Source organism: Aethina tumida, chromosome 1, assembly GCF_024364675.1.
Source record: "Aethina tumida isolate Nest 87 chromosome 1, icAetTumi1.1, whole genome shotgun sequence".
Classification (NCBI taxonomy): domain Eukaryota; kingdom Metazoa; phylum Arthropoda; class Insecta; order Coleoptera; family Nitidulidae; genus Aethina; species Aethina tumida.
This window is the reverse complement of record NC_065435.1, coordinates 76,588,412-76,642,156: the sequence shown is the minus strand read 5'-3', so window position 1 is coordinate 76,642,156 and position 53,745 is coordinate 76,588,412. Positions and strand designations below refer to the sequence as shown.

Below are 53,745 nucleotides of genomic sequence, written 5' to 3'. Positions count from 1 at the left end.
TGATTAGATATTCTGATTCCTTAATTCGATTGGAAAGCCTTCGATCCTAATGAATTTTGAAAGAGACATCATGAATGATAGAGACAGTAAAAGATATCCACTATATAGTAAATTTGCAAACTGTGACTGTCTCTGTCGTGTATGATGTCTCTCTCAAAATTCAGTCGGATCAAACGGTTTTCGATTGGTATAGTATTTACATAATATTCATATACATAACAATATTTTTAAAGAAAAATGTTTGTTATTATATAAGTGATGAAATTTAAAAAAAAATCTTTTTCATTTCTATTTTTAGTCACTAAAACGAAGAATCGAATAGATTTTTTTGTATCTGTTCATTTTCCTATTATAATCAAAATTATTCACACATATTAGCCATCACTAGTCTGTTAGTGATTATAATGTTTGTTATTAAATTATTAATTAAAAAGTCTTATACAATTTTTTATGGAAAAAAATTAAACAAATGATGAAAAATGTTGAGATCGTTAAATATTATTTGTAATTTGAAATTTTGCCAGTTGTAACTCGGTTGTTTTACAATCTATCTAAATGAAGTGAGTATCGTGGAAGTTGATTAACCTTATAACAAAATATAGTTTAGTTCCTATAATTTAAATAAAAGCATAAATTGGAAATATATCGTTATCTAGGAAAATGACCAAATAGAAGAAACAATGAAAGATTTACGAGTTCCATATATCCAAATTATTCAAATTTCTACATCTTGTTTATAAACTTATGTAATAACTTAGTAAAACATATAATTTTATTTCCTTTAACATATAATTTTATTTCCTTCAATTAACAATATAATACTGTTATTTTAATTCTTTAATTCCCGGAATTTCGAGTAATATTTTTTCTATTGAGAAAATAAACAGCAACAATTATGCTACAGGTTCCACTCTGATACTACCAATTAGTTGGACGTGTTCAAAGAAGTTACCTGTATACTGTGCGGTACTTCGGCATATGTTCGTTGCTGAGCAACGCTGTCCGCGTTGTTTGTCAACAATGTTCAGGTTGTTTCCGCGATGACTTTATATTTCGAATACCCCGTCTTGTTTTCGGAATCGGGAAATGTGTCCATCGATGTAATTTGGCATCCAAATGAACCGCTCCTTGCAGTTGCTAGTTTTTCACAGGACAGAGGCGGTTTCGTCACAATTTTCGATGAACTGGTAGGAACGTCTTAAGATGTTGAACTTTGATGATTAAAACACGACTTTTACAGGGTGAATCTTTGAAAAATGTTATATTTCCGGTGCACAGAAGTTATCAGGTCACTTCTCTCGCGTGGCATCCGGAAAAAACTGTTTTGATTACTGGTTGGGAGAATGGGGAGTTACGACTTTGGGATGGCACTGAAAAAGAGTTTTTCAACATCACAGGGCTGCACAAATGCCCAGTTATTTTGTTGGAGTATAGCGAAAAAGGTGGACGGCTCGTTTCTTGTGACTCTGTAAGAAAATATATTTAATTTTTCGTATATTTTATTATTTCTTCTTTGTTATTTATTTTTAATATTTTAGCAGTATTATAAAAAAAAACATAATATTTAGAGCATGTCAAAATATGTGGGCCATTTTCCAATTCGTATGGAATATATATATAAGTTCCTAAAACATGTTTTTCTTGGATAATATTTGAAATACTTGGTATAACGATAATATTTGTTGGATATTATCATATATGTAAATATATATTTATTTAATATTTGATATAATCATATCTATATATTATATTTAATCTCTGATATGATGAATACCTTTTACACATATTTGATATATTAGTTTCATATTTTAAAAGTTCATGAATGTATTTTTAAATGGTTTTATTAAAAAATTTAAAAAGTACTTTCGTTCGATTTAAAAAATAAGCTAGAAACTATTTAACATAATTTTTCACGAGTTGGTTATTCAATCACTTTTCATTCTATTTGCTCAACACGACAAGAGCCGATCTCATAGTGTGAGACTTGTAAATTTAGAGTTGCAAACTGACGACTACTCTGGCGTTCACCAGATTGTAATCCAATTGAACACATATGGAACCCTCTTCAAAGACAAATTTAGACTCGAAATCAACAATTTCAAAATTTAAAGGATATTGTTAATATTTTTAGACAACGGTGGCAAGTTATGGATAAGACTTTATTCGTTGACTATTTCTGAGTATGCCAAGGTGGACGGAAGATGATCCTAGAGCAAGAGGGAGACCGACCAAATACTCACCGGAAAAATGCAGCACTTAATATTCAGTTATTTTTTTTTAACTAATTTTGTTTTATAACATTTCCGGGGAATTTGGTGGTATTAATTTTACTACTGGTATAAAAATTGAGTTGTTAATGCAAATTTGTTTAATTTATACCGGAGATTGTTTTTTAAAATTCATTTGGATAATATATTTGTTGCAATATAATGCCATTGGTATTCTGATTTTTGAAATAACGAAAAATGTCCTCTTTGGGTCAAGCCATTTCAAACAGTTTTAATATTAAAACATAGTTATTTAGTGGCCTATATTCCCTTAGAGGGAAAAATGTTGGGAGGAATTTATCATATTATTTGTTGTATTCTGACGAATCCGGAATATTGAATATTTTGATTTGTTGTAAATTATAAAATAATTTTTTTAGACCGGTTCTATTGTGGGTTGGAAGGTGGACTCAAAGGGTCAGATAAATACGGCCTTTCACCTCGACTTGAAGGAGCAAATAACACATCTCACATTTCGACTGACCGTTAAGCCCCATCCGGACTATGACGTCGAAGGACTGGCTCGTGCCGCTGTCAACGGCGACGAGCATGCCCTCGACATGTTCAGCAATTGGCGTCCCAAAACGACCGCTCGAAAATTCCGTGTGCAGGACGGCATCGACAATTTATGTTTTTATGTTGCCACTCAGGTCGGTTCGGTTTATTACGTAAACGGAGCCGGGTCCTGCTCCGAGGTGCTGAATACTGAGGGTATTCCACTGACTTATGTCGTATACCATCCAATAAAGGACTCGTTGGTTATTATGATGGAGGGTTTGACTATTGGACATTTTTCCGTCGATTACCAGGGTCATTTGACTGAATTGGCTAAAGTTAAACTTAGTGGCAGGATGCAAACAAGAAGTATTGGCAGTCAAGGTTTAGTTTGGATCTCCAATAGCGCTTTGGCGATTCTCACAGGTTTTAATGTTATTAGTAATCACTTCGTGATGATAATTTTGCAATGTTTTTAGGGGAATTAACTGTACGAGTGTGGGACATCGAGACTAACGATAACTACGTTCTGCCCACATCCTTAAAACTCTACGCTACTGATGAAAAGACGGCTACTCTGCATGAAATTTTTACTTGTTTAGCTTATTGTAAAATGAATCAAACTTTATGTGCTGGTACCAACACTGGAAAAGTATACTTTTGGTCCAAAAGACAAATTGTGGAAGAACTGGAAAATCCTGAAGAACTGTGGGAATTAAACAACATTAATACAATTAGCGGAACCGTAAAGCAGATCATGTGGGGTTCCATGCTTTTAAGACAACCACTTTTAACCTTAAACTGTGTTACTACAGTTTTCATTATGAAAGAACAGACAATTTCCACTTGTTACTCTAATAAAATTTGGGGCATACAAAAAACCGCCTCTCAGATCCTGCTGGAAAGCGAGAATGGCAACACTCTATTAAAATTAGACAACCAAATAACTGATATGGCTGCCACAAACGACCACATAGTCTTTACTAACGGCAGATCCATTTCCGTTTATCAAGTTTTTTGGAAATATCTGGACAATCACTACGAATTAAATACAAAACTGAGTAAAGATGTTGATGAAAATTTGGACTTTACCGTCAAACACCAGTCGACCATCAAATGCGAGAATGAAGGGGTGGAAGTCTCCGGTAAACAAGTCGTCGCATTAACACAAAAAGGTGTGGTGATTCGTTCATTCAACATGTCAAATTCCACCACCATCACCTCCACTACTATGGAAGGTGAACCGATTGGTATCAATGTGACAGGGAATTACCTTACGATTTTCACCATCGAAGGATTTTTAAAAGTCTATGACTTAAGTGGAACCGAACCAAAATTGGTGACACCAATAAAAAATTTGGCCGAGTCTGTCCCTGATTTCGGTGAAGTAATCCAAGCTAAAACCAACTCTGACGGTACAAAAGTGGCATTGACAATCGCTGGTACTAATCTAATACCAAACGGTAAACTGTTCATTTGGGATATAGAAAGTGACCGCATGACTAGCTACAATTTTAAAAAAATTCAAAATGAGTCTGGAGAAGATGATGAGGAGGAAGAAAAGTTGGGGGAGAAGACACTTTTCGATGAAATATGCGCTGGAAGAGTTCCTTTGGCTGTGAATTGGGATAAAGAAGATCCCAGATTGTTGGTATGTGATGCTAAGAAATTAAAGAGCAACAGTAGGAGAAAGGGGTTTGTTAAAGTTGGACGATCCATATCAAATGGTAATATTCAAAATTTTGTCGTAATAACAAACAGTATAATGTTATTTTTAGCAGGAGAACAAAGAACCTTAAAGGACGAAGATCACGTATTAATTACGATGTTCATCTCATCAGAAAACAGCTTAAAAATGCATGATATCAAAGCCTTAGAGCCTGAAACTCAACTCTTGGCAGTTTCAACTCCTTACATCGCTCTGCTGCAAAAGCTGAGCATTGTAAGGGAAACTATGGGCGATTTTGTCGGTTTAGAAAATTGTGACAATGCCACCAGACATGCCGTATTAGATTTCAGTTACAATTTAAGTTTAGGTGCGAATTTTTTTTCTCTTTATCTATAAAGATTTATTAATTAAAATTACAGGTAACATGGATGCGGCATTTAAGTCAATAAAATTAGTAAAAAGTAGTGGTGTTTGGAATAGTCTGGCCCGTATGTGCGTCAAAACTCGCCGCTTGGACGTAGCAGGGGTGTGCTTGGGACATATGGGAAACGCTCAAGCTGCACGTGCACTTCGACTTGCGATTGCCGATCAGACACTTCCCCTTGAAGCTAAAGTAGCCGTTTTGGCCGTTCATTTAGGAATGCTAGTGGGTTTCTGTTTGGTTTTGAATATTAATATGTATACAAGAAATTTATTTTTAGGACGAAGCCGAACAGTTATACGTGCAATGCAATAGATACGACCTGTTGAACAAGTTGCTAAGGAGCAGGAATAAAATGGATGCGGCACACGCAATTGCAGAGTCAAAGGATAGAATACATTTGAGAAATACGGAGTACGCGTGGGCCAAAATTCTCGAACAGAATGGCGAGATCAAGGAGGCAATCTCTAGATTCGAAAAGGCCAATACTCACAAACAAGACGTTCCGAAAATGTTGATTGATCAGCCGCAACTTCTACAAACATATATGGCTAAAACTAAAGACCCGTAAGTTTTATCATATAATTACGGAGGAAAATTTGTTCAAGAAGTACTTGTAGGGATTTGTTGAAGTGGTGGGGACAATATGTGGAATCTCAAGGAGACATGGCAACTGCTTTAAAAATTTACGCTTCTGCCGGTGATGTTTATTCCCAAGTAAGAGTCTTGTGTTTTCTTGGAGAAGAAGAGAAAGCAGCCGATTTGGCACGGGCCAATTCGGATAAAGCCGCTTTCTATCACATGGCCAGGTATTACGAAACTGTCGGTAACTACGAGGATGCTGTTTTTTTCTTCACCAAAGCAACAGCTTATGGAAACGCTGTTAGATTGTGCAAAGAGAATAACATGTCCGAGGAGCTGTGGAATTTAGGTTTCATTGCGACACCAAGAGACAAAATTGAGTGTGCGAAATACTTCGAAGAAGGTAACGAACTAAGCAAAGCCGTCGTATTATATCACCGCGCTGGCAAATTACACAAAGCTTTGGATTTGGCCTTTAAAACCCAGCAATTCGATATTCTGCAACAAATTGCCACAGATTTGGACGCCACCTCGGATCCGGCTCTAATAGAAAAATGCGCTGAGTACTTTGTCACCAACGAGCAGTTCGACAAGGCCGTTGATTTGTTGGCGATGGCTAAAAAGTACACTGGAGCCATAGAATTGTGCCTAAAGCATAATGTAATGCTTAATGAAGATCTGGCTGAAAAATTGACGCCGGAAAAAGAATTGTTAGATGAGGAGACTAGGACAAAAGTATTAGAAGACTTGGCTGAAAGTCTTATGGTACAAGGGAATTATCATTTGGCAACTAAGAAATTTACACAAGCTGGAGATAAGGTAATCTTTAACTATTTTATGTTTCCATTATACATTTATTATTATATTGTTATGTTTATTTATTCATTTTAGATTATTTTTAATTTTTAGATTCGAGCGATGAAAGCTTTGTTAAAATCTGGTGACACTGAAAAAATTGTTTTTTTCGCAAGCATTTCAAGGCAAAGGGAAATTTATATTATGGCAGCCAATTATCTTCAGTCCTTGGACTGGCAGAACCAACCAGAAGTATTGAGGAACATCATCGTTTTCTATTCAAAAGGCAAAGCTTTGGATCTTTTGGCGAATTTTTATGTTGCTTGCGCCCAGGTTGAAATTGACGAGTTTCAGAATTATGAAAAGGCTTACGGAGCTTTAACGGAAGCTGCAAGATGTTTATCTAAGATTACACAACCAAAAGATGTTTTTCAACATCAGAGAGCCGGAGAAATAGTTCAACAACGTTTGACTTCAGTTAAGAGATTTGTCGATATTAGACGCTTATTCGAAAGAGGCGATTTACAAGCTGGTACATGTAATTTACATTTATTTTTTTTATGTATTTTCTCATATATTTTAATATTTAGGAATGACACAGTGTCAACAGCTGTTGACAATGGGAGGAAAAGAACTGGAAGACTCAGTCAGAAGAGGCGACATTTATGCGCAAATGATACAGGAATTAGTCAAAGTTGGAAAGTTTCTTGAAGCTAAAGAATTAACGTTGGAATTGAAGCAATATCTCTCAGAAGGTGGATCTCCTTTAACGTACTATCTAGGAAAAGAAGTCATTGAAACGTTAGCTAAAGGTTTGGGTGTGTCAGTTAATTTCTTTCTCCCGCCTAGTGTGAAAGTTACTGAAGACGATAACGATACTGAAACAGTTGATGAAGTTTTGGAAGAGTAATTTGTTGTATATTTAAATTATTTATTAAGTTTAATAAATTTAGAATATGTATTTGATGTTTTATTTATGAATAATTGTTTATGATTAAATTTAAATTACTTCATAATTTGACAGTTTATGTCATAGTGTTCAAGTCAAGCGTCATTTTAGTTTATTTCTTTACAATTTTTAGCAGTTTTAAGGGTATTTTTTAATGTAAAATGCAATGAATCTGGCAGAACTCGCACCGTATACAATTTTTAAATCAAGTAAGTTACTTAATATGCCAAAAGAACGTATTTTAATTGACATTTACTGGTTTTTATATTTTATACCAAAAACGAATCATGAATATTTATAGAAACGATGAATATTTGGATCTAGAATTCCGGGCGCTTTTGCGACAAATAAAAATTTCTATCATCAACGTTAATTCTAGGTTTTTATTAGAATATTATACATATTGGTTGGAATATTTAAATAACGAAAACACGCCATCCAAGCGACCAAGAAATCAACTTCTTAAAGAATTGGCATCTCAAATTGAAAATCAAGATTTACGACCACCTTTTACTGAAAAACCTTACTCCAAGGTAAATCTTAAATCCTTTTCGACAAACCGTTAACTGTTATAATCTTTATTAGACTTTATCCATAATGAATAGCAAAGATATCGCATGTCAGAGGGTTAAATCCCGTTCTGCCAAATTCAAATCATTACCACGCAACGCGTTTGCCTCTAAAATATCCATCGAGGCCGATGATGACACTGAGCCTCAGTTGCCTCCAAAGCGCACGCAGAAGAAAGTACCGATTAAACGCCGTCACAGAAGTTGTAAGCCGTCAGTTCAATCTTTGTTCCTTTCTGAACAACACCGTGAATTGTCTCCTTTAAGGTTTCTTTGATTTTTGTTCGGTACTTGTTAGTACTTACAGTTTTGTAGGGCCACGACTTCGTTGGAAGGACCGACTGGAATCGCATTGAGTGCACCATATTTAACGATGGTGGAGAGCGCTAAAACTGTCGACTTGGTGGAACTAAAGAGGTTGGACAGTATTTCCTGGCTCGATTTATCGGAGTCTAACTCAACGAAAAGCAGAAGCTCCACCGATCTCAAGGATGTGGTAAAAACACCAGACGATCTTACTCCGAAAGAACACGTTTCTCCGGAGGAGGTACGTTGCAATGATGCAGCATTATAATCACTGATTAATTGTGTGTTTAAGGATAGAATTTCGTTGAGGGGTTTTTTGAAGGATCCAAATGTTATAGTGACGGACTTGAAGAAAACCATTGAAGGTTTACAACTGCGCCTCACCGAAACTATAAAACAAAACAACGAACTCAAGACGCAACTGAGCAGAAGAAAAGACGTGTCGTCTGATGACAGCGACCGTGTGATTCAGAAGACCGACATGGAGTTGCTTAAAGACATGCAAGATGAGAGTACAAGGAAGTTGGAAGAGTCCTTCCACGGAAAGTTGTCTTTATTGGAGCACAACTTTCAAGGACAATTGGACGAATTGAAAACCACTTACGAGACGCAAATACATCGTTTGAGTATGGACAAAGAAGTCGGAATGAAAGACAAGGATCAGGAGATTTCTAGGTTGAACGATATTATTGAAAAGCAGTGTTTAAGGTTTACTACTTTCTAAATAAGTAGTTGATTATAAACCTTATAAACTGTGCTTTGTTCTAGGATGTCTAATGAAATTACTTCGTTGAGGGCCAGAATGGTTGAGAGTATTAATGCTAATAGTAACGATGACAAAATTGTGTTTTTACAAAAATGTGTAGCGAAGATGGATAGATTGTTTCAAAAGGCTGAAAGAGATTATCAAAAGCAGATTCAAAAATTGAAGGCCACATTGGACCAAAAGGAGAAATCGATGCAGGCAAATATTTACAAGAACTTTAAAGAAGTTTATTAATTTGATTGTTTTTAGATTTTATTAAAGAGCCAACGAGTGGAAGTGATGTCTAAAACGTGCCAGGAGAAACAATCGCAATTTGATATGGTGGTGAACAATTTGGAAGTAAAATACGTGAAAATGTTGGAGTCTCAAGCCCAGCAGTACTTGGAGGCCAAAATCAAGCAAGATCGAATGGTTGAATATCTCAAACAAATCCTAGACAAACATTGTATAGATTACGATTTGCAGAATTATGATTAAAAATTATGCGTCTAAAACATTGTTTTTGACTCTTCATCAAATTGACTTTTTTTGTTTTCGTTTATCACATAATGAACAAAAATCCATCAATTGATCATTTTTACACAAACTTTAACTCTTTAAATTGTGGTGCATGGTTTTTGAAAAAATAACGAAAAAAATATCGTAAAATCTAAGAGAAGACCATAACAACAATCGTAATCGTAGACTTTTCTTTCATTCATCAACTGTATGTTTAAGTTTGCAAACACCGGTAGAGTTTATGGAATATTTAAAAAAAGTGCGGTTTTATAAAGTTGCTTAGTGTAATTATCACATTTAGTTTTCAAATAATAAATCGGTTATTCCCCATACTAATGTTTATATCAGTAAGTTGGCAACCCACATCTAGGCTTTCTATGGATTTAGGTTTTCTATGGATTTTCCTTATCAGTGGTTGGCAACAGTGCGTTTTGACAGCAATCATTAAATCGTCAAGCTCAAAATAAACCATTTACAAGAAATTTGCTGTGATTTAATTAGATTTTGCAATGGAACTGTTTAGCTATAGTTAGGCAAAGTTCAAACTTGCCAAAAACAGTTTATCATCCAATTGTCAGTGCTGAAAAATGGTGCATTTTGATGGACAGACAAAGGAAAATATGGAAAAAGGTATGTTATAGGGTAGAACATTAAAAAAGTGTTGATTATTGAATATTTTATATGTTATTTTTATTGTAGCTTGTAATTACATTAACCTTGTATAGCGCTATCTGCTATAATAATTATTAAGCTAAATTCGCATTAACACAACTAACAATGAGCCACAGCAAGAAAAAAGATGGCAAAATCACATTGGGAATGTTAAAAGGTAAAAAGGTATATGTCGTGATGTGGGTTTTTTACACTTTTACGCTTGCACCCTTCATTTACACTGGTGAAATTAAGTAAAATTACTTGAATTAGTTTTGCATGTTTTATTATGTTTGGCACTAGAGACATTACCCTTATACTTAATATGCTTATTTGTAAATGCTTCTTTAAATAAAGTTTAGTTAGAATGTTAATTAATACTGTGATGATTTTGGTTTGCTATAATTATACATATTATTGTTATTTTAAGTGATGTTTATTATTGTTTCGCAGGCCGATTTTACATAATTTTGTATGTTTTTGCCAAGTTTTTTACACATCAAAACATGTTTAGAATGAATGATTTAGAATAGATTTGTAAAATTACTGAAATAAATACTTTTAAATTAAAATTTAAATTAATAATTTTGATAAAGGCATTTTAAAATCAATTCGATAAACTAATATAAAATTATATTATTTTAATTTCACAGTATGCATAAATATTATCATTATATTTGATATACAATGAACAAACGTCAGTATATGATAATTGAAAAATGTATTCAATTAGGTACATCAGGTCAAAGTGTAAGTTAATATTTGTCGAGTTAATTCAACTTTTATGACGCATAGATATTCATTGTGTTTAATTGGATTGAAATAAAAGCCATTTTCGAGAAAAAAATGCTTATTTTATTTATTTTCATTAAATCTTTTCTAGTGCACAAACCAATTAATTTGATTCCATCATTTTGTGTCGAATTCATTCTTTAATCGGACACACATAATACCGATCTCATCGCATCTTTTTAGGTAAACCCGTGACAACATCAGTTCCGTCTATCACCATCAAGTTTCATGCGAACGCTGAACAAATCGAGGAGTTGTACGATGACGAGAACGCTGCAACTGTCAGCGACGCGTCAACCGCCTCCGAGGGCAAAATTGTAACCGGAGATGCGGATACAAGTCCGTTTAAGTACTTACCCCGTTTGGGCAAACGCTCTACAAGCATAGACGTGTCGGGACAAACGCAGAGCGTCGAATCGTCGTCGCCGCCCAGCGACCCGTGGCGTTTCTTCTCCGACATCAAGGGTAAGATCACGAAGAGCGTCGAGGAAAAAATCACGGAGATCAAAAGCAGATCGCAGGAGGAAGGTTCGCCGTCCAAGCAAAAACTAGTGAAAGACAGCAAAGAGAATTCTAGTAGCGTATCAGACTCGGAGGACGTGTCCGAGAGTAGCATTTCGAAAACGTGCGGCATTGTATCGACCACCGAGGGTGTCGAGATGTCGAGCGACGACGAGACTCCGTCGTTAGATGCCGACAAGCGCGACGAGGCGAAAAAGAAAGTGCACAGGAAGAGTCCGCATGTATTTTCGCAGCGATTCCGTTTTTTGCGGCACTCGGGGGCGAAGGAAGGAACAGTTCACGTTAACTCGTTGAGCAGGCTTTACAATATTAACACGGAGAAGGTTGAACAGGCGCTGCCCGAACACACGGAGGAGGTAGAGAGTGGCGTTGATGCTCTCAATGATATTGAAAGTGAAACAATTCCGGAGGCGCATAAAATCGATAATGAAGAAATTCTGAGGAAAGTGTCGGAGAAGATCGATAACATCGAGTTGGACGATGAAAGGGTCATCAATTTTAGAGAAGTCACAGGTACAATATATTTTAAAAAGTAAAGTTTTTTATTGAATTATTTATGAAAAATAAAAAAGAAAGTATACCCTTCTAATATAGAAATATTTTTAAATCAGTTTTTTATGTAAATTTATTTTGGTCATTACAGTCAATATATAAAATTATACTGTTTGTTAATGCGATTATTGTGTTACTTGTGTTAAAATGTGTTTACATACTAAATGTCGACATGTGGTAAAAAAAAAACAAACAAATTATGGTGTCAGATATCCTCCAATAAAAGACAGATGAATAAATTCGCATATTTTGATCGCATACATCACTCTGTTATGTTGCTCAACGAAACGTTTTTAAATAATAGAATATTGTGTAATTATGTCTGGTAACTACAAAATAAAAAATATTAATATATACACTATCTGTGAATTTTTAGGAAAGGAGATTCGCAACAGTTTCTTTACCACCGACAGCTCGTCCACGATCTTCGCACCGTCCGGCTTTGTGGACCTGCGACCGGCCAAAAGTCACAAAAAAATCGAGTTAAAAATCCGTCACTATTTATTGTGCAGCTGTTTCATCGCTTGTTATGCCATTCTTCACTATTACTGCCCGTACCTCGCCGGACTAATGCTCGGCATCCTGTTCGGCGCTCTCGTCCACTGGTGTCACATAAAACTCACCTCGAGCGCCGATGATCTACAGGCCGTCCGAAAAGTTTACAAACCGGAGGACTGCAAGCAGATTCTAGAAATACCAGCGGTTAAAGAGTACCAGCCCTTGACCAAATTCGAGGGCTGGATCAACGAATATCCAGACGTCTACAGTCCGGATACTTATCACATCTCGAAGACGCAGTCTGCGTTCTTGCGCCTCCAGGGCAACATGTTGCGCATCAGTCACACAAAACAGAAAATACCGAAACGGGCGATGTATAACGAGCCCAAAATCAAGGCGCACTTCGTACATCACAGAATTTACAATTTGTTGGGAGCCAAGGTGACTTTGTTACCTGAAGGTTTGGCTAAAATTCGACACTGGAGTAAGAAGTATCCGATTTGCATCACATTGAGCAAAGATCAGTTGCAGCAAGATCAAGTGCTAACGAAATTGGAATCGGAGGAGGAGAAGGACGAAAAAGATGATGTTAAAAGCACGCCAAAAGAGAAAACTGGATTCAGGTTCAAGAAGAAGGATTCAGCACCCGTTATAGTGAGTTAACCAACATTAAATTTACAGCTCAACAAATTTTGTTTAATTGTTTTTCAGTCGCAAAGATTCAGTAAGCTAACAGAAGAGGAGGATTACGACCTGGAATCGGACTCGAGGGCTAGTTCTCCGTCACCAGACTTTTCTGTAAGTTTTCGACAAATCGACCGTATTTTACATCACTTTCAATTGTGCTTTTAATCAACAATTCACAAATTACAATTCTTCCTCTATTTGTACTTTTAGGATCCTGTGATTGAACAAGTAATTGCCGACGTTCTCGCAGATAACATCAAGAACGACGAGGAACTGTTAAACGATTTCGACGTCGTCAGTTCCAACGCCGATTCATCCGTTTCACACGACGTAAGCACTTTTTAATTATATCATCAAATTTGCATTAACGGTTTTTCGAAATTCAGGACAGTCCCACCGAGCACCATATTTATATATTCGGCAGAACGGATCGCGAAAAGGAAGACTGGTTCAGACGACTGACTGCGGCGACGCATTGTCAAAATGCACAACGCGTCGACGTAGAAGACAAGCCGGACGACGTGAAGGAGGAGGAGGAGCTGAGCGACTTGGAGCGCGTCTACAACGAATACAACAAGTACATGCAAATGTTCATCAAAAAGGTGCGGTGGCTGACCCGAACCGCTCACAAAATTCCCAAGACCAAGGTCCCGATCCTCGTTCCTTTAATCTTCTTTTCCCTTGAATATTTCGAGGTGGTTTATACATTTATTGACGTGTCGATTTCATTTTAGCCAAAGAAGCCTGTTAAAGAAAAAACTTCCAAGGAAGAGCAAATTGAGGAGCCACTAGACGAATCCAAGGGTGATTTGGTGCTTTGGTTGAACGCTCTAATTGGAAGGGTGTTGTTTGATTTCATGCACGATCCAGGTTTCACAATGAAAGTGCGGGATCGCATTCAGAGGAAACTTAGCTCGATTAAGTTGCCGTATTTTATTGAAGAATTGCTAGTTACTGAGTTGTCGTTAGGTAAATCGTCCCCGATGATTCATAAGGCTGGCAAACCTATTTTAGATGAAAAAGGATTGTGGGTCGATGCTGATTTAACTTATGAAGGATTGATTATTTTAACATTACAAACTAAATTGAATCTTATGAAATTGAAAAATCCTCAAGCAAAAGGTAAGTTGGACTTGCTCTACTCCCAAACAATACATGTGCATGTTAGGTTTATGCAAATTTATGGTGTATGTGCAGTAAAAATTTGTTTGTTCTAGTTTGATTTAATTTGAAACGTTTGATAAAAATTTTATTTGGGACTGCTGTCTAGAGTAAATATTGGTTTTTGATATTTTCGTTGAGCAATCGTCGTGTACTATTACAATTTTTTTATTTTTAATGTTTTTTTATTCTTTCAAAAATAGATCCTAGTTGGATATTTTAGAATTATTAAACTTCTTCTTTTTTAACTTGAGTGTTCAACACATTAAAAAAGACATGTAAACCTGCGCAATTTAAAAATTATATAAAGACAGTTTCCAAGTTATCTAGGAAATCAAACTCGAATCTACTTAATATATACGCATACACAGAAGTTTGAAATATTAGAATATTTCTTTTTTACTGATCTTTAAGTTTTACGTACCATTTTATTATAACTTACCACAAGAACACAAAAAAAATTATATTTATATTTTTCGAGTAAAAATTTATAAAATTCCACGGTTGTCAATTAAATGGTCAAGCTGAATGTGCGGAATTGTTCACAAACAGTTCTCGCAGCGTAATAGGGTATTGTTTTGCTTCTTGATGCATCCCAGGTATGTTCAATGACGTTGGAGTTGATGAAGAGGAATTCGGGGGCCACCATATTGTGGTAATTCCTTCTTCTTCAATGCTGGAGAGGTGTCCATGTTCTCACAATACCAGCCAAACTATAATAATCTCCCGTTCAAATGAAACACGGGGTTAAATTGTTTCTAGTCGGGTTTGTCATCTTGAAACCTTCTAAACAAATGTTCGTCACCATAAACCAAACTAATTTTTATTCAATCAGAGAACATCATTCATCATTCCAGTTAGGACCATAATTTAAGTTGATAGGTTAGTTTGGGAATACGTAAAGGTCTTTTGCCATTGTGCCTCTAGGTACTTTCAAATGGCTCGAATACAATTCGTATATCAACTGAGAAAGTGTGTAAATACTAAACTAGGCGGAAAATGAAAAAAATTATGTAAAACAAAACAAACGAAAGAAATTTTTATCATTTTCATTTAAAAAGGTATCCAATAAATATCAATAACAGTTTTTAAATTATCATGATCATACACATTTATTTGTAAGTATTCCATACTTTTGAACATGTGTGTACGTTCGTAATATTTGTACATACCAAATGAAAACCGTTTGATCTTACTGAATTTTGAGAGACACATTATGCACGACAGAGACAGTAAAAATTTGCAAATTTGCAAATACAGTAGTGGAAAAAAGTATTGAAACTTTTTATTTTTATGATTTATTCGAATATAAAGGTACTTCTGCCATATTAGAGTTTGTAATAATATAGTTTTAGGTCAGAAAAAATGTATGGAAACTTTTTATTTTGTGAAAATATGAACACAATTATTTAATTTAATGTTTTGTTCCATACCTATGGGTACTCCACACTGCTTCTTGACAAGGAATCAACCAGTTTTTGTAGTGTTTCTTGCGGAATTTGATTTATTTATATTAGAACAGGTAGTTATGCGTCGATATGGACTGTGAAAGTTATTTAAGTATCGATATGTTTTCATCAGGAAACCATGTTTTCACGAACTCAGGTGTGCTTTGGATCATTAACTTGTTGATAAATCCATCTAAGTGGCATATTTTCCTCATCTAATTGCAACAATGAATCCTCTAATATCGTCTACCATTAGAACTCATCATCATCACATTCATAATAGTATTCTATTTTTCAATTGTCCAATTAAGATTACTGGGTATAATGACTACAATTGCACACGATAGTAGTTTAAGTATTTAACAGCGAATGAAAATAAAGAAGAAGTTTGGATACTATTTTCCAGCAACACATTTTTAAGGATATAAAACAAGTAAATGTTTTTACATAATTATAACATAAAACGCTAAGAATTGAAATTCTCGATGAAATTAATTATGACTAAAATTCAAATAAAAGTTTCCATATTTTTTTATGCCACTGTAAATCATCCAATCTCCTCGGTGGAGATTATCTTAAAAATACATACGTTTTATGTTTATTTCATCTCTTTTAATAGTGGCTCAAGTCCTAGCACATATTATTTTGCAAAAATTGTAATAAAATAAAAGACACATACATAATAAAATATTTATTTAATGTAAAATTCATTATAAAAAAATAAGAATATGCTTCACCAAAATAAATTATTTAAATAATTTCTTAAAGGAACCTAAAATTACAACAATATTAAGTACACATTCTTAAAAAAACGGTAAACAAAAAATGAAAAGAAAATAGTTATCATATTAAAACAGAATTAAAATAAATAGTATAGGATTTATATTTTTAGTTTTTAATTTCTACTTTTCGAACCGCCTGACCTCGACCGTCGTATTCTGTTTCTCTGCATCGTTTACTGTATCGAAATTACAGAGTAACATTTTATAATATAAACAGGACTATAAGGATTGGAACACGGTAAATTATTAACTAATTTTGTAAACTTTAGTTATTCAGAGAATATTTTTTGTGTTTTGTTGAAATTGTTATGATAACTACAATATTTAAAACGATTATTTAAATAACAAATATTAATAATAATTCAAAATAATCTTAATTAATATTATTTTGAATTATTAATGATTTAAATTAGTATTTGAGCTAATGTGATATATTTTAAAAATATTTAAAATATTACATACAAGAAATAAAAATTAACAATTTTCATAACAAAACAAGTATTTAAGAAACGTAAAACAATGTATATTAAAACATTTTAAATGTTATGAAATAATAAAATATGTTATTAACAAATATAATAAAAAATATCGAGTGATTAGAAATTGTTCGTGTCTATGAGTTGAAATTTCATGATACAGGACAATTATGTAACAAAATTGTTAATTATTTGCTGTCTTATGCTGATAAATAAATAGTTAACGGACGACATGATTCACAACACCCAATTATTTTATGGACAATTTTGCTATTAATTTCTTTATGTAGATTGAAATTAAAACAATAAAATAACAATAGTTATTAACAATATAACATACATATCGTTGTAATAAGCGATGAAAACAGAATTCGGATCCTTGAATTCAAAAATACCACTTGTTCATTTGTTGTTTCTTTGAACATTATTTGTTATTGTATCTTATAATTCATCCATCATTTGTAATCTGTTTCTATAAATGGTATTCTTTAAATATTGTTGCATAGCCTCTAGTGTAAAATATTAAAAAAATGTATAGATTAGGTTTTCATGTTCATTGTTTCATATAATTTTCTAATTACTTATTTATTTTTTATAATTAAACAAATAAATTAAATATCAATATTGTAAATGAAAATAAAAAAATTATAAGGTTAAGGTATAAAATATTTATTGAGTAAACATATTAGTTATAATAATGTTTATTCATTATATCGTTTCCAGATTCTATCAGTTACACATATTCTGTACTTTTTTATTTATTGAAATTGTATTGTTGACTTTTTCTTATAGCATTATTAAAAATGAATATGAGAAAGTGGCTACGAATCTCCAACATTGTTGTTGATACATAATTTGAAATTAATATATGATATATAATTTACGAAAACAAAATTCACGTCGCGTTTTTATTCGATTCCTAAATCTAAATCATCTTAAACCTCAGAAAGTCGGTTTGCAGAATGGCGATAGTGTTTCCCAGTTCATAATTCATTTTATAATCACAAAATTGTATTTATTTCATTGCATGGAACATTAAATTGCAATAACAATGTTTAAAATTAAAATACTTGATATCAAATGTAATATTACAATGAAAACTCTAAAACATTAAACTATATGTAGAGGTTCTCTCCCCCTTCACCACATATAAAATTGACTAAACTCGAGATCTTTTTAAAAAATATTATGCAGTATACCCCTGAACTATATGTGGAGGTTCTCTCCCTTCGCTCCCTAAACAATTCCTTGAAGAAAAATAGTAATAACAATAAAATTGTTGTACCAAACCGACACACAACGGAAAACCTTATAGAACACCCCCAAACTTTGATGACAACAAAGATATGCAACATTGCTAATAAAAAAACATTAGAAAATTACTTATAAACATATTCTCCCACTTTTCTTTTATTTTTTTTCTTACCGAAATATTTAATTGTCGAGATATTTCAGAAATATGACTCCCTTGTTGTTTAAAAAAAATTATTCACATATGCGTTTCTTCGTTTAGATTCATTTTTGTTGATTTCTATTCGCAATAACAATTCACACTCAATCCACAGCACACAACCACAAAGTGGCAGACCACTTATGCATGCGATAGTACATTGAGAGTACTTTGGCATCCAGTCACATAAACGACACAAAATGTACGACTTTAGGTTTATGTGTGCTATTATGTGCTGTACGGACTGTCAAATGAACGTTAATATTGTTCACAGAAAAGACTTTGGTCAAAGAGAAGTCAGCAATTTTCCATTCGGACGTGGATGATTCTGCAGAAAGTAGCAGTGATGATGAAGGACCGTCGGAGATTCAAACCGACACCACGAGCACGGATGCCGGAAACTCTGGCAAGAAATTCATAAAAATGGTGGACAAAATCGCCGAGTCACGATTTTTCCAAGCCGCCACCGAAAACCGCTACATAAAAAAAGCCATGGAAGGTATGAAGTCACCCAGGTGGATGTTTTAGATGATCTTTGACTCGTTTCTTTTATTTCAGGCGTGTCCAATACGGATTTACGTTTGAAAGTGGAAATGCGCTCGCTGATCGGAACATTAGTTTTGAATATGCCGTCACCGCCGAGCGACCGCGTTTGGATCGGTTTCCGGCCGGTTCCAGAAGTTGTTATTTCCGCACAGCCAATCGTGGGTGAACGCAACATCACGTTCTTGTACGTGACCAGTTGGATTGAGAAGAAGCTGGTGCAGGAATTCCACAAGATCATGGTGATACCCAACATGGAAGACTTCGTTATACCTGTGATGAATCCGAAGTTGCCGGAATAATTGGCCGGTTTATTGAAGTGATAATTGTACGGGGCCGTATTTGATGTCTAGTCATTAAATAAATCGGTTTGGTGGGATATACAGCGGTTGAGCTTTGCTTGGTCGTTTTTCTGCCGTTACAGTTGTCCCGCTGGGACTTGAAACTTATCCTATATGTAGAATTTAGTTGTGGGTGGATGATTAGTTTTTTATACGTGTAAGCATACGCGATAAAGAAAATAAAAACGAAATCTATTGGCTGTACAATTTAAATATAATATTTCTATACAAAAGTTTAATCTCATAAATGATATACAAAAAATAAATACATGTTGACTGTTTCTGTAGTAATATAGTAGTATAATTTTTTTAGAGAACGGACCAAAAATTATTTCCTTGCCATTTTTGCTGTATTTATCTTCCGTATTTTATTTCGACTTCCTCTGTATCTTCCATTTGTTTTCTTTTCTATTACACTGCTGTATTTTTGATATTATTGAATATATGGATGTTTCCCACGTGTTATATGTATTATGTAATTAAGGAAGGGTAAAATTTAACTGAACACAATATGATGCATAGATATAGGACTGGCAGTTGACTAGAATGTGATAAAATATTTGTTTTGACATGTGCAAATTTGCCAAAAGTCTCTCTCGTAATTTGTTTAAGGTCGTTTCCAGTTCTTGATCTATACATGAGAACTTAACCGTGCATTTTTAACTAATACTGCATTGTATCTGTGATAGCTTCAAGTATTTATATTTTCAGTTAAATTTTATTCATTGATCTTGCCGTTGATAGGTGTTAGTTGATTTTATGAATTTTATTTGATTTCTTATTTGTTTGTACAAGAGCTGTGGTTGTAGTGTTATTTTTTAAGATGCAATTTTGCTTGGTTCTGTTAATTCGAACGGGTTCAGATGCCATAGTCGCAATTAAGTTTGAATGTGATTTTCGTACACATTCGATTTACTTAAATCAGGCAAAAGAATTTTTTATTATACGATTTTGTTAATGAGTTTTTAATAGTTATGTACAGATAATCTATGTATACATGAATACCAAAACACTGATGTAGTTTCACTAAATTATTCCCGAACTAAATAAATTGAATAGATAATTTAATTTTAATTAGTTATGTTGTTGTTCGAATGAACATATAAATCCAGTAGACATTTGGATTTGGTGAGTTGTGGTGTACGGTTTGAGGTATTAGAGAGTAGTAATAGATTCGCCTTGGTATTGATCTAATCAAGTCAATGTCGTCTTGAGGTAAATTTTTCCACTATGAGTTCGTGTCCAATCGGTGATCAGATAGGAGATCTTACTTGCCATTGCAGTAAATTCATATCAGAATGTCTGATTTCCTCATAATATGAGGTAGGCAGGTGTCAACCTGTCAGAAAATTAAAGGTGACTATCCAGGCGGGATTGTGACTCTCGGGAAGTCAAAAATTCCCAAGGAGTTCCCCTATATCTTCCCTGCGGTTACCTGAACGGACATTCGTATGTTACTTCCCAAAAAAGTTGAAGGGAAGATCTGGCGTACAGAATTTCTGTTGGCAATCATGTTAACTTTTTGATAAGCTGTTGGCTGATTATTTAAATTTAACTAAAGGGATGAGTTCTACCTGAACCCTTAAAAAACGTGAACATGTAATTCTACCTTTGTTAGGTTAATCATTCGTTACTCTGGTACGTATTTCATATTTATTCTTTCTAGTTTATTCTTATGTCTTATATTCTTACGTTATCAAAGTTTTGTTAGTTAGTTTTTTATTAGTGTTTCAGTTTCAAACCTGCATGTTTGATAGAGAACTTTTTTCATATTTCGAGAAAATGTTGAAAATATCAAAGAGAGCAACGTAGAAGAATATGTAAGCGACTTAGACAATTTGAAAGTGTCCATGCTGAGAAATAATCTTATCATTACTGACAGTATAATAGGAAATGAAGACATGTAAACAAATAATATTTAATATCTAATATCTTTTAGTGGAAGAAAAAAGTTCAGTATGTGGTAAGAAAGTCTATTCAAATAAAATTAATCAATTACACATTCACATTTTTTATTATATATAGGTGCTACAATAGAGGGAAAAAATTGATATTTTATTATCAAAAGTGGACATATTGATAATACGTGTCTGCAGAATAAAAGACTTCTTCTGCCACTGTAGAAAAATTACAGTATGATTTTCCACTGAAAGCAGTAAAAAATATTCAATTTTTTGAAAAATATATCGAAGAAAAAAATGCGAATTTATTTATAAGTACATAAATGCATGAAAATCGTTTATATTTAAAATTATATATTTTACAGGGAGAGTACATTGCAAATGTAGGTGGCTCAACTTACAAACAAAGCGTTGAACATTAGAAAAAATGTTTACCAATGCCCTAAGAGAGCAGTGTTCATGTACAGTCCAAAAAAATAATTTTAAATTAAAAGATTTTAAATTTATGCAAATCATATGGTATATGGTAAAGAACTCTTTTTTATTCTAATTTAGCAAATTTTTCATTATCTTCATTTTTATTAAAATTATTTTGTAACTGTCTTCTGCTATTTAATATTTCTTGTTTTGTAGTCAATTTGTTGTTAATAAAATAATAAAAATGAATTTTATACATATTATTTTATTTATATTACCTTTTTGTATAAATAAGATAAACATCCCAGAAAATTTAATGTCGAATTACATAGAACCTCCCTATGATAGTCAACAAATATCCCGTGAGCTTCGCATAAAACGTCCTAAGAACTTCCCTGGTGATGTTCTTTGATAGGACATTTCGCATTCGCTGTGATGTTTACAGGCATTCCCTGGGAAGTCTAATGTGACGATGTAACCACTGTAGGATGTTTATGGTAGTCACAATGACGCCTGGGTGGGTGTTCTCTGAATCTTCCACACGACGTCCATGACTTTTGGACAACACTCTCCAAAAATTCCAGTTTGCGCTTTGATTTCGATTCATCACACTTGAAATTTGCATAACTGAAAATCCTGCCTCTTTTAAGTTAATAATTAGCTCATAATTAAACTCCATAGATGACTTAAATTTACACGTCTTCGTACATCAAGGCTTTTGAAATGACTGAAAAAATCCTTTAAACATAACAAAAGTGAAATTAATACTGAAACGTAAAAATTCTTGGACAAACATCCTTCTAGACGACATACCATATTTTGTTAAATTTGGATGATTGGATCTGTATGTCCTATTCTCAGTCTTTGACAATGAATATATGTACTACTCGTGTTTTTTGATTTCGTTGACAATTTTACGTTTTTCCTGTCCTATGAAGTCGTGATTAATATATACGGATTACCGCCATCAAACAAATTTATTTCGTTTTTTCATTCTTTTGGTATATTTATCCAGTATAAAGGTTAGCATGTTTTTGTATACGTTATGGTATTTACTATCCGGAGTAGTTTTGGAAATATCCATTTTGTAGTAAAAACAAGGAGACGAATAAAAACCATCATGATCTAATTCCCTAACTCATCATCATTAATGTGCAATTCACCAATCTCTTGATGCTCCATCTCACTTACAACAAAGTGATTACCTTTCACTTGTATTTGTCAATTATATCATAGACACATCAAATTGACTACTCAAATGAAACCAATAGAATATTTCAGCGACGGTATAAGCAAAGTAGATTACATAATAGCCGTAACAAGAATTGCAGCCAGGAAACACGTAACTGTCATTACAGACCTAGTCAACAGCCTTCGGGAACTGGGTTTGGAAATCGAACAAAATCTCGGAGTTACGGAATCGGTGGTCTTTCTCAAAATTCACATCCCGACCGAAACTGTCACGTTTTTGTCGCAAATGAATCTGTCATGGGAAGCAACAAAACGAGTTAAGACCCCGAAGCCGCGGAGGAATTGGTGGAACGATGTATTCAAAACACCTTTGGCATACGTCAATCCAAACAAAGGGATGGACTATTGCGGTAGGATTTATTACATTGCTCAGATTATGACGAAGGCTCAGTGGGGACCAAAGGAGACGGATCACGGTATAGATCAGTTGATCAGCAAACGCGTTATTCAAAAAGCTTATCCGTTGCACGATGGACCGGTTCAAGACTTGGACTTGGACGATAAGTACTTGAATGATAGGTCACTGTTAGCCAAATACTGGGCGAGCTTTCGTTATTTTTATAAAGAACAACCGTTGGACATTATTAAAAAATACTACGGTTTACCCACGGCGTTCTACTTCGCTTGGATGGGGTTCTATGTTCAAATGTTGATACCGATATCGATTATGTCCGCGGTAAGTCTGTTAATGTGCCTGAAAAGATGGTATGACAAAGCTGACGACTATATTAAAGAGTGTGAACAATTGGATTACAAAATATGCAGATTTTGTGTACCAGAAGATAACACATGTATAACAACGAATATAAAATCTCACTGTTTCCTTATGTCGGTAGCTCTTGTCGTTGATGACAAAGAGAGTATGATATACAGTGTGTTGGTTTCATTTTGGGCTGGCGCCGTACAAACTATGTGGATGAAAAGGGAGCAAGATTTGCGTAAGAGGTGGAATTTGTTGAATTCAGATTCGTATTCTCTTTCTCCAAGATTTCAATTTTGGGAAAAGGTCAGGTATAGGCGCCTTTCGCCGATTACCAACGAAGTTGAAGCATATGTACCTAATTCTATTTTTGTAGTTAGATTTGCAACAGTTATTTTAGTAGCCATATTAACGGTCATTGTGATTTTTTTTATTTTGTTCATTAATATAAATATCATGGTTTACATTAAGTATAATTGGCGCAAATTTTATGGTAGTTCAAATTTATACATTTTGGATATACTACTCTGGTTCCAACAATTGATTGTATATTTTTGCTTCAAGGGTAATATTTTAAAATTAGTTGTTTTAATGGCAGATTTTTTGTGTCACAAAAATGAAAGTCAATACTGTGACCATTTGTTATATCAATACTTTTTATTTATGGTTGTGAGCGAATGTTGCGTTTATATGTACTATGCACTAATTAAAGGAATATTTTACAACTTACCTCCCAAAGACCAAAATATGTTTCGGTTGGTGGGCTTTTTAGCATATGAGAAATGCCAACCTTATACCTGCCATATAAGTTTAATGATTTTGATAGGACTTAGACAACTCGTCGTTACAATAATGTCGATTATTGAATACTTAGTCACAATATTCAAGGGTAGAAAGACAAAATTTGAAACCACTCAATATGAAAGCGAGTATAAACTCATCAAGCAAAGTCAGTTTGATCATCTATTGGGTTTCTCGAAAGTGATGATTAGCCATGCATTCATCACTTGGTTGGCCATCAACAACAGTTTAAGTCCCATATTTGTTCTTATCACTGTAATTCTGACGATACGGAATGAAGCTTACAAATTAGTGTACTCGTGTCAACGAGGCATACCGAAAATAATCTATAACACTGAATCATGGAACTCAATTCTATTTTGCATAACTTTTATTGGCATTATCATGAATTCGTTTAGCATGACATTTAATTCGGAATACTTGGATAAGTTCATCATGAGAAATACAGAAGAAAACGCCACCTTCTTGAGTTACCTCAACTTTACTTTGTCCGTGTTTTTAATGAAAGACATGTACGGCGATAAGGTTGATCCGAACGCAACTTGCTATTACAGAGATAGATGCTATCACTATGATCATCACATGAAGTACTCGCATAACATGGAATACCATATTGTCCTCATGTATAAGTTGGGAGCAATTCTCGCATTCGAATTAATTGTTTTTGTTTCGTTGTATATTTTTAACAAAAGGATTGTGGACACATTGTGGTCGTTGCTTATGCGTTTTATATAATTAGATGCACTTTAATTGTATGTTAAATAATAAATTTAATAAATATATAGTTAAATCTCACTAAATAATTTCATTAGTTTGTTGATTTTCAGTTTTTTTATTTATACAAACTTAACGATTCTTAATGGACCATTTTATATATATATATAAGTACAAAATACTTATGAGATATATCTTGCTAATTAGCATTAATTATTTAAATTATATAATTTAATTTTGATGAAAGTTATTTTGTTGTTTCTGAAATGCTTTAAAACATACAAAAGAGCAAAATACATATGAAGCAGACTTTAGATAATCCTCAATAATTTTTGATGAACATAAGGTACAAATCATCTTCACATCTATATCAAGTTTAAATTTAACCTCTAAGGCTTTCTAAAACAATCACATAATTAAAACAGTTAATCATGTTAATGTATTGCATACCTCTCTTTTGCGTGTTTTGAGTTCAATCTGCCTCTTACGTTTCTCTTCCACGATTTTTTGATTTTTTTCTGCTCTTTCTAGCTTCCGTTGGTTCACAAGAGCTTTCTGATCGTGATTTTTCGACGGTATTAGCGATTTTTTGTAATTATGTCTATCTGGATTGAGGTCCACGAAAAACTTAAATGTTGATTTAATAGTATCGTTTTTAGTAGAAGCATATGGCGTTTGATGATTAATATTTTTAATGCAAGGATCAGCACCGCCAAACAATAAGCTGCGTGTTATATCATTTTGTGCATGAATTGCACTCAAATGTAATGCTGTATTGCCTTGTTCATCCAGAGGTTCATTTAGCAAGTTTTTGTATACTTTATGATATTCAATGTCAGGCGTTCTTTTGGAAATATTATCTGCTTCGTTGTAAAAGAATGTTTTTAATTTTGAACATTGTCCTTTTACAATCATTTTAATGATTTTCATTTGACGCACTTTGTCTTCTTTTGTATAATCGGGTTTGCTAAAATTGGACATTTTTGGCTTAGTCCATTTAAATTTGTCATATTTCTTGGACTGCAAAGAGAAATCATCAGCATAATCATATTCATCACTCATCCATAGTTCTTCGACTTCTAAATCCTCCCATTTATCTGCAACAAAACAATTATACTTCATGTTATATTTGACAAATATAAATTAGACACATCAAAATGTCTAGTGAAATGCAACCGATAGAATACTTCAGAGATGGTATAAGCAAAGTAGATTACGTATTAGTTGTGACAAGAATTGCGGCCAGAAAACACGTAAACGTTGTAACAGAACTAGTCAACAATCTTCGGGAACTCGGCTTGGAGATCGAACAAAACCTCGGCGTGACCGAATCGGTGGTCTTCCTCAAGATTCACATTCCGAACGAAACTATAATGCTTATGTCGCAAATGAACCAATCGTGGGAAAAGACAAAACAAATTAATGGCACGAAACCGCGAAGAAACTGGTGGAACAGTATTTTCAAAACACCTTTAGCATACGTCAATCCGAACAAAGGAAGGGACTACTGCGGTAGAATTTATTACATTGCCCAAATTCTGAGGAAAGCTAAGTGGGGACCGAAGAGAAAGGATCACGGTATTGATTTGTTGATCAGAAAGCACATTATCCAAAAGGCTTATCCGTTGCACGACGGGCCCGTTCAAGACTTGAACCTGGACGATGAGTACTTGAATGACAGGTCACTGTTGGCTAAATACTGGGCAAACTTCCGATGCTTCTATAAGGAGCAACCACTGGATATTATTAAGAAATACTACGGTATACCCACGGCGTTTTATTTCGCCTGGATGGGATTTTATGTTCAAATGCTGATACCGGTTGCAATTATGTCCGCGTTAACTCTGTTGATGTGCTTGAAGAGGTGGTACCTACAAGCTGATGACTATATTAGAGAATGCAAACAGTTAGATTTTGAAATATGCAGATACTGTAAACCAGAAGATAACAGATGTGTAACATCGAATATAAGATCGCACTGTTTCTTTATGTCATTATCTTTAGCTTTTGATGAGAAAGAGAACATGTTGTATAGTATCTTGGTTTCATTTTGGGCTGGAACAGTACAGAGCATGTGGATGAGAAGAGAGCATAATTTGCGCAAGAGGTGGAACTTGTTGGATACAGATTCGTATTATCTTCAACCACGGTTCGAGTTTTGGGAAAAGGTCAGATATAGGCGCATTTCATCTATCACTAACGAAATTGAGGCCTATATACCTGTCTCCATTAATGTATTTAGATTTGCAATAGTTTTTTTGGCGACCGTATTAATAGTCATTATGATGTTGTTCATTTTATTTATCAATGTAAATATCGTAGTCATCATTAAGCACCTTTGCCGGAGCCGATATGGTATTTCAAATTTGTACTTTATGGATATAGTACTCTGGTTTCAACAATTAATTGTATATTTTTGTTTTAGGGGAAATATTTTAAAATTTGTTGTTGTAATGGCCAATTATTTGTGTTATAAATATGAGAGTCAGTATGATGTCCATTTGTTGCATCAGTATTTTTTGTTTGATGCTGTGAGTTCAAGTGGCGTATATATGTACTATGCGTTAGTTAAAGGATTGTTTTACAACTTACCACCCAGATATGAAAATACCCATATACACAACTGGGCGGGCATGTTGGTATATGAGAGATGCCAACCTTACACGTGCCACATAAGCTTAATGATGTTAGTCGGTTTTAGGCAAGCCATATTCTGCATTATATCAATAATAGAATATTTAATCACAGTTTTCAAGGACACAAAAATAAAATTTGTAACAAGTCAACACGAATACGAGTATAAACTTAGCAAGCAAGGCCAATATGACGAATTGGTGGTTTTCTCGAAAGTGATGATTAGCCACGCATTCATCACTTGCTTGGCTGTCAACAATAGTTTAAGTCCCGTCTATGTCATTGTCAGTGTAATTCTGACCATACGGAGAGAAGCTCACAAACTAGTATACTCATGCCAACGAGGCATACCGAAAATAGTCTACACAACTCAATCGTGGAACTCAATTTTAAAGGTCATTACATGTCTTGGTATAATCATGAACTCCTTAGGTATGACCTTTAACTCGGAGTACCTGGACAAGATCATCCTGGAAAATGAATCAGGGAATAACAAAACATTTTTCAGTTATCTCAATTTTACTTTGTCGGTATTCCGAATGCAAGACATGTACGGGGAAAAAGTTGATCCCAACGCGACTTGCTATTACAGAGACAGACGCTTTCCCTACGATCATCCCACATTACAGTACAAACATAACACAGAATACCACATAGTGCGCATGTATAAGTTGGGGACCATTGTAGCATGTGAATTAATCATTTACATTTCGTTGTATGTCTTTAACAAAAAAATTTTGAGCATATTTTATAATTAGTTGCAGTTAAATTGTATGTTTGACATTAAATAAAATATATTAATAATGATAAAATAAATATATTTAATGTAGTTAAATTACACAAAACATTTCATAAAACATTATTATTACTTGATTATTTTTCTATTCAATATTTTATTTTCAAATTCTTCGCGTTTCTTGATTCGCTCTCGTTTGCGTTTCACTACCAGCTCTTCCGGTGAGGGTCGACGAAATGGAATTAACGCCTAAAAATTTACGCAAATACATATGAATTACCAAAGTTATACTTGAATATTACCTTAGAATAATTATACCGTTTAGGATATATCTGAGCAAAATATTGGAAGTTTTTCTTGGTTGACTCATCTGAAATACAAGCGTACGGTGTTTTTTTATTTGCATTTCTCAAACACGGATTGGCACCTAGTTGCATTGCATAAAAAGCAATGTTTCCAGCTGAATGAATAGCACAATAGTGAAGAACTGTGTTGCCGTGACTATCCAACACTTCGTTGACTAATTTTTTCAATATTTTGGAGTTGACGATATCCCAGTCCGCAGAAATGTTTTTCTTACGGTTTAATTCATACAATTTTTGAACGTAACCGTGTATTAGTGATACGAAAAGTCGAATGTTGATGGCTTTTATTGCTTGTATGGTTTCCAATTTTCGTTCTTGTTTTCGCTTGGGGTTTTTTACTTTTGCGACTTTTGGTTTCCATGTTTTATTTGAGGGTTTACTCCATGATATTTTGGTTTTTTCGAACGGGTCATAATATTCATTTTCATTGATTTCATCATATGAGTCACCGTCAGAAAGTTCAGATACATTCCAATTGTAAGTGGACACTTCAGTGTCTAAAACGTCGCAATCTAAAAAGAACAAAAAAATTATTGAAAAATAAAATTTAAATAATAAAAATTAAGTATCACCTCTTTAAATACAAACAACAATAGATAATGATAGATAATGAAATGAAAGCCGTTTAATTTATGTAAATTAAACTTTTAATGATAAAATTACAAGAATTTTTATAAACACAATATTAATTCATTCACTTTCTTTTGCATTTCCTTTTATCACTTTCTTCACGTTTCTGAATTCGCTCTTGTTTGCGTATAAGCACAAGCTCTTCCGGTGAAGGCCTATTAAATGGAATCAATGCCTAAAATACATAAATGACGCGTATTTAAACTAAGGAAATTGCAAAAAAAAAGAATATTCTTACCTTGGAATAATTATACTTGTTAGGAAAATACGTAGTAAATTCTTGAAATTGCTTCTTCGTTTTCTCATCCAGTATACAAGCGTAAGGTGTTTTTTTCTCAACGTTTCTAAAACATGGATTGGCACCTTCTTTCATTGCGAAAAAGGCAATATCTCCAGCTGCATAAATGGCACAGTAGTGGAGGACCCTATTACCTCGGTCATCTAACACCTCATTCAGTAGTTTCTTCACTATGGGTAACGAGAATCCCCACTGCGTTGGAATGTTTCTCACGCGATTTATTTCAAATAGTTTTCCGACATAATCGTAGATTAGGTTGAGGAAAAGTTTCATATTGGTGGTTTTTATAGCTTCTATTGTTTTTAACTTCCGTTCCTCTGTTCGTTTAATATTTTTTCCTTTTCCAATTTTTGGTTTCCATGTTTTTTTTGCGGGTTGTTTGCTTGATTTTTTGGTTTTATCGATTGAGACATAATATTCATCATCACTGATTTCCTCACCTGATTCACTATCAGAAACTTCAGTTATATTCTCTACGAACTCTTTAGTATTTAAAATATCACAATCTGAAAAGAGCATAAAAAATATTGTGAATTATTATATATATATATACACATTAAATATAATCAGTATCGTCTGTTTGAGTGTAAATAACGGGTGCGATAAGTAATGAAGTGAAAGTCGCTTAAAAAATTACAGTTTTAATGATAAAATCATAAAATTTTTTATAAACACAATATTACTTCATTAAACTCCTTTTATATTTCCTAATTTTACATTCTTCACGTTTCTGAATTCGTTCCTGCTTGCGCGTAAGTGCAAGTCCTTCTGGTGGGTGCCGGTTAAACGGAATTAACGCCTAAAAAATACATACATGCATCTAAACCAAGCAAATTTTACAAATATTTTCTTACCTTGGAATAATTATACATGTCCGGAAACTCCTGCGCAAATCTTTGGAAGTATTTCTTAGTTTGCTCATCGAATGTACAGGCGTAAGGTGTTTTTTTTTTTTGAGCATTTCTAAAACATGGATTAGCACCTTCTCTCATTGCAAAAAAAGCAACGTCTCCGGCTGAATGAAAGGCACAGTAGTGGAGAACCCTATTGTCTTGATCATCTAGCACCTCATTTAGTAGTTTCTTCATTATTCTAAGGGAGAATACCAACTCTATCGGAATATTCCTCTCGCGATTTATATCAACTAGCTTTTTGGCATAATCATATATTAGCTTTTATAGCCTCTATTGTCTTTAACTTCCGTTCCTCTGATTGTTTATGGTTTTTTCCTTTTCTTATTTTTGGTTTCCAAGTTAGTTTTGGGGGTTGTTTGCTTGATTTTTTGGTTTTATCGATTATATCATAATATTCATTATCACTGATTTCTTCGTCAGATTCATTGTCGGTTACGTTATTGCTATAACTGAACTCTTTAGTGTCTAAAATGTCACAAAAAGAACATTAAAATGTGAGTAATAAAAATTAGTTACGCACAAATCAAGATGTAATCAAATATTAAATAAAAGTCGGTAATTATATAAGACTTTTTTAATGATCGAATAAATGATAAAAACTTTTAAAAAACTATATTTTTGAACAGTGTCCGCTCTTTTTAGTTTTATATTCTTCGCGTTTTTGAATTCGCTCCTGTTTGCGTTTTAGAACAAGCTCTTCCGGTGAAAGCCGATTAAATGGAATTAAAGCCTTAAAAATTATGTACTCATATAAACTCGTTAAATTGTACTGAAATTTTCTTACTTTGGAATAGTTATACATGTTGGGAAACGTCTGTGCAAGATACTGGAAATCCTTCTTGGTTTTATCATCTAATATACAAGCATAGGGTGTTTTTTTTTGCATATTTCTAGAACACGGGTTGGCTCCTTCTTTCATTGCATAAAAAGCAACGTCTCCAGCTGCATAAATGGCACAGTAGTGAAGAATCGTATTGCCGTGATCGTCTAACACCTCATTCAGTAATTTCTTTATAATTTTAAACGTGAATTCCCAATCAATTGAAATGTTCCTCGCTAAATTTAAATCACATACTTTTCTGGCATAATCGTGTATTATATTGGCGAAACGTGTTGTATCGTTGGTTTTTATTGCTTCAATTATTTTCAACTTCCGTTCCTGTGTTCGTTTACGGTTTTTTATTTTCGAGGTTTTTGGTTTCCATGTTTTTTTGGCAGGAATTTTGAATTTTCTTGTTTTGTTTACCTCAAGATATTCTATGTCAGCAATGTTTTCGTTATATTCACCGTCAGAAATTAATTCTACACAATCAAAAATTTCATCATCTAAAAAGAATATCAACATAAAATTAAATTTATAAATATTAACTTAAAAAACATGTTAATTCATAAGAACACAAAGAAAACCTGGTACTGTAAAACTTGTTTATTGATATAGTACAAAATTACGACAACATTGTCGGATGTTGTAATCTGTGAGCTTTTAAACACTCAATTGTGCAAAACCTGTTGCCGCTATATTCAAATGGCACTTTTCCAGCCATATCAGAAGCACACAAGAAACATCTACTTGTTACATTCCCTTTCATATCCAAAATTCTCCTTTCCGCAGCTAACGCTCTCTGCAACAAACCAAAATGTTAATAAACATTCAGCATTCACCCTAGCCGAAAAAATCACTTTCTCTCTATCGCTGAGCTGCAGAAAGCGGTCTTTTTCCGCTTGCTCCTTACGCTTGATCACGTTCTCTTGCTTCTTGACCTTTTCCTTCTCTCGTTTCGCTTTCCGCTGGTTCTTCTTTTTGTCCGCCAGTTCCTCTGGCGTTAAAGCGTTAACAGGGATGTGAGCCTAAAAAACCATGACAACAACTTAATCTTCAACAATCTGCCACCTACTTTATTATAGTTGTGTTTATTCGGATTCTCTCTGGCGAAATTCCTCAAAGTCTCACGAATCTCGCGACTTTGGGTACTGGTGTAGGCGGTGTGTTGACCCTTGTTTTTCACACACGGATCTGCGTCGTTGTCAAGCAAAAACAATAAGACATCCGAGTGTTCGTTCATTGCGGTCACGTGCAACAGAGTGTTTCCTTGCTCGTCGAGTACTTCGTTGATGAACTCCTTTTTTAATTCCCGTTCGGTTTTAGTTTGCACGTTTTCACCTTCTTCGGTTATTTTTAGGTGGTCGCTTAACAGTTGTTGTAGTTTAAGGAGGTCACCTTTATAAAGAACATCCAGCAGCAGTTTCTTGCGTGCGTCGTCTTTCTCACGTTGCTTCTTCGCTTGGCTTTTCTTCGGCTTTTTCTTTTTATGAACCTTTTTCTGTGGTGGTTTTACCGGATTTTCATATTCGGACAAATGTTGAAAGTTCACCTCGGCCATTTCGCACTCTTGTTCGGATTCACTATCATCGGAGTGTTTCGAGATATTCTGCTCATCTTCTGCGGACGACTCGTCGGACGTTCGTTGTGAATCGACTGGCAGAGGTCTATCGACCCGTTCTCTGGATTTTGCCCTGTTTATGTGGGCTGATCGTGCTCTCGCCTTTTTCTGCTCCGATTCAGGCGATTTTTGTTTGGCAAATTGTTCAGAAGCCATTTCCAGTGAATCTATAATTTAATTAATTGTGTAATTAATATTATCATCAATAGAATTAATTTAAGAAGTACTCACATTGTATTGAATCCATAGTTGCTAAGCTGTTATGAAATTATTTAGTATATTATAATTATATTATACTGAATGCTGTGTTGGATGTAACAACTAAAACAAAGTGAAGTCAAATATTATTTAGATAAGTAAAGATGTTAAGATGTACGTACGAATTACATAATAACTTACAGTTATTTCGAATTTCCTTACTTTGTTTACAACCACTACAGTGGTGGTAGAAAGGAGATGTCACTTTAAACACTAAACTTTCCACAATTTCACACCGATTAGCAACTATAATCCAAATACATAGTCGAATGGTCCCGCAATAAAATTATTAGAAAATGCAAACCTGTTAAAAAAGCAAATCAAAATAAACTTACCATAGATTTGAGTGCTGGACAAGATGGAATGTACTCTTTTCAATTCAGTAAATGTTGCCCTACGAGTCGAAAAGGGAATTGTCCTTAATCTTTCATCTGTCCGATCCAAAAGACTGGGACTGCCGCCAAACAGCACGCTTCTATTGTACGGACCAGATGCTCTGTAGATGATCAGACTGCTTTTATCGATCTCCGACCTCCAAGTCTCAACGATCGACTTGACATGCTACAAATCAACAAGCTATAGATTCGGTAAGGTTTTGGACGAACGTCAACTATTACCTGGACTAGCGCTTGTTCGTTGTACCTACGGAGTGAAGCCCCGGCGCTCTTGGGCTGCGACCCCCTGTTGTCCCTGGAGGTTTGTGAGCCGCCCTGACCCTGCCGTACGGTGTAACAGTGGAATGTCTTGTGTAAAATTGGTTCGACACCCTTGAACACCGCACCAGCGAAATGTCCACCGCCCAGCATCAGTATTGTCCACTGTTGATTGTCCAGACATGTCGTTTTAAATCTGGCGCTGATCGTCGATTCGTCCACCTCCTCCTTGCGGTCGAGCAACAGACAACGGTACAGCGAAAACACGCGTCCCGTTTCACTTTTCAGGAATATCTTCCCTTGGGCGGTTGCGTACGTGTCCAAATTGTCCTCTTCTTTTTCAGAGTCGGAGCCGGAGATACTGGACAGATCATCTTTGCCCGTTTTCACGTCGAACTCTTCTTCAGTGATCGGCGGTTTGCCGCACAATGATTGTTTGAGGTTGTAGCGGTGCCAGTCCAGCTTGTAGTGGTCGCGTTGTTGCAGCGAGTCCGGAAATTTCACTTTGCAATAGGAACAGGAAAGCACCGACTCATTTTTGGTGTCTTCATTCACTTCCACGTTTTCTTCTTTAATATCTATTAAAAATAAATAACATTACAATTACGATAATACAATTATCAGATTTTGTTATGTTGCGCAATATTATTGCGATTGTCACAACAATTAAATAAATAAACACTCACCTAAATCATCAGTTTGCGTCAACAAGACGCTCTTGACAGATTCGCCGATGATCTCGGCGAACTTTTTGTCGAATATCGACGTTGTTTCCATAACTGGACGCTTCTGAAAGCAATTTATATACAAATAAATTACTAAACTATCAGTCTTTACGTTACGACAAACTAGAATGAACTGAACGCAGCGACAAAGCGCGTTACCTTTTGTACCGTTCGACCGGATCGCGTTCCGTTTATGCAGGATTGCGCAATGTTTTAAAACAGATGCAAATGCGCCTGCGGGCTTTTGAGATGACGGAATCTTATTGGAAACATTTTGGGAGGAATAATTATTAACAATTAATACAAAATAATATTCAATAATAACTGTATTTTAATAATTTTGTAAATATATATTTGTAATAATAATTCTATAACAATGAGTATTTTTGGGTAAAATAATAATTAAAAAAAAATTTTAGAGACCGTTATACAGGGTGTTAAAAAAAGTGTCACAAACTCTAATGGGATGTATTATAGACTAAAACGTTACGGTCTTAATGAACCTGAGTCCGCAAAAGAACAGTTTTGGAGATATCAAGGATTTCTTTTTGAAACACTAATGCACATTTCTTGACTCTTACAACAATTAATACAAAATAATATGCAATAATCACTGTATTTTAATAATTTTGTAAATATGCATTTGTAATAATAATTCTATAAAAATGAATATTTTTGGGTAAAATGATTAAAAAATAATATAGAGACGTTGCCATGATACAGGGAGTTAAAAAAATGTGTCACAAACTCTAAGGGGATGTATTAGAGGCTAAAACGTAACGGTCTTAATGAACTTGAGTCCGCAAAAGAACGGTTTTGGTGATATCTTGACTCTTCCAAGACTTTGATACCTCCGGAATAGCTTATTATTCAAGTTAAAATTTCAAATTATAAAACGTTCAACAAGTATGCTTTTAAGATGTTGATTAAATTCGAAAAATTCGACACAAAAACACATTTTTTAGTTAATAATTGTTTAATTGTAGTTTAGTTACAATATATAAATAAATATGATATTCTAATTAAATACTATAAATTAATTTGTTCAAGCTGCATTAAATCTAACATTATATCATAAAAGTGACAGTATAAAAAAGTAGTTGTTCCTACATGTAATGTATATGTCCAATATATTCAAATTTACTTTGAAATATTGCTTTTTGTCCTATAATCGTTTGAATCTCCAATGACTAGATAAAAAATAGAATTATTTTGAACATTGGTTAAGTGTTATACTTAAATACTACAAACACCATTTTCCCCAATGCAAATTAATTAACATTATAGTGAGATTCCCCTCCAGTACATATAGCAGGAAACCAAAACTCCCACTATTATGGCAAAGAGGTAGTTAAAATGAATTGAGTGTCCTGACTGAATCCTGAAAAATACATAATTATCAACAAGTCACAGAGTACTTAATGACATTCTAGTATGTGGTTCAAAAATAGAACAGGAAGTGCTCACTTGTATTTTGTCGGTGAAAACGGACTCGGCGGTTGTTCACCTGGTACATTTGAATCCAAATAAACCATGATCCATGTGAAATAGGTGGTCAGGACACCACAAACAATTGGCAGCCAAAAACTGCTGTATTTGACTGCAGTTTCTAAGGTATATTTAAACATTAATCGTCCGTCTTCAGTGATCTCCTCGTACGTAACGTATTTGCGTTCGATTAAAACGCTACGAATGGCATCCTCTAAAAAAACAATATAGTAAACAAACATGACGTCATGACCTTAACCTAAAAGAAATCACATATGTGAACTGTTTAAAGGTACTTACGGTTGGAAACGTAAAGTTTGGCCAAGATGATCACGAGTGACACAACAAGTCCGCACAAACCTAATTTCCATTCACTGACAAGAGGTTTTTCATTTGTTTTTAGGTTAGAATCGTCTAAATGCGATTGTAGCTTTTGTTTAGCCAACAAGTGGTGTCTTAACATTTTGTCGCGGCGGAACGCGTTTTGTTTTTACACGAACGATGCGAGAATGTTGCTTACTTACCCCGTTTTTGGATCTGACGTAACTGATAGGTATAAATATGGGATTGAGCAGCGACGTACGGCTGGTTTGTCTGAGACTGGCGAGACGACGCGTAGAGTCGGTTCCGAACAACTTCGGTGGTTGATGTGGGAAAACGAAACTACAACATATTTTAATACCTGGATGGATTTATTATGTTTTGACAAATTGTTGCTTATTTTGACAACTGTAATTTTTATTCTGCACGAGTCCTATCGCCTGATGAGTGTTGGCGACGTTATCATTTTTTGACATTTTATTTATGATATTAATTAAACAAAAATCACAGATTAAAATTATAATATCTTAAAATTATATAGTAAATCGCTGCAAAAATTTGAATATTCATAACGTTTTATTGAGTTTTTAAGTAAATGATTTATTTCTATATATACATATATGGCAACGCCGCATTTTTTTTGTAAAATGTATATTTATAATAAATTGATTATAAGTTTAATTGAATAAAAAAGTAAACACAAGTTAAACAAATAAAGAAATGTTTTATAAATTTTCATCAATGACAAAATATTTTAATAATTATGTACAAATATAAATTTTAAATCGAAATTAGTCAAAAAAAAAATAATAATAAAACAAAAGATTCTAACAATCATTAAATAATTTGATTTGCTGTTAATAGAAATAAATACTGGTAATAGAGATATATATTTTTCAATAGTCATAATTTTTATTTATAATTCAATTTAAAGAAAATTAAAATATATAATTTATTGGTTTTATTGTGTTTTTGAATAAGTAATAAATTTAATTTATCTGTTATCGGTTTTTTTATATATTGATATTAAGTTGAGTATAAGTTTATTTACACAAAAATCACGTGTTAAACAAAAATAATTCTATCAAAATTTAAAATTATTTTTAAATATGTGGATCGACAATAGTTAAAACTAAATTACTGTTTAAGTTATAATAAGTATTAAAAAATAAAGTAAAACAAAAAGTTACAAATGTTTTTAATAAAAATAAACACCTATGTTTAATTTAATTTAATGAATAATAGTTCAAAAAAGAGACAGTCAATAAGTGAGAAAAATAGATTAAGAAGTTCTCCATTCAATTATCCCTTCAGAATAGATACACACCAAGTTTTATAAAAAATATTGCATATATTATATCAATTATAACATATTAAACCCTTTAATAAGAAATAAAAAATATACCATTCTCATAATTACCTCAATTCTTAGTGTTGCACAAGCACAAGTTCAATTCTGTTTGTTAGTTTATATTCACTGAGTTTATTCAGTTATACACTTTTAAAATAAATTTAATATCTTCTGATCAATTTAGGTATATGAATAATCGAATTAAATATGAGAAATATTTGAGAATATCGGATAATAACTTGAAGTATTAGTTTTCACAATCAGCTTTCCAAAGGTATATAATTTGTGATATATATAAATTATCTATAAAATTGATGATTTTTACATTAAAATTCTAAATCTTACGTTAATATGGAAAATAAATCTTTGAAAATCTCACTTTTAAAATAAATAAATGTCATCTGATCAATTAAGGTATATCAATAATCGAATTAAATATGAGAAATATATGAGAATATTGGATAATAACTTAACATCAGCTTTCCAAAAATATATAATTTGTGATATATTAAATTATCTATAAAATTGATGAAGATTGATGATTTTTACATTAAAATTCTGAACCTTACACTTAATATAGAAAATAAATCTTTGAATATCACTTCTAAAATAAATTTAATGTCATCTGATCAATTAACGAATTATTTAATTCGTATTTCGTTCATATTTATGAGAAATATTTGAGAATATTGGATAATAACTCAAATTATTAAAATTAAAATTACTTTAATTAAAATATGTTATAGAAATTCAATCAAATTTTACATTTATGTGTGTATACTAGAATTTTTAATAATTTGAATGCCAAACACGTATAAAATCAATTTTTAATAAAATTTAAAATAAATATGAAAAAATCCTCCACATATATTAATCTATCGGTTTATAAACAATATTTATATTTATTATAGTAGGTTTGTCCCCTTCTTATTGTTTGGAACGATCCGCGCAGCTGCGACGTACGTTCGAACGAGGCCCCACGATGCGCCTGTGCCCGCAACCGAACCAGAATTGGTGCGACAGCCACACGCAGTGCACGGAGACCGCGGTGAGATGCGTTGATCGCGATCCCAAATTGTTATTATTGTTTGTTTATTGTGGAGTGCAATGGCGATGCAAAAGGAGGCCGGCGTCGGCGATTTTGTCCTGATGGACACCATCGACCTGGACAGTTTCATGAGGAATCTGGAGCTCAGGTACTGTTCAGTTTTTGCACAGGTGTCGGTTTTCGCACACGAACGCGCGGCCTGACAACGTCGCGTTTTGGGCGCGTTTCGGTTTTTCAAAAATTTCAGCGAATTCGTTCGGGAAAACGTAACAAGCGAAAACAGTGGTGACTAAGCCGTTGACCATGTGGGTGACAGGTGGGGTCACAGTTGCTTAGCAACTGTAATAAACACCGAATTTTTTCTATTTTTACTGTTGAATTATTATTTAAAAATATTTTTCTATTTCGTTGACACACAAAAGAAATACAAAAATCTAATTGTCATACATACACATTGTCAAACTGTCAAAAGTGATCAAACTTCCAACGTAGTTTTACAACTAATTGTAAATAAAAGTCATACGAATGATACAATAAAATTAAATGTTTATTTTGAAATAAATTAATAAAACACGTTATAAAGTTGTAAGTAACAAAAATATGTGTCTAAAATACATATTATTTCGAAAATCATTAAAAATAAGAAAAACATATATTTTCGAAAGTTATTTCTAGTAAAATATATTTACTACTATATAATTATTTTTTTATATATAAGAATAAATGAATTACAACAAATATTATATATGTAAAATTACCTATTTTTAAAAAAAGAGTTTCATATAATTTATAATGTTTAATTTTGAATAATTATAATGAAATTTTAATGTTCGACTATTTTTTAAATAATTTTACAAAAATAGTTTTAAACAAATTTCCTAGTTCATTCATATTTTTAAAAACATTTCAGTACATTGTATATAATTTATATATTGTTTGACAAAATATTTACATATATTTTAATAGATTATGCAGAATTTTAGTTTTGAGATTTTTACAAGTGAATTAAAAAATTTTAAAGAATATGTATATTTTGAATCTTGATACATAACAATTACGTTGACAACTACTTAATAATTAAACAAATAAATTCGGATTTAAGATTAAAATAAATATTTAATTATGAATGCACTGAATGTTTCGCTGTTTTTGAAACGATTTAATAATTAAACAAATAAATTCGAATTTAAGATTAAAATAAATATTTAATTATTAATGTACTAAACGTTTCAAAAACAGCGGAACTTCTATTCCCAAAACTTGTCTGTAAATACCTTATATACCAAAATTGCTATACAAGTTGTAACAGTTTTTAGCCTAAGGTAGGACATTAGTGACAATATTTGATTTATAACCCAAAATCAATATTTACTAAAATGCACAACGAAAACCTTAGAATTGTTTGTTTACTTATTTAATAATGACTGACAGACTTAGTATTTACCAGAAATTTGAAAATATATTTGCATTGTGACTAAGTAAGAACGTTTCCTTCTTAGAACTTGGATCACATTCACTTTTTTCCAAGGTGTTAATTAAACTGCCAAACTTTGTTACCAGATCAGCTTGTACAACTAAATATGAACCAGTCAAAACAAACAAAAATAATGTTAATTTATCTAATCCTTTTTAAAGTTCACATCTTCATTCCAACTGTCAAATATATACATATCTACCAGAAACGTTTGTAGCCACATGTTGTGGCCTCTTTGTATGATCATCGAGTGACGCATTGTATTTCCGTCACCACAAATGTTGCATTTTAGATGAACGTAGCGATAAACGTGTAAACGCTGCAAATTCCAATAACAATTAACAATTAACCGAAATATGTACTGGTTTGCAGCAAGATAACAAAAATTCCAAACATTCCGGATTCGTACATTGTTATTCCGCACTCAACTCGTCCCACTTCGAGATTAAAACAACAATGGTTACAGTAATTAACGCCAGACGTATTCTAGGACACGCGATTTAAAATGTATCCCTTGTCTAGTGGACGCGCGACATAATAGTTGAAAAATAATGTCTTCGCGGTTGCAAGGACGACTTTTACGATTGCGGCGCCACAAAGGGTTCATTATTTAATTAACTTTGAGAAATTAATTGTCATTTGTGCGGGAAAATTAAATAAAAATAAAAATACATTAAAAACGAAAGGAAAGATAAGACAGGATATAAAACTAAGTCCGTGCAAAAATAGGAAATTACGTCACAGCTATATTTACTATCCCACCTTATCCGTATAGTGGTTTTATCAATTCCTAAAAGGAAGTTGAGGCATTCCGACAATTTTTAACGATCGCTTCTCGTCACCAACTCTTTAATAACTCAATGATTTCGATCTTAAACGTTAATTTTCTTCTCTGCTAGCTCGTAGGTGTTTAGCAACGGTTTGACGCTTGCCGATTGAAAATCAGACCGAAAACACCATTGTCGGTACATCGATTCGCTGACTCCTCTAATTGAGGTTCGTTGTTCCACGCGTTTTATGTGTGTTGACATAGGAAAACCGTTATGCAGTAAACGTGATTGGCTCGAGGGTAAAGTGAAATGTTCCAGAGTAAAAAAAGCAATTGTCGGACCCAGATTCTTTAATTAATTCATTTATGCCGAAAATTTATTGTTCACTGTTGCGACAACAACATACAGCCTTGGTTAAAAGTATGAGGCGCCCTATTTGGGATATTATTTATGTTTTTTTTAAAAAAAGTAAGAATAAAAATTCTTTTAATTGTTGTTTTTAGTAATTTTTTATTAATAATTGTTGCTTTTGCTTTTATTACGGCTGCGACCCACTTCTTTTCAGGGCGACATTTAAGTGTACCTTCAATTTTATGTTGTTCCCGTTTCTTTTTTCTTAAATAATATCTTAGGTACTAAATTTACAACTTTATTCTCCTTAAAGTTTTGATTAGTGAGACATTATTTTTAAATTTTACTTTCTCTATGTTTATGTCATTATGTAAACCACTAAGGGCCAAACTTTTACTGTCTCTGTCGTGCATGACGTATCTCTCAAGATTCAGACGGATCAAACTTATCTGTATATACACATGAACTAATTTAGTATAGGCATGCATTAAACAACAATTTGCTTCCATGTATTGAAGAAATAATAAGGTTAAGATATGTGTGTTCCAACATGATAATGATCTCTGACGCAAATCCAAAATTATGGCTTACTATTAGAGATCAAAGCATCGTTATTTTGCCTAAACCCGCTTGTCGAAACCTCTATGCAGAACACATATGGGATCACGTTGGAGAAATATGTTATATATTCGGAAATTGATCGAGTCCATGCTTCAGGGATGTGCTGATATTATAGATATTGTATAAAATATTAATGTTACTATTTATAGTATAAAAAATAATAATTTTTAGAAAAAATATAAAACAACATTAGTTGATTAATATTATTTTAATAATAATAATTTTAGGGAGTATACTTAATATATGAAAATAAATTCTAATGAAAATAAGTGTTTTACAGGAGTAGTTTCGGATATACTGAGGATTAGTTCTTTCAATCGAATCGGATGGTTTCTTTGACAGCCATTTGTTTTTATTCGCAAAAATATAGCATTGTAAAATCTTAGATCTAGATGACTCTTGAACTGAATTAACTTTACTTTGTTAAGGAGGGTGATGCAATTTTCTAGGGTACGATATTGTAAAATTTTTGCCAAAAATGAATCAACAAAATTATCATTAAAAATCTTCGAAATTTATTTGCTGACCTATATTTAAATTTATTGTCATATTTTGTGTCTATTTTTTTCATCGAACATTATTGTAAAATAATGTTTTTAATTAGACATGTCAGACATTGTTTGCCCAGTCTTCTCTAAGAAACTTATGACTATAAAAACACACTCTAAACAAGACTTGAGATTGCTCTTAGAAAGTCATTGTTTCTGTGGGGTTTTACATCAGCTTTGGGAAGTTTTTACCTAATAGTTATAGCAGTTACTTTTCCACCAAACTTAACTGGAAGCAGCGATCCCAAAAGAGCTTTTTCTGTGACTTTTTAATAAATCACGGATTAAAGTACGATAATCATCAAAATCATAAAATCGGCTTGCGGTACTTACTATTTCGCTCTGGAATTTGTGCAATTCGTGCAACAATTGAATACGATATTTTTGAAACAACAATTATGCAGGAATTATAACTTATACGTTCTTTAAGGAAGACAAAAGCAGATTGATGCGTTTGAAATAAAATCACTGGCGGCTCGTGACGTACAGTCAGCTGCAGAATGGCATTACCACCCTAAGATCCAGTTGCGGTCTAAATATGAAAGTTCGGTTGTGAAAAAGAATGATACAACAATAATATGATTGTACAAGTGTGACAACAAATTCGTTGTGTTGGTGGGCTGTACTATACCATAAATTAACCCCAAATTCAATGAATTTACATATTTTTACAAGTATTTTTAAAGTAAACCTTTTGTAAGGTAAAGTAACCCAACCCGACAAGAACGCTTGTAACATTTCTAAATCTGTATTAATATTTTGTTTTAAAAATATATACATATTTCTCACGAAAAATAAATTTTATTTATTTCATATTTTTAATAATATGTTTTTATATTGATATATATATTGATTTTATTCAGTCAGTCAGAATTTTAGTTAATAAAAAAAGTTAAATTTCAAATCCAAACTTAATACTATTTTATAAATGTTCTACAAATTATTGAGTAAAAATAAATTCTAATTATTTTATTATTTGTGATTTAGTTAAAGCAATAATATTTTTCTAAACTTTAAATATGTAAAATTTATATTATTAAAGGCATATTTTTATAGTAACAAAACAAAATATAATATAAAATAAATTAAAAAAAAAAACATTTTTAAACCGTTTGTCAAATAAGTGTTGTTATAATTGGATTACATGAATACAATCAATATTTCAGCCAGGGGCATTTTTTTAAATTACATATTGTTGTATATACTATTGTATTTATTCCCAAATATTATTGTAATAATTAAATTCTAAGAAAAAGTAGATGTCTGTATCAATATTCTATATTTTATATATCCACTGTATGAGGTTTCATTGGAAAATTTAAAATTTTATCAGTTCCAACCTATGTTTCAATCTCATTACATTATGGCTAGATTGATTTGAACATTACGACAACATCAAAATGTAAAGTGTGTAAATTTTCCATTAATTTTATTTAAATATAGTTATTAAGCATAACGATTACTATCTAGTATTAGTAGTAAACATTTCGTTCGAAAAATATAATTTTAAACATATTTTTCGAAATTTAGATTTTTGTAACTTATCCCAATTAGTATTCATCCATTATTTACTATTCCTGACCGCTGTGTACCTCTTTTTGGTGTACTGGGCAGGGCTTATCGATAGCGGATCACATAGGATTCTGCTTACCAAGTGGTAATGTCATTCTGCAGCCGACTGTATATTATATATAGGACAGAAAAAATAATATTTTATTGATCAGTGCTTTTGTCATGTAAATTTAATCCACAAGATATTTTTTTCAAATCACAAAAAACAATTTATTCTAAATATCTTCACTACCATTAGAAAATACAATACAACAAACACATTCAATATATTTCTGTTCGGTATTGGTTAAAATATTAAAATTAGGAATTGGACGGTTTAATTCTTCTTAATTCTTAACTGGAAATACACATTTAGTTAGTAAAAAATCCACCACATCAACGGCATCTCTTATGTTTATAAATTCTTTCATGTTATTACTGGTTGACACCATATCAAAATAAAAAGAGATGTATCAAAAACCTTTCTACGACCAAGTTGGCTAGAGGCACGCCTCAGCTCCCCTGCCATTGAAACAATAGACTGACCTTAAAGCGCATGTGCTTTCATTGAAGTTTGATGTAAAACTGTTGTTGTTTGTTTAGTTGTCGGTCTTACAACAATTACCTTTGTTTGAATATTAAGTTAAATTCTATTCTCATGAATAACAACATAAAAAAACGTTGTCAATAAAATCATTTTCATAGATAGGGCACTGCCTCATCTGAGTAGCCGTCACTGAGTACAATTGCAAAAATGTCCAATTCCAATAACTACCATTAGTCGAAGTTCGAGGAAATTGTTATTAAATTACAGGAAAAATCGTAGGGCGCCTCATACTTTTAGTCATGGCTGTATATAATTATTGCAGACGCTAAACTTCATTGATGAATTCAACATTGACACAAAAAACGTCTTATCAAATGATTTAAATAGCCACTCTGTTTTTAGACGTACGAAAACATGCACGGGATGCAAATGAACAACGGGTCATTAAAATTATGCAACATAAAAATTAATAGAATATGGAGTGAAAGTCGGTTGTGTAATAATTCGCGTCGTCGCGATTTTGCGCGGTTTTCCATTTCAGAACGACGCCCAGGAAATAAAAGTGCCAATTTATGTGGAAGAAATTGTATTATTTAGAAACTATGACTAACATCGTTAAATGTGTGTATAGAAATAAGCTTGGAAATGTTTAAGGTCACGCTTATCAGTTTATCATTCTTATCGGGTCTTCCTCGCTGCAAAATGTCGAAAATTTGTTTTGCCAACCGATTTCTGAACTCATGAAAAACGTTATCAACTGTTGTAGTTGCGTTGTTCCCTTTAACGTTCGTACGAAGTTGCCTCCGAAGTGACTCATCGTTGGAACTGGAATTCGATCTTGACGATTGATGTAGTAGTTGACCGCATCTGCGTAATTTCGCATTCATTCATCAGTCATTTCATATTTGAGTCACCGCGATCCCCATGATGTCACTTTTTGTCGACGACACTTCGCATTTCTAGGTCAATTCGTTCGAGAATAATAAATATTCGAGGTGATTAATGGCGTAATTAAAAGTTATGATAACAAAAACCAATTAAAAATTTTACAAGGATCTTAATCAGATTTAATGCTTAAAAAATGTTCGTTTACAACACAAACTGTCTAAAGATTAAGATAATTTATTGCAGGAAATTATTCAACCGGCATCATTAAATTAAATAGTAAATAAAGTTCTTTATTGAGAAATGTTCTGTAAAATTTTTTAATTGTTGACCTCAAAGCCCTAAGTAATCGAAAATTGTTTTCTTTTTCACAGTCCCTAATAAATTATCAGCTCATTATATATAATAACGTCAATAACCAAGGATGAATTTCCCTGCATTTCCATCATTTTTGGAACTTTCCGTTTTCAGGAAGTCGGAATAGTTTCACGTCATGATTTAATAACAATTGAAAATCCTAAGGAAACATATTGTAACGGATTTTCTGTTAAGGACTCCGACAGTTTTGTTCAATTGGAAACGCATTTATAAATAGATTCACGTGTTTTGATTTGTGGGGTTGATGCACAGTCCTGCTGCGGCACGATTCTGTTTATTTACGTCCAAACGCATACAATAAAATTGTATTTGATGATTAATTTGTTTCGTTTCGAGTTGCAGACAGATTAAACTTATTTTAGTACATGTTTACTTATGTGATAAAAAACAAATCATCTATATCTGTGACACGTCCCGATTGATTTATTGTTTCTTTTATCAAGAAATTTTTTGGAGATTACAACCTTATAAATTAATTGAAAAATACTTCTATTATAAAAATTATAATAGCCAAAGTGATGACTAAGTTTAATGAGTAATGAACAATCCCAGTATTATGTATATTGATTTAACTGCTAATCTAATCAATTTCATTGTATATTGTGGTACAATTGGACGTCGTCACATTTTCCAGGATTTATTTAGTTTAAATTTACACATCTGTTAAGTTTTATGGTAACAAATACTAAATAAAGTTGAAAAGTACTCAAACACACACGTATTTATTTATACAATCTAGACAATTTACACGGAATGCAGTGTTTTACATTAATAAATTAGCATTTAATTCCTTTAACAAGACAGTAATGTATTTTGATCACGCGTTTTTTTGTCTGAATTTAATAAAAGATTAATTTACTAGTAGTTAATCATATCCAGATGTGACAGCGATAAACAAAATACTTGAAACAATTGATGACTTTTCAACAAGAACATGAATCCTTTCAAAGTCACAATCTCCACATTCCACTCTCACATTCGAACGCACCAAAAGGAGCAACTGGTGCAAAAACTCAATTAGAATCGTCTGGCCATAAAATCCATTATGGTCTCAATGTCCGTCTTTAAATCCTGCCATGTATTAGTTCCTAACAATCGAGCTTTCTTTTCTTAATTCTCGCTGGCTTAACGATCAATCCGATGTTAACAATTGCAGAATTGTGCGTTGATTTATTGATGAGAATGCGATCTGCGGATGCTGGACGTTTTATGATGGCAATTAAAACTGTTTGCTCGCATGCAAATTATATAAATTATTTGGTTTTTTACATCATGTTAATTAACTGTTAACTGGTTCAATATATTTTTACGTTTAGAAGTAACGGAATGTTTTTATCTACGCAGCATTGAAATCGTCATTTATTTAATCAAAAAATGTGCACTTTTAAGAACATTCTTTGCTTAGTACTAATCTATCTTTTGCATTAGTAAGAGTAATAAAAATATAAGTGATAAACCATGTTTATCGCGTTTGTCTATACGCTAAAAATAGGCAAGTTTACTGAGTAATTGCCAATATTAACGTTTATAAAGATAAAATTGTTATGCGAAAGTACCTAACCTTATTTTTACTAGGCTTTAACTTAATTCTAATAGTCTACAAAGTTTCAGTTGTAAAAACATTTTTCTCATGGTTTACAAGGTCGAAGGTTAATTTCTGCATTTACATATAATAATGTTGGGCGTGCGAAAAACCATTAAAACTGACCTCGTGCGCAAAAGACCGATATCCAACGTGATTTTAAAATTAAGAATTAAATTTTCTAGTTAAAATTACATACAAATTTCAATCAAAATTAATATAATTTTTGTTATAGGTTCAAAAATGGCCACATCTACACTTATATTGGAGAAGTATGTGTATCGGTAAATCCGTACCGGACTATGAACATTTACGATCAGGCGCATATCAACAAATATAAAGGTGAGAAAGTAATCTTTTATTTATTATCTTAATTTTCCTTTCAAATGATTGATTATAATTAACTATAGACGACCAATAATAGATATATAACAGATAAATATATTAACAAATGACAACGATAAGATAAATAAAAAACTATATACACTATTAATTATTCAGGAATAAACGGATTACATTGCCCCAATTACAAATAAACTGAGTAATTCAATTGTAGGTCACGTCATTGCAAAAATATTACGGCACACAATTGTAGCTGACCATAAAATACATTATTTTATGATTAACTCTTAATTGTTTTTTTAAAATAGAAACCGACTAATTAACACTGTTAATTAAATTACAATCGTTAAAAGTTGGTTGTAATTAAAATGTAATCGATCCCTTTAATTGTGTTAGCACAAACAAATAATGGTTATCTTCTCCTGCAAAGGTGGAATTTTTAGAATGTCGACATTAAGACAGACACTGAACAGAAACGTGGGGTTGAAATCTAATTGTTTATGTTACAGACAGAGAATTGTTCGAAAATGTGCCCCACATCTTCGCAATAGCGGACGCGTCGCACAAAGTGATGAAACAACAGGGCAGGGACACTTGTATCGTGATCAGCGGAGAGTCCGGCTCTGGGAAAACGGAGGCCTCGAAAATTATCATGAAGTACATTGCTGCTGTCACTAATCAAGGTATATTTTTGGGTCCGTTTATGAAAGAGTTAATAAAATTTTGTGAACCATTTGCTTTTTTCTTGTAACTACGGAGGTTTCGTCGTGTTTGAACGATGAAATCACTTATTATTGTATGAATCACAAAATTGCCACAAATCTTTATTGTGAGTTATAGGAATTTTAGATATATTATTTTATAACAGATATAATAGTATGTCATAACATATTTTTAGTAGTTTTATATGCGATAAGATTTGTAATTAAGAGATACTTGTTATTGTATAAGTTACAAAATAGCACATAGATTACAAACGTTTCAAGTATCAAAATGAACCTACTTAGTTAGATAAAAATCATTAATTCCATGTAATACATCAATCAATAAAAAACAAGCAGGTTTAATTTGATGCGGATATTTTGTATTATTATAAATAACCAGATTTTGTCTTAATTGTTATTGTTAATGTTTGGACGGATTTTTTTCAGATTTGTCCTATTTCAAAACAGTTGAGAGTCTAGGTGGGCAAACCTTTTTGGACATTAATTTGTCCGGAACGCAGTCGATAACATTCCATGCACATTTGCTTGACTGTTTCGTTTGTCGCACTCACTAATAATCGTTGTTTTTAGAAGCGGTATATTGATATGTCTAACCAGCGAATTGTTTTTGTCTATTTCTAACCATCAATGTTCTAAAACACAACCATTATACCATCTAATTAACATAATTTAATATGTAGGGGGACAACGAGAAATCGAACGAGTCAAAAACATCTTAATCCAGTCGAATTCGATCCTCGAAGCTTTCGGCAATGCGAAAACGAACCGCAACGACAACTCGTCCAGATTCGGCAAATACATGGACATCCACTTCGACTTCAAAGGCGACCCGATCGGTGGACACATCAACAAATACTTGTTGGAAAAATCACGCGTCGTGCATCAACAATTGGGGGAGCGCAACTTCCACTGTTTCTATCAGTTGCTGCTCGGTGCCCCGGACGACGTGCTCAGAAAACTGAACCTGTCCAGAAGTCCCGACAATTATTTCTTCGTCAACCAGGGCAAGGCGTCGCGTGTGGACACGATCAACGACAAAACCGATTACAAAACGGTCAACAGCTCCTTCAGTACCCTCCAGTTCGATGCCAACGACCAGGACACTGTATGGCGCATAATCGCGTCCATCGTTCATTTGGGTGACCTTCAATTCAACATCACCGACGAGGAGAAACTTCAGCTGAAGAAATCGAACTCTGTGGACTACGTGGCCAATTTATTGCAAGTGGAGAAACGGGAACTCGAAACGGCGCTATGCGAAAGAGTGATTGCGGCTCGAGGGGATGTCATGCGAAAGGAACATACGGAATCTGAGGCGACTTTCGGTCGAGACGCATTTGCTAAAGCCATCTACGAGCGGCTCTTCGGATGGATCGTCGAGAAGATCAATGCTGCAATCGCTGTAGATTCGGGTAACTACGCCAAAAATTATAAGAGTTCGTTGATTGGGGTTCTGGATATTTACGGCTTCGAAATTTTCGACAACAATAGTTTTGAACAGTTCTGTATTAATTATTGTAACGAGAAGTTGCAGCAGTTGTTTATTGGTATGTATTATATAATTTAATTTTTAAAGAGTTTTTGATTATTTTTTTGTGATTTGCAGAGTTGGTTTTGAAACAGGAACAAGAAGAGTACTTAAGGGAAGGAATTGAGTGGAAGAACATTGACTACTTTAATAACCAGATCATCTGCGATCTTGTAGAGGCTCCTCATAAGGGTAATGTATTTAATAGGTTTTTCTCGTGTTACTTTTCATAACAATTTCCAATTTAGGTATAATTGCAATTGTGGACGATGCCTGCAAAATGACAGCTGAGAAAATATCCGACGAACTTCTCTTGGAAAACATGGATAAAGTCCTAAAGGGCCATAAACATTACATGTCCCGCCAGACTAAACCATCCGAAAAATCCTTGCAACATAAAGTCGACTTCCGCATAACACACTATGCAGGCGATGTCACTTATTCCATAATCGGATTTTTGGACAAAAACAAGGACACATTGTTCCAAGACTTTAAACGGCTCTTGTACAGTTCCAGAGACAAGAATATCAGAGAAATGTGGCCGGAAGGAGCAGAGCATATTACCAAAATCACCAAGAGACCGCCCACAGCCGGTACAATGTTCAAAAACTCGATGGGCGCTTTGGTGCAGAATTTGCTGAGCAAAGAACCGCATTACGTACGATGCATCAAGCCCAACGAGTTGAAATCGGCCGCTGCCTTCGACGAAGAGCGAGTCAGACATCAAGTCTCGTATCTGGGGTTGGTCGAGAATGTGAGAGTGAGACGAGCCGGTTTCGCCCACCGTCAACGATATGACAAGTTTTTGAAACGGTATAAAATGTTGTCACAGTATACATGGCCGAATTTCCGTGGTGGCAGTGATCAAGATGGTGTCCAGGTGTTGATGAATGAGAATGGCTTCGAAAAAGACGTGAAATACGGCAAGACTAAGGTGTTCATCAAGTCGCCTAAGACCTTATTCACCTTGGAACACAAAAGGAATGAATTGATCCCGCAGTTGGTGACACTCATTACGAAAACTTGGAGAGGTACGATTATAACCGCATTTCAAACGAATTACTAATAATGTCTGATTGCAGGTTATAAAGCTCGCCAGGAGTACAAGAGGATGAAGGCGCTGATGGTGATGGTGAAAGCCTACCGCTTGAAAAAGATGCGGGTGTATATCAACGCGTTGCAACAAAAATTTGCAAGGGCGAAAACTATGAAAGACTACGGTAAAAGTTTGCAGTGGCCTGCACCGCCAGTGTCTCTTAAACCCACCACGGCCATTTTGCGTGGAGCTTTTAAAAGGTGGCGTGCTTACATGGTGCTCAAGAAGATTCCGCGCGAAGATTGGGGACAGATGAAATTAAAAATCACCGCTGCGAGTGCGCTACTGAGGAAGCGCAAGGAATGGGGCGTGAGCCGTAAATGGGAGGGCAACTATTTGGCCATCCTCGGCGAGAACAACAACTACAGCTTGTTCAACGAAGCCGTCAACAACTTGAGGAACACCAAACACTTCACGACAGTGCTATTCTCCTCCTATGTTACCAAGTTTAACAAGTTCAACAAATGCGCTGAAAGAGTGATGCTAATAACTGACAAATACATATTCAAATTGGACTGCGAGAAGTTCAAGAACATGAAAGAGGGTGTGGCTTTGGACACACTCACCGGTATCAGTGTTAGTCCAGAGCATGATCAGCTAATTGTGCTGCATTGTCCGGACGGCAATGATTTGGTTGTGTCCTTGCACTGTACCAAACAGGAGGACCGCATTGGTGAAGCAGTAGCTGTCCTTTGCAACGGATATTTCAAGTAAAACAAAATACTGTTTTAAATCATGCTTTGAATTTAATTTATTAATGTTTTTAGGTTGAAACAATCGGAACTTCCGGTGAACGTGTCTAAAACTATCCAGTGTTCTTTGGGCAAAAAACAGAGACTGATCAACATTCAAGTTTCGTCGGCGGAACAACGTCCGATCTTCAGGAAGGATGGCAATAATATTGCCTACGTACTACCGTCCAATTATGCAATCATGGAGAACGGCAATAACCACATAAAACAGTAATGATTGAAGTGTTTTTGTATAGTGTAAAATAGCAATTTTAATCCAAAGAATTCATGAATTTATCAATTAACGGGAGCCTTAAGTAAACGTGCCTTTTTTATTCATTCTGTTTTGACTATAATATTTTATACAACGATTTTATAAAATAGTATTAATGATATCTGTGTTATCGGTAAACGCAATTTTTTATGCTTCCACATAAGACTTAATCATATTTTTAATTGTTATAAGTTAATTTCTTTCAAGTATTAAGATCCATGTACTTAATTATGTGAGATTTGAGTATTAATTTAATGGATGCTCTGTGATTTGTTGTACATTTTCCATAAGGCATTTTTATATATAATTGTATTTGTACCGTACTATCGTTGTTCGCTGAAAGCTTTGTACTTTACTGTTTACATCAAATTATTATTATATTTATTGTTTATAAATAATTTTAAGTGCCATTATTTTTATAATATTCTAATTTTGTATCGCCTTTAGATACATGTAGTCATGCTAAAATGTGCCTTATTAAAACTATAAAAAAGATACACGTGTTTTATTTTTAAACTACCATTCACATTACAAACTATACCTAATCAACTTGTGTAGTGTACGTCAATTTTTTCATTTGATTAGTTAGTATATTTTATACAAAGGGTTTACTCCGTCCCAATCTTGAGAGAGACATCATGCGGACCAAGTCTCCCACTACCGGAGAATCTGAAAACTTTTACTGCCTCTGTCGTGCATGATGTCTCTTAATTATAATGGAGTAAATGCTTTTCTATCGGTATAAATAATATTTGTGTGTATTCGTCACAATAGGCAACCTTATAACACATGATGTTACGTTGGTTGCATATACTGAATAAGAAAATTTATAATTCACTTGATTGATTTTTTGAAATATACAAATAATTTATTTAATTGAAAGCTAACAACAAATATTGTCGTTTTTTCTGTCGAATATTAGTAACAATAAAACTGGTGAAATAAATATATAAATTTGATAAAATTAACACAGTATCGTTTAAATATAAACATTAATGTTCCATTTAAAAATTATTTTTTTAACTTTTTCTATGAATATTTACTCCATTTGACCTTTATTTATAATTAATTAATCTAATTAGATTTAGGCCAATTTAATAAAAACAAACCAGGTTATTTTTGGCAAGTGCTACATCGATAACGTTATAACCTTTGGATATAGTAAATTAAATTATATAACAACTACAAAGTATACATTGAGAATACCTGATGTGAGGTTTTGTGGCCTGACACTGGTTTTGATTATGTGTAATTTGATATTAACTTAAAATAATTAATAAGAACTGATAATAAAAAATGCCTAATGCAAGAGTAATATACGTATACAAGCTCTTATAGCGACTAGCCTTATCATCGCATGATGATTTTATATAAAAATTTAAACAGATAAGATATTTTCGTCCTGGATATTAAATTCTAGAATGCTCGATACCGGCAAAAACATTTTAAATCGGCACGTGCGTCAATATTAACACA

The 53,745-nt window shown here is 33.3% G+C and overlaps 7 protein-coding genes across 16 annotated transcripts; 5 read left to right on the top strand and 2 right to left on the bottom strand.

Annotated features, from left to right (window-relative positions):
- Nucleotides 1-1,022: 1,022 nt before the first annotated feature.
- LOC109598253 (intraflagellar transport protein 140 homolog) lies at nucleotides 1,023-7,190 on the top strand. Of its 2 annotated transcripts, none has more exons than XM_049961364.1 (10): nucleotides 1,023-1,187; nucleotides 1,241-1,468; nucleotides 2,648-3,188; nucleotides 3,242-4,489; nucleotides 4,544-4,798; nucleotides 4,851-5,077; nucleotides 5,133-5,419; nucleotides 5,473-6,253; nucleotides 6,344-6,761; nucleotides 6,820-7,190. In XM_049961364.1, exons 1-10 carry the CDS (start codon nucleotides 1,041-1,043, stop codon nucleotides 7,137-7,139), a joined length of 4,452 nt encoding a protein of 1,483 aa, XP_049817321.1. In that variant the 5' UTR covers nucleotides 1,023-1,040; the 3' UTR covers nucleotides 7,140-7,190. The 2 variants fall into 2 exon arrangements, with proteins under 2 accessions (XP_049817321.1, XP_049817320.1); XM_049961363.1 differs by having other exon boundaries at nucleotides 4,541-4,798.
- Nucleotides 7,191-7,283: 93 nt separating this feature from the next.
- On the top strand, nucleotides 7,284-9,313 carry LOC109598209 (uncharacterized). 2 transcript variants are annotated; one of them, XM_020014060.2, is made up of 7 exons: nucleotides 7,284-7,387; nucleotides 7,558-7,711; nucleotides 7,764-8,014; nucleotides 8,063-8,294; nucleotides 8,346-8,761; nucleotides 8,822-9,017; nucleotides 9,069-9,313. In XM_020014060.2, exons 3-7 carry the CDS (start codon nucleotides 7,776-7,778, stop codon nucleotides 9,294-9,296), a joined length of 1,311 nt encoding a protein of 436 aa, XP_019869619.1. In that variant the 5' UTR covers nucleotides 7,284-7,387; nucleotides 7,558-7,711; nucleotides 7,764-7,775; the 3' UTR covers nucleotides 9,297-9,313. The 2 variants fall into 2 exon arrangements, with proteins under 2 accessions (XP_019869619.1, XP_049826375.1); XM_049970418.1 differs by lacking the exons at nucleotides 7,558-7,711; nucleotides 7,764-8,014 and having other exon boundaries at nucleotides 7,285-7,387.
- Nucleotides 9,314-9,751: 438 nt separating this feature from the next.
- Nucleotides 9,752-20,232, top strand: LOC109598248 (testis-expressed protein 2). 3 transcript variants are annotated; one of them, XM_020014121.2, is made up of 10 exons: nucleotides 9,752-9,947; nucleotides 10,017-10,146; nucleotides 10,944-11,795; nucleotides 12,211-12,986; nucleotides 13,044-13,130; nucleotides 13,230-13,349; nucleotides 13,406-13,621; nucleotides 13,754-14,141; nucleotides 18,611-18,835; nucleotides 18,895-20,232. In XM_020014121.2, exons 2-10 carry the CDS (start codon nucleotides 10,095-10,097, stop codon nucleotides 19,179-19,181), a joined length of 3,003 nt encoding a protein of 1,000 aa, XP_019869680.2. In that variant the 5' UTR covers nucleotides 9,752-9,947; nucleotides 10,017-10,094; the 3' UTR covers nucleotides 19,182-20,232. The 3 variants fall into 3 exon arrangements, with proteins under 3 accessions (XP_019869680.2, XP_019869677.2, XP_019869679.2); XM_020014118.2 differs by having other exon boundaries at nucleotides 13,406-13,666; XM_020014120.2 differs by lacking the exon at nucleotides 10,017-10,146 and having other exon boundaries at nucleotides 13,406-13,666.
- A 2,564-nt stretch (nucleotides 20,233-22,796) lies between these two features.
- On the top strand, nucleotides 22,797-23,869 carry LOC126264170 (anoctamin-1-like). Its single transcript, XM_049961005.1, has 2 exons — nucleotides 22,797-23,800; nucleotides 23,866-23,869. Exons 1-2 carry the CDS (start codon nucleotides 22,797-22,799, stop codon nucleotides 23,867-23,869), a joined length of 1,008 nt encoding a protein of 335 aa, XP_049816962.1.
- Nucleotides 23,870-25,192: 1,323 nt separating this feature from the next.
- Nucleotides 25,193-36,907, bottom strand: LOC109598232 (ankyrin repeat and zinc finger domain-containing protein 1). 6 transcript variants are annotated; one of them, XM_049961704.1, is made up of 7 exons: nucleotides 34,620-34,868; nucleotides 33,898-34,511; nucleotides 33,616-33,841; nucleotides 31,505-31,907; nucleotides 30,522-30,663; nucleotides 30,351-30,466; nucleotides 30,031-30,173 (listed from the first exon to the last, which is right to left on the bottom strand). In XM_049961704.1, the coding sequence occupies exons 1-7, from the start codon at nucleotides 34,708-34,710 to the stop codon at nucleotides 30,167-30,169; spliced, it is 1,599 nt and encodes a 532-aa protein (XP_049817661.1). In that variant the 5' UTR covers nucleotides 34,711-34,868; the 3' UTR covers nucleotides 30,031-30,166. The 6 variants fall into 6 exon arrangements, with proteins under 6 accessions (XP_019869660.2, XP_019869659.1, XP_049817660.1 ...); XM_020014099.2 differs by lacking the exons at nucleotides 30,031-30,173; nucleotides 30,351-30,466; nucleotides 30,522-30,663; nucleotides 31,505-31,907 and adding exons at nucleotides 31,993-32,203; nucleotides 32,262-32,429; nucleotides 32,477-33,189; nucleotides 36,671-36,907 and having other exon boundaries at nucleotides 34,620-34,722; XM_020014101.2 differs by lacking the exons at nucleotides 30,031-30,173; nucleotides 30,351-30,466; nucleotides 30,522-30,663; nucleotides 31,505-31,907 and adding exons at nucleotides 25,193-25,403; nucleotides 25,455-26,101 and having other exon boundaries at nucleotides 34,620-34,877.
- Nucleotides 35,622-36,745, bottom strand: LOC109598233 (ADP-ribosylation factor-like protein 6-interacting protein 6). Its single transcript, XM_020014103.2, has 3 exons — nucleotides 36,447-36,745; nucleotides 36,126-36,360; nucleotides 35,622-36,039 (listed from the first exon to the last, which is right to left on the bottom strand). Exons 1-3 carry the CDS (start codon nucleotides 36,607-36,609, stop codon nucleotides 35,940-35,942), a joined length of 498 nt encoding a protein of 165 aa, XP_019869662.1. The 5' UTR covers nucleotides 36,610-36,745; the 3' UTR covers nucleotides 35,622-35,939.
- Nucleotides 36,908-38,834: 1,927 nt separating the features above from the next.
- On the top strand, nucleotides 38,835-52,764 carry LOC109598231 (unconventional myosin ID). The gene is made up of 8 exons (XM_020014098.2): nucleotides 38,835-39,014; nucleotides 47,809-47,915; nucleotides 48,425-48,598; nucleotides 49,321-50,187; nucleotides 50,247-50,360; nucleotides 50,417-51,199; nucleotides 51,251-51,974; nucleotides 52,032-52,764. Exons 1-8 carry the CDS (start codon nucleotides 38,926-38,928, stop codon nucleotides 52,228-52,230), a joined length of 3,057 nt encoding a protein of 1,018 aa, XP_019869657.2. The 5' UTR covers nucleotides 38,835-38,925; the 3' UTR covers nucleotides 52,231-52,764.
- The last annotated feature ends 981 nt before the right edge of the window (nucleotides 52,765-53,745 follow it).

Coding starts and splice junctions, on each gene's coding strand:
- LOC109598253 (XM_049961363.1), top strand. CDS start 1,041: ATGACTTTATATTTCGAATACCCCGTCTTGTTTTCGGAATCGGGAAAT. Junction 1,188..1,240: donor TCACAATTTTCGATGAACTG/GTAGGAACGTCT, acceptor CGACTTTTACAG/GGTGAATCTTTGAAAAATGT. Junction 3,189..3,241: donor CGCTTTGGCGATTCTCACAG/GTTTTAATGTTA, acceptor CAATGTTTTTAG/GGGAATTAACTGTACGAGTG.
- LOC109598209 (XM_020014060.2), top strand. CDS start 7,776: ATGAATAGCAAAGATATCGCATGTCAGAGGGTTAAATCCCGTTCTGCC. Junction 8,762..8,821: donor ATTGAAAAGCAGTGTTTAAG/GTTTACTACTTT, acceptor GCTTTGTTCTAG/GATGTCTAATGAAATTACTT. Junction 9,018..9,068: donor AAAAGGAGAAATCGATGCAG/GCAAATATTTAC, acceptor GATTGTTTTTAG/ATTTTATTAAAGAGCCAACG.
- LOC109598248 (XM_020014118.2), top strand. CDS start 10,095: ATGAGCCACAGCAAGAAAAAAGATGGCAAAATCACATTGGGAATGTTA. Junction 13,131..13,229: donor CTCCGTCACCAGACTTTTCT/GTAAGTTTTCGA, acceptor TTGTACTTTTAG/GATCCTGTGATTGAACAAGT. Junction 14,142..18,610: donor GAAAAATCCTCAAGCAAAAG/GTAAGTTGGACT, acceptor TATTGTTCACAG/AAAAGACTTTGGTCAAAGAG.
- LOC126264170 (XM_049961005.1), top strand. CDS start 22,797: ATGAAACCAATAGAATATTTCAGCGACGGTATAAGCAAAGTAGATTAC.
- LOC109598232 (XM_020014099.2), bottom strand. CDS start 34,710: ATGGAAACAACGTCGATATTCGACAAAAAGTTCGCCGAGATCATCGGC. Junction 33,842..33,897: donor ACGAACAAGCGCTAGTCCAG/GTAATAGTTGAC, acceptor GTTGATTTGTAG/CATGTCAAGTCGATCGTTGA. Junction 33,190..33,615: donor GTCCAGCACTCAAATCTATG/GTAAGTTTATTT, acceptor ATTAAATTATAG/ATTCACTGGAAATGGCTTCT.
- LOC109598233 (XM_020014103.2), bottom strand. CDS start 36,609: ATGTTAAGACACCACTTGTTGGCTAAACAAAAGCTACAATCGCATTTA. Junction 36,361..36,446: donor CAAACTTTACGTTTCCAACC/GTAAGTACCTTT, acceptor TTGTTTTTTTAG/AGGATGCCATTCGTAGCGTT. Junction 36,040..36,125: donor TTTTCACCGACAAAATACAA/GTGAGCACTTCC, acceptor TGTATTTTTCAG/GATTCAGTCAGGACACTCAA.
- LOC109598231 (XM_020014098.2), top strand. CDS start 38,926: ATGGCGATGCAAAAGGAGGCCGGCGTCGGCGATTTTGTCCTGATGGAC. Junction 50,188..50,246: donor GTTGCAGCAGTTGTTTATTG/GTATGTATTATA, acceptor TGTGATTTGCAG/AGTTGGTTTTGAAACAGGAA. Junction 51,200..51,250: donor CATTACGAAAACTTGGAGAG/GTACGATTATAA, acceptor GTCTGATTGCAG/GTTATAAAGCTCGCCAGGAG.